The sequence below is a fragment of the Tachysurus vachellii genome, chromosome 18, assembly GCF_030014155.1.
Source record: "Tachysurus vachellii isolate PV-2020 chromosome 18, HZAU_Pvac_v1, whole genome shotgun sequence".
In the NCBI taxonomy this organism is placed as follows: domain Eukaryota; kingdom Metazoa; phylum Chordata; class Actinopteri; order Siluriformes; family Bagridae; genus Tachysurus; species Tachysurus vachellii.
This window is the reverse complement of record NC_083477.1, coordinates 19254288-19314812: the sequence shown is the minus strand read 5'-3', so window position 1 is coordinate 19314812 and position 60525 is coordinate 19254288. Positions and strand designations below refer to the sequence as shown.

At 37.1% G+C, this 60525-nt stretch overlaps 3 protein-coding genes across 3 annotated transcripts; 2 read left to right on the top strand and 1 right to left on the bottom strand.

Annotated features, from left to right (window-relative positions):
• Positions 1 to 13709: 13709 nt before the first annotated feature.
• On the top strand, positions 13710 to 21655 carry LOC132860793 (uncharacterized). Its single transcript, XM_060892040.1, has 9 exons — positions 13710 to 14738; positions 16635 to 18951; positions 19328 to 19386; positions 19647 to 19738; positions 19899 to 20007; positions 20327 to 20379; positions 20463 to 20549; positions 20631 to 20694; positions 21471 to 21655. The coding sequence occupies exons 1-9, from the start codon at positions 14120 to 14122 to the stop codon at positions 21653 to 21655; spliced, it is 3585 nt and encodes a 1194-aa protein (XP_060748023.1). The 5' UTR covers positions 13710 to 14119.
• A 1362-nt stretch (positions 21656 to 23017) lies between these two features.
• Positions 23018 to 30171, top strand: LOC132861263 (protein TOPAZ1-like). The gene is made up of 8 exons (XM_060892693.1): positions 23018 to 23106; positions 24282 to 24453; positions 24628 to 24728; positions 24907 to 25072; positions 26028 to 26180; positions 26843 to 27046; positions 27832 to 28009; positions 29880 to 30171. The coding sequence occupies exons 2-8, from the start codon at positions 24390 to 24392 to the stop codon at positions 30121 to 30123; spliced, it is 1110 nt and encodes a 369-aa protein (XP_060748676.1). The 5' UTR covers positions 23018 to 23106; positions 24282 to 24389; the 3' UTR covers positions 30124 to 30171.
• Positions 30172 to 34258: 4087 nt separating this feature from the next.
• Positions 34259 to 54036, bottom strand: ighd (immunoglobulin heavy constant delta). Its single transcript, XM_060892039.1, has 21 exons — positions 53990 to 54036; positions 50883 to 51188; positions 49441 to 49746; positions 48857 to 49156; positions 48256 to 48639; positions 46577 to 46710; positions 46210 to 46222; positions 44013 to 44342; positions 43642 to 43929; positions 42965 to 43264; positions 41992 to 42270; positions 41579 to 41902; positions 40998 to 41297; positions 40013 to 40291; positions 39600 to 39923; positions 39019 to 39318; positions 38034 to 38312; positions 37621 to 37944; positions 35959 to 36276; positions 34691 to 34978; positions 34259 to 34505 (listed from the first exon to the last, which is right to left on the bottom strand). Exons 1-21 carry the CDS (start codon positions 54006 to 54008, stop codon positions 34342 to 34344), a joined length of 5559 nt encoding a protein of 1852 aa, XP_060748022.1. The 5' UTR covers positions 54009 to 54036; the 3' UTR covers positions 34259 to 34341.
• Positions 54037 to 60525: the final 6489 nt, after the last annotated feature.

Genomic DNA, 60525 nt, shown 5'->3' with positions numbered 1-60525 from the left:
TGGACGGAGTGCCAACCCATCCCAGGGCACACACACTCTCATTCACTCACGCACTCACACACTAGGGACAATTTTCCAGAGATGCCAATCAACCTACCATGCATGTCTTTGGACCGGGGAGGAAACCGGAGTACCCGGAGGAAACCCCCGAGGCACGGGGAGAACATGCCAACTCCACACACACAAGGCGGAGGCGGGAATCGAACCCCGACCCTGGAGGTGTGAGGCGAGACTGTATAGCAAAAATAAAAATAAGAAGATTTGTCATCAAAATTACAAGGCAGGAAATGCTGCTTTTTTATTCGCAAACATAGTAGCTGTGTACAAGTTAAATGACTATCGCTGGTTTTGTTCGTTAATAGATTTTGTTCAATCCACTCAGGTAAAGCGAGACCTTCTGCTAACTTTCATTCATAATTTTTTCTCATTCTTTTTCAGTAATTGCATTTTGGTGGTCTGGAGTGGTTTGATGGAACCAGCCTGCTCTAGTTACTACTTTTCAACAAGGTTGAATAAGAGACATGGACAAATAGCTGGCCTGCAGAGACACTAGATGAATTGCCACTAGACGCTTTTAGTGTATTGGACATTCATCTGTAGAAGCTCCTCAAATAAACGAGAGCTCAGTTCCCATAGCACCATTTCTGTTCAACCTCAGGACACTGTCAAATCCTGACTTGTCAATGCCCCCTTGTTCTTCCCTCAAGCAGTTATCAATACAGTCCTTAGAAACATGCCTGGAAAATTTAGAATTGACTACAATGATGATTCTCTCGGCTTCTTCTCTGTGGTAATACAGCTACAATAGGGTTTATCTTGAAATACAGATTCTGATTGACGTGTATGATTTTGATATGAAGAGCATCGTGTATAGTAATAGAAACAGAGAGAGAATGAGAGAAGAGATTTCCTCTAGATTGAACATTGTACTGTAGCCGAAAATGTAATCAGTTCTTGATAGAAATTTGGATTTTTTTTCGAATGGCTAACCTTAATTACTTATGTAATGATTTTCTGTCTCTGTGGGGGAAAAGTAGAGCTGTATTATTGTTTTAACACTGAGAGTTAGGTGAACTTTCCTTAGGAGTGAAAGAGAGCAGCAAAGGGAAATGTGATAGTTCATAATCTCTAGGTTGTTGCTTCAGGCAGTAATGTTAAATTATTCATTTTGGCCTTTCCAAGTAGCCAATATTTACTTAATACCCAAAGCACATGTGTTTGTATATAGCATGCCAGGGCAAGCTTTTACCAAAAGTCTTTTTAAGTGCTTTTCTTATGCACTGAGGGCTTTACCAATGAATCTAGTTGGTACATCCTGGCTGGTTGGCCAGACTCTTAAATCAATGATGTTCTGTTACTATACTGAGCTCTCACAAGACTGGTTTGCTCTGGCAACAATATACAAGATTTAGTTCTGCAGGGTTTAGCTCAAATGAACTGGTTTTTGACCTCACAGTTCGTATTCCATTAGGTGTGACCAGTGGGACCATTTTTTGAATAATATTAAGGATTTTTGAAATTGTTTGCATCTGAAGAGAAAGGTGTTTGCAGTCCATTTTGCGTTCTAATTTGATGTCGACATAGATACGTCATTTTTCTTAATCATTCAAGTGAACAGCTATTAAAATGTTCACGTTCTGCCATGACTACAAAGTTTGTCGATTCCACGAATATGACTTGGTGCTGGTGAAACTGAAAAGCCTCAAATATTTCAGTCTTCGGCAAGAAAACAGTTTGGCTCCATTAGTCAGCATTTTGAGAAGCTGCCAGTCATGGTGGTAACTCAACAGAACATTAATCTGTCAACAAACTCAATAATTACAAACAACAGACAGTATAATGAGCCATTCGGACACTTTAACACTTTTAAGACCTGTTTTTTTTGTGTCCCATCCTCTGGGCACTTGTGCTGAAAACATGTTAGTCAGCTCATCTGGAGCAAATAAATATGCAAAGGCAATTAAAATGAATGGCAGAATGACTCAGGATCCAAAGTGTACAGTACATCAACCCCAGTGACTGTTATTTGGTATTTTAATGTCTAATCTGTTTCTTTATAAATATAACTGTTCATACTAAACCAGAAGGTCTAAAGATTGGATTATTGCCTTCATATTATGTTCTACAGTATATTTATTTGTACTTAGCGCCTCGTGCGGTAGCCTAAGATAAATTACTGAAAAATTGTGAGTTTGAATCTTAGGGCAGTCACTGAACCACTTACGTGCAGCCTAATAATTTATTCAAAGTAAAATAAAATGATCTGGCATCCCATACAGGGTGTTTTCCTGCCTCATGTCCAGTTGATCCAAATTCATTACCATACTGACCAAGATAAAGCAGAAGATGAATGAAAGAATGAATGTATGTATGGTCCAAAGACAGGCATGGTAGGTTGATTGGTGTCTCTGGAAAATTGTCCCTAGTGTGTGATTGCGTGAGTGACTGAGAGTGTGTGTGTGCCCTGTGATGGGTTGGCACTCTGTCCAGGGTGTATCCTGCCTTGATGCCCAATGACGCCTGAGATAGGCACAGGCTCCCCGTGACCCGAGGTAGTTCGGATAAGCGGTAGAAGATGAATGAATGAATGAATGAATAATAATAATAATAATAAACTATTTATCTATTAGAGTTATGAATCATTTCTCTTCCATACCTGTATGGTATAAAGGCAGTGTTAAGTGGATGCTCAGTATGAGCAGTTTTTAAGGACAAGCCTCAAAGTATAATTGTCCCCTGAAGAAAGGGTGAGACATGAAACTTTCTTGGGAGGATTTTTATGCCATCCACATGGGTCCATCTGATACAAACCGCTGATTAGGCAGTGAATTAACTTTGTCCTCTAGGTTGTTTTGTTAACACAAATCTTAACAGCTAGCATCTGGCAATGCATACACAACAGGAAACCAAACATCTCTGGCCTCAGACACAACACATAATGAGTAATAAACGCATCCTAAAGCTGACGTTCTTTCCGGTGCCTTGCAAGGAAAGTCCGGTTGAACTCCGGTTGGAAAAGCGAAGCTTGCGTGTGAAAGTTACTGAAGCATTAACACAGATGTATCCTTAAAGCGTATCAGGTTTCATTAACGCCGCACTTATCACCAGTCTGATTAAGTTCCTCTGCTCTGGTTTGACACTGAGAAAAGGTTGAAGCTCTAATAAGAGTCTTGAGATGCTCAGGATTGTAATTTGTAGAGAAAAGAAAGAAAGAAAAAAGGGCTCAGTATGCTGAGGGCTAATATGCTAAGCTGTGTGGCAAGAGGTCACATCCTAGCTCTGCTGCATGCTAATTGGCACGAAGATTTTACAAAGTACAGAGCTAAAGACTGTGTGATAACAGTTAGCAGATTTAGAAACACATTTTTAAAAGAAAATCTTGGTGTATGTGTGTGTGTGTGTGTATGAATATTTCATCCTGGCATGTCTTTGCAGGAGCAGCAGATGGCCCGTCTCTTGCCTCGGTAACGTGCACTTGTACATTTAATTAAGCCGCATCTGGAGTGCCTGAAACTTTTTTTTTCCCCCAGACTCAGCCATCTCTCATTGGAAAGTTCTGCTTTAATCGTCATTTCTTTCAATCGTCATTGTGTCCTTTATTTCGCCATGGATTTTTCGTCCTCGTGAACCAGCGCAGTAATTCCACAATAAGAAAAGCAAATACCATAATTGACTAATCGATAACGCCATGCTGCCGGACCTTGCTAAAAGGTTATCAGAGTTTGAGTCTGACGCGGGAGAGGAAGCTTTCCGTCTCGTTTACATCTGTCGCTGATGAAGATTGATCGTGGTTTTCGTGATAGCGCTTCTCGCCATATAAGCTCGTTCATATCAGCTAAAGTCAACATGCAGGCTGGGGGGCAGCTAGTAATTGCACATCACGTTGAGTGAATATTACATTTGCACAATCATTGCTAAACACACACATAAAGCGCAATAACAGGTATACTGGATGTTTCATTCTGTTTACTACAGTTCCAGTGTGAGCTCAAGGAATTAAAAATATTTCCTGTGGACTTTCCAGAGCAATCCGCAGGAAGAGCTTATCACCAATTTTATATGTTTATACGCTTATACCACGGCGCTATTCAATCCTGGATTCTGATTGGTCAGAAGGTGGTTTCTATAGTGATAACTCATTCAATGCTCCATACAATGTAAGTCTAATATACATGACAAATAAAAAAAGCATTGCTATTTTACAGAAAATCATATAATCATTGATATAATGAGATTTTCTTGCAAAGGAGACATTAATAGAAGGAGTCTCCAGTGTCAGGTCTTTGTAATAGGACATTTTGTGCTACAGGAAGGTTTTCAGGACAAAGAAATAACACTTAGTGTTTTTTTATTTTTTTTATTTATGTCTTGACATCAGGCCACATCACACCACTGACTCATTGTGTTTTATTCCTCACTTATCATATATGTCTATTTTTTTATCATGTTCTTTCAGCATGTATAACCTGCTGTATACTCACCCTTATCACCGGAGGTATCAATTAAAATGACATTTTCAATTGCTGGATGTTTTTTTTTCTTTTCTATTCAATCTGATTTGCCCTCAACCTGGGAGCTTTCATGTTTAATAGCAACTGAATGCCTTTTTCTTCGCTTTGTATCCACAGGGAAATCATTTTATTCGTTTCAAATATATAAATAAATAAATAAATAAATAAATAAATAAATAATCTCTATACATCAACCTTTCACAAGCACAGTTGTAAATCTGACCAACAGTAAAGAGGATGATATAAAAGGAAGCAGTAAAGATTTATATTGAATTATGTGTGATACTGGTTATTAAATGTGTCAGAATTACTAAGAAAAAAAAGAAAAAGAAAAAGAAAAAAAATTAAGAATTGATCAAAGATGTATGGGTTGAAAAGATATTAAATAAACAGTTTTGAATTCATTCATTCATTCATTTTCTACCGCTTATCCGAACTACCTCGGGTCACGGGGCGTCATCGGGCATCAAGGCAGGATACAGCCTGGACGGAGTGCCAACCCATCGCAGGGCACACACACACTCTCATTCACTCACGCAATCACACACTACGGACATTTTTTCCAGAGATGCCAATCAACCTACCATGCATGTCTTTGGACCGGGGGAGGAAACCGGAGTACCCGGAGGAAACCCCCGAGGCACGGGGAGAACATGCAAACTCCACACACACAAGGCGGAGGCGGGAATCGAACCCCAAACCCTGGAGATGTGAGGCGAACATGCTAACCACTAAGCCACCGTGCCCCCCATCAGTTTTGAATTATCTATGTAAATTATTTATTTATTTATATCTATAAATGTATATGATTATTAATTAATAAAGCCAATTAAGCCTAACTAATTAACCCACTGAGTGTATAAGATTATAATTTATTTATTTATTTATTTATTTATTTATTTACAAAATTAGCATTGATCTGCTAAGTAACGATTGTTAATATTAAACTGTCTACAACTTTAGTAAAAGATGTCAGCTGATATGGACACAGGCAAACAATGACTATTCAGAAGCTATCTGGATCATCCAAATCACAAGGCAAAATATTCAAAATTTTTTGTATAGCATTTTTAATAATTGACATTGTCTCAAAGCAGCTATACAAAACATAAGAAACATTATACATAAATGAATATTAGACTTATATTTAACGTGTTGTATTTATCCCTAATGAACAAGTCTAAGGTGACTGAAGCGACTGTGGCAATTAACACAAGGGACCCTCATCCTCATTTGAGTGGCAGTAGAGGGTGTGATTATAAATATAAAGTCCAAATTCTGTAAATTGTGTAAATATACAATCCAACAAGAAAAACATCTTCATGTTTGGTGTCTCGTGCCGTGTGTCTTTGCTCACGTATGCTTTGCATCCCTGGCTTGTATGTCTTGCACATGTTCTTACTGAGTTGTGTGTCGTGTTTACTGAGATTTGGTCTCTGTTTTTTGGTGTCCCTGTATCCTGTTTTGCATTTTTGTTGCTTAGTTATCTCCATAGTGTTTTCCTGTGTGTGTCTGATTGTTATCCCTACATTTGGGTCTGATTTTTGTTCCCCAGGAGGCAGCCGTTATTCCTGACACAGGCAATGAACATACTGTATAACAAGAACTAGAACAGGAGCAGACAACAAACTAGACAATGACTTGTGTTGAGCTGGTATTAAATACAGCGTAGACTTTGGCGTGATCCGATGTGCGGTGTGTCCTTAAATACTGTGTGACTGTGATTAGGATAAGGGGAGTGTGTGATTAAGAACATTAACATGACAAGCTCTGTGTCATTGGGGGTTTAATCTGCAGTGGAAATTATTTGTTGATATACAGTATAAACGTTTGTTTCTATACTTTTAAACCCACCTAAAAATGAGTATTTTTATTAGTTAAAATACAGCATCTGGTTCTGCATGAGGCTGCTGCAACTTTGAGTGTAGAAAGTGTCTTAGGTTTCCATATGCTTTTGTTCATTCAAGAGAAAGCATGAAGTCACCCATATGCTTGTCTTCTGTTTGATTTGAAAAACATGAAAAGTGAATATTTTTACCCAGAAAACAAACTCCAGTTCCCAACATGCACCTTGGTGTACAAACACAACTCCACTTGCCAGAAAACAAACACACTGCATGTTCTCAATAACAAGACTTTTGATAATATTCACCTGCTTCCACTCATGCGCTCACACACACAAACACACACACACACACACACACACACACACACACACACACACACACACACACACACAATCCTCTCATCTGAGTATATGCTCATCTTCAGTGTGGCTGAGAAATTGGAAATCTGGATTGGATTCAATCAATGAACTGATTCAATTTGCAACCAGACGAAGAAAATCATAACAAATGGTTCTTTCTTTACAACCAGTGAGAGTCAGAAGCGGCAGTCCAAGAGATGATTATGATGATGAAGATGAAGATGAAGAGTCTCACAATAATCCAGCTTTACCATCTACATCCTTCCTTCGGGACCATCATTTCTATATCTCCTTCATCTTCTACAGTCTCTGAGGGTGGGCTTGCTTTCTAGTGCAAAGCAGGAGCTGGCCATATGTTTGGAGTTCTTGAAGTGCTTTTTCCTTTTTTTTAATTTCACATCCACACCTCAAACCACATCAGTTGTAACAAAAATGCGTAATCAAAACTCATTATAAAACCTAAAGTTAAAAGACAGCAACTTCAAACAGACCCCAACTGACAAACACACACAACAACAAAGAAAACACATCAAAAATGGCCAGACGGAAAAAAAACCTACCCCGTTTACAGTTTCAAGAGTGTCTTGCATAAGTGTTCATCCTTTTAAGGTACTTTTGCACACTTTTTTTTTTATCTGAACTGAAATTGACTGAGTTGAGATTTAAGTCTATTTTTATTGTGACGCAAAGTTTTATTGATTAAAGTTGTTCAAGCTCTGTTAGATTTGGTGAACAGGAGACTTTTTGATTTTTAACTGGATTGATGTCTGGACCATTCTAACACAGTAAAGTTCTTGGTATAATTCACTCACTCACTCTCTCTCACTCATTTTCTACCGCTTATCGAACTACCTCGGGTCACGGGGAGCCTGTGCGTCATCTCAGGCGTCATCGGGCACCAAGGCAGGATACACCCTGGACGGAGTGCCAACCCATCGCAGGGCACACACACACATTCACTCATGCAATCACACACTACGGACAATTTTCCAGAGATGCCAATCAACCAACCATGCATGTCTTTGGACCGGGGGAGGAAACCGGAGTACCCGGTGTTAACCCCCAAGGCGCGGGGAGAACATGCAAACTCCACACACACAAGGTGGAGGCGGGAATCGAACCCCCAATCCTGGAGGTGTGAGGCGAACGTGCTAACCACTAAGCCACCGTGCCCCCCCGGTATAATTCATTGCATCATTATAAATTATTGTTGGAAAACAGTGTGATTCTACCACCACCATGCTTCACATTGGCTATGGTGTTCTCAGGGGGATAAGGGGCTAAAATTTTTGTCAACATCTTTGAGAATCCAATGTGAGAATTCAGAAAAAAGTCCATTTCAGTTGCAGGTTTTAGCACTAAAAATTTTGGAAGCTTAGTTACTAATTGATTAATGATTTCCTTTCATATAGGATTTTTATGGATAATTCATAAATCAATGTGTTGCATAAGTCTTATTTTGACCACTGAAATTTTTGTTTTTTTTGGAAATATTCAAGTGTTGAAATATACATCATATACGTGACATTATGAATAAATAACCACCAGAAGACACAAAAGTCCTCACTACACAAAAGCTAGAAATCTTCAATGGTGTTTTATGGACCAGATGATGTTAGAGGTTTTGATTTGTGTTGCGGTTCAGTGAGACTCGAGGAATATCCCATGTCTGAATGTCTTACATTTGAGCTATCGTACATCCAAAGATGGCGCCTTCGGTGTCACCCTTTCTTTAGGAAAGCAATGAATTATTCAGTCTTTTCATAAATTAGACCTCATGCTTTTGTAGTTGCTATTTATTTATTTATAATTCCCTGTATCTGACATGTAGCGATGGCTTGTGTCTCCTAGGTTTTAATTAGGTTCCTCATTCAGAACTTCAGCAGTACCTCAAGGGAAGGATGATTTCCATTTCAAATAAAGATACCATTATTTCCCATCTTTTCCTCTGCTTTCAAATAGCGTTATAAGAAAAACTTGTATCAGAGTTATTGTTAATGATGGTGAATATGATCATTAACATCAAAAGCTTCAGAAATGTGGTTATTTCTCCCTATAAAACGTAATGAAAGTAAAAAAAAAAAAAAAAAAATGGTTTGAGATTCTTGAGGAATTACTTTGATGAGGATCTTACACATAAGAAGACAAAATGCACCCAATGTTGTGTAAACCTTTACATTTTTAATGTAATGCTTTGTAAATATTTGATGCAGCCGCCTCTAGGTTTATCTGAGAAATTGCCGCTTGTAGTTAAGCCCAGAGGATCAGATGTTTAGAACGCAAACACACTGAGCTTAGATTTCTCTAAGCTTAAATTATCAAAGCAAGATAAACATATAAACATATTTGCAATGTGTGTGTCTTGATGTACTGTATATACAATGATACAAACATGATGCTACCACAACCATGTTTCTGTGTAAGGACGGTAGGTATTTAAAGTGAAAAAAAAAAAGCGCACACGCTTACACACATAAAACTGCGAATAGAATACAAACACAAAATAAAAGAATACATGCACGAGTGTTTTTACTGTTTTTAAGGTAGCCATGAAACTTTTTATAGTCTCTTTGGATACAGCATTGCTTTACTGTGGTCTTCCTAAAATACCTACGTATTTCACAACATACGTAATAGCTTTCCTTTGGTTAAGCTAGGTCAAGCTAGGAACTAAACACACTGTGTATGTAGTGCATGGTGTTTTCTCTTCTTCCTTTGTTACCTATAGACCCTTTCTAAAATACTTGGATGACGATACATAGAATTAATTTTAATTTTAAAAGTGTTTATGTTTTGTTCAGAAAAAAATCAGATCATACTTAACAGCTCTCTATATAAAGCAGCCAGTATTTTGGAACCAGCCAGTATTATTACACTGTCCTTATTTCAACATTTAAGCAGGTGGGTAAATTTAATTTAGAGTTTAATAAAACCAAAATGTCTTTATTTCTATCGCTCTCTAATGTGGAAAGGGTCGTAGTATTTTATGAAATGTGTGACATGTGAACCTTCTTTCTCATCAAAGCCTGATCAAGAGATGTGTTTCACGGCACAAGGGCTGTACTGGGACAGCTGTTTTCTTTGTGAAATCAAACACAGATACCTAAAGGCCAAAGTGGGAGCACAGAAAGTGGCACACAGGCAAAAATGAAAGAAAATGAATCAATTGCCACTTTCTTCTGAGACACAACTTCCCATTGGTGAGAGAAAGAGTTGATCCATGAGAGCAGTCGATGAGATGTCTGATGAGACGAGCATGAGCCCTTGTCTGCAAGCTTTGAATTATGAAAGTCCACCCCATTACCACCCCCCAGTCGCCATGCATAACCACCTCATGCCGACGGTTTGAAAACCACACTCACGCCTGCAATTATTTCTTCCCCAAGGATGTTTTTCCTTGGAATTGAGCCGTAGGGTGAGATCACAGTAAACAGTTATGCTGTCACTGCAATGCTGTTTCCTGCATGGTTAGACTCAGCGGCAGAAAGGTAGCAATGGTACTTTTTCATTCGGCTTGGATATTCATCTTGAATCTCTACAACCAATAAATATTTAATTTTACCTTTGTGTTGCTATTGGTTGTTGCTGTTAGACCCTAAAAACAAAACAGGTAGGGCTTCAGTTCTCACGTTCCATTATCCAGCAACATTAGACTCATTAACGCAGTTATATTCAGAGTTAGACTTGGCTCGTTTGTTAATGATCTACAAGATTATAAGTGCAAGGACAGAGTTTTCACGTCAGTATTAAAGTGAAAATTGAAGCTTTGGAAGCTGATCTGTTTGACAGAGTGTACAGGTGATGAGGTGATAGAGCTAGACACTAAGCCCTGAAATTAAGCCCTGCTGCGTTCTGCATTCTACTGATGCCACTAATTGAAAATTGATGACCATGTAGATGAAAGATTAAAAAATTTGAACAGCCCTCCACTAATTAATTAGTAGATAACAACAAGTAAACACTGTGAACTGACTGCATGTCTAAATCATCACACACTTCTTTTAAAATGTAATGAGTTGTTCTGTATTGTAAAAGAAATATAGGTGTTTATGTGGTTAGCTATGAAAATAGTAGCTGTCATTTTGAAATCGTAACAGTTCCTCAATCGTGTGTCCTTCGAGTTTACTGTCTATGTCAGTGACAATTGAGTTCAATGTTATTAGCAATAAATTCAGAATATAAATAAAAAATTTTTAATTGAAATTAATCCCTAATGAGCAAGTCGGAGGCAGATAATAACAAGGAAAAACTACATGAGAACATATTAGGACTTGGGGAAAATGAAAAGGGAATTATATATTTAACTTTGCACTATTTTAATAAACAATTTACATACAAATCACAATTTTAAAACAAATAATGGTTTTAATATGCAATTTCAATAATGCAGTATAAGCTTCTATTATTTGTTAGCTACAGTACATTTGCCTTGTAGATGCTCTAAAAACCTAAAGGAACAAACTTTATACACCAGAATTAGCCATTTGGAGAGGCATAAGAGACATTCATTCATTCATTTTCTACCGCTTATCCGAACTACCTCGGGTCACGGGGAGCCTGTGCCTATCTCAGGCGTCATCGGGCATCAAGGCAGGATACACCCTGGACGGAGTGCCAACCCATCGCAGGGCACACACACACACTCTCATTCACTCACACACTACGGACAATTTTCCAGAGATGCCAATCAACCTACCATGCATGTCTTTGGACCGGGGGAGGAAACCCCCGAGGCACGGGGAGAACATGCAAACTCCACACACACAAGGTGGAGGCGGGAATCGAACCCCGACCCTGGAGGTGTGAGGCGAACGTGCTAACCACTAAGCCACCGTGCCCCCCCGGCATAAGAGACAAATCTTGTGAATTCTGTTTTTAATGAAATTATACCAGGGGCACGGTGGCTTAGTGGTTAGCACGTTCGCCTCACACCTCCAGGGTTGAGGGTTCGATTCCCGCCTATGCCTTGTGTGTGTGGAGTTTGCATGTTCTCCCCGTGCCTCGGGGGTTTCCTCCCCCGGTCCAAAGACATGCATGGTAGGTTGATTGCATGGTAGGTTGAAAGACATGCACCGTAGTGTGTGATTGCGTGAGTGAATGAGAGTGTGTGTGTCCTGCGATGGGTTGGCACTCCGTCCAGGGTGTATCCTGCCTTGATGCCCGATGACGCCTGAGATAGGCACAGGCTCCCCATGACCCGAGGTAGTTCGGATAAGCGGTAGGAAATGAGTGAGTGAAATTATACCCTTTAAAAATGCATATGTTTGATGAAACTCTGTTGATGTTACATATTCTTGGAGTACTACGTAAGAATAAGGTTAATAATTCCATATGAAAATAATTCTCAAGTCAAAAAAAACCCTGGTATAAAATTATTTCAGTTTCAGCTGTTATATGTCTATATAATTTTTGATGGTGTCTTATATATAAATAGAGACTCTTATGTATCTGTATACTCAAACATCTGTTCTCGAGCTGATCATAAAAACTTCATTCCCGTGTGCTGTTCGAGTCACGTCTGACTGAGCGCTGACCTGCTCGGGTCGAGCGCGAGCTGACCCACTATAACACAGCACAAAAGCGACCCAATTTCTCATCCAATATTTTGCAGATTAATCCTCACTGCGTGTATGGCTTGAATGACAAATGTCAGTGAGTCCTGCTTCTACATCAGGGGTGTCTAAATGCATGCTACTTTAATAGATTCTAATTTCATGATAATATTACTATCCTGGGGTGGGGGGCATTTATTTTTGCTGCCATATCTGAAGTCCATTTATCTGCTTTACAGCAAGGGAAACAGCAATTACAAAGTTAGCTTGAATGAACAAGCACCTTCATCCTATGTTAAAACTTTTCTATCCTGATGGGAGTGGAATTGACTTTGTTTCTATAGTAACACCTTCATTCACAGAGAATTGTTTGATGCTACACATAAATGTATTTAATCGAACATTTGCAATCATTAATATAGTAAAGTTTTCTGTAAAAACATTAACATCATGGTGGAAACACTTCATATTAAGGCTACATAATACCACCTTTTTATTGATAATCTTCCAAAAACAGCTGGCACAGGAGCAGTACAAAAGGTTTTTAAATTGACTGATACATACAGGAACATGTCACAGATGAAGACATTGTGAGTTTAGAGTGAATCCTTTTCCAATTCAGTTTTAGAACATTATTTTTTATATTCATTTCCCACTGTGTCCACGGTTATGGACAGAAGAATTACAGCCTCGTTTTTATTTGAAGATTTTTTTCTTGTCTGATTCTTTCAGCAAATTATTTGGTTGTTTTTTTGTATTTAAGTTCGACCTATGAGTCATATTTCTTTCTATCAGTTATATTTAGTACTAATAATAACATGGGGTCCAGGGAATTTTATGGGGTCTGCGATTTTAAATGTTTTTTTTTTTTTTTTACAGTGGCAGACATAACACTCAAAGATATTACATTTACTATTTAGTTTTGATATGAAAACAGAACTGTACACTTTTTATAAAATTAATCTGCACTGATGGAGTCTTGAGAATCATATAATATAGAGCATCTTGGGGGAAGTAAATTCACATTTCTGACATGTAGAAACAGTGACATCATGTGTTCCAGTAAAGGAAAAGCTTCTTGCAGATCTTCAATATTATACTCAATCATGAAATACACACACACACACACACGCACACACATTCCGTATATATATATATATATATATATATATATATATATATATATATATATATATATATAGAATCTAACTAATCTAACTAGACATTACTTAGAACATAATTAGAACATAACAGGAATATAATAATGTTTGTGTATATATATATATATATATATATATATATATATATACACTCCACAATCATATTTTATTAAGTTTGACTAGTTTCCCGTATATTATATTATATATCATTTCCCTTTGTATTATAACCGTTCCACTCCTTAACCAATAGCGTTGCGCGTCATTGCGCATGCGCACAACTTCCAAGTACTACTAATTTACCTCAGGCGTTGAATTTAATTCGGCGAAGGAAAATGTCCAGCAAATCAGTTATTCATCATAAGGGTGGTATAGGAAACTTTCATTTTCTTTACAAACAAAATATTTGTATCTGAGCAGGTTTATAGACAATACGGCCCCAGTGTATAGAAACAAAACTGTAGCTAGTTAAATTAGCATCAACACGACGCTAGCTGTTTACATTAATGCCAAAATTGAGCTTACAACCGGCTGTACACTTTAACTGAACAGAGGAAATAGTTACTGAGCTGTTTTGGTTTTATGTTTCCTTTGTTTAAAAAAAAAAGGGTCGTAAAAGTGCTTTTGTGTTGTTAAGTTAGCAGGTTAGTTGAAGGTTCGTGCGCGAGCTGTGGCACGAGCTTCAATCAAGACATGCAGGAATCAAACGGAGGTCCACGTATAAAGCTGAACCGAAATGCGTTCAAGCTTGAGCAAGGCTTGGTGCCGAAAAAACGACGCCTTACGAGGTTGTCGGTGTCGGGCTGCAACGATTCGGTTGCTAGCGTGCACTCTACCGATTCAAAGGAATCGGCAGCAAGTGCTGGATCTGTGCCACATGAACGCGCCTCACCAGGACCGCAGGACGCGCATCAACAAGAACCGTCACGCGTTACAGGTTATAAACAAGGGCTTCCGATGTCCTACACGTCGGTGCCGCGTCGGGCTATATGCACGCTCACGGACTGCAATAAAAATAATAACAATAACACGTTGCGGCGCAAACAAATCCGCTGTCACGTGCATTTAGCGTTGCGTTTTTGCGGCAGTGAGAAATCCGCGAAGCTCTCAGAGGGCCAACAGACGGTGTCGTACACCGTGTCGCGTTACATGAACCGAGTCAACACGTCTAACTCGAGCGAGGACGTGATCGAGCCGAATGCAGGATCCGAGGTAGCTAATCAGGGTGTGAGTAGGTCTGGGGTTAATACGGAAGACATGCGACTAGGGGCTCCTGTGAAGAAAGATGGACAAGCTGCTTGTCTTAGATCAAGTAAGAATAGATTGAACACTACTTCTTTTTTTTTTCTTCCTTTGGCTTGGTGTTGGGTGATTTATTTATTTTTTTTTCCAAGAGCCCACCATTAAGTAAACTTTGTTACTTGGGTGTTACCAGTAAAAGGGGTGGAAATCGCCCTGCTGTGTGTTTAGATCTTAGAGTACAGATCCAAGAAATCTTAATGGTACACACATTTGGAATTTCCAAATATGTTGCACACTAACGGTCAGACCTCAGTGAGAATGTAAAGTCCAGTTTGGTGCCTTTAATTCTATAATGGGAGATGCACTTAGAGTTGATCTAAATCTAGGAAAATGCACGTGGTTTCATTTTTAGGGTGCAATCACACTTATTTTTTCATTCTAAATCTTAGTGTAATTAGTCTTGTTGCTTCATTTGTTATTTGGTTTATGCTTTTACGATGCACACAGTTAGTTAATTGTACAACAAAAAAAATGTAGTGCAGTGTAGGGCTGAAAACGTACAAGTGCAACTTGTTCGTTCATCAGTCAGTCTCGAGCGGTCTCTTTGGGCAGAAAAAAGATAAACAAATGTTAAAAAAAAAAAATCACCTGAGTACAGATAACATGGAACTTGTGCTAAATAAATGAATATGGAATTTGTATTATCAATTAGTTTGAAATTTTTTTGTCTCACATGCAGCTTTTATTTTCACTATTTGTTTCTTGGTCCAAATATTCAGAACACTTTCAGATACTCTGTTGTTTTAGAGTGGTTTCTTTGGGGGGGGGGAAACACAAAATGGACCAAACTGTGTAAATGTGAACGCACTCTTATGCCCATTTTCCACCAAGGCAGTTTGAGTGCTGGTTCAGAGCCTAATTTAAAAACAGTTCTTTCTTTTTCGACGCCCAAAGCACCGGCTCTGACCCGGGAAAAGTGTTTTTTAAGTGGCACCAAACACTGATGGTCTAGACCTAAGAACCGCTTGCAGTCTGGGGGTGGGGTTACTGTGACCAACAAGACAAAAGAGAATGTCGTTAGCGCCATTTTTAAATCAGGATTCGCTGCGTTTGGATGCCAATGTAGTTTCGCAAAACCATGAGCATTAACAGTAAAGCAACATCTGCCATTGTTGATGTTGTGTTTGTGTTTGCCGCTGCTGCGCTAAGGTTGCGCAGGTTCTACTACTGAGAGTGCATTAAAACATTTTATTTTAAACTGCAAGGGACACAAGCAATTTGTGTCTGAGCCAGGCAAAACAAGTTGCTCTTGTGTTTTGTATAGATTCACCTGTAAGTTTCCCACAAACATCATGCACAATAGGTTAGTTATAGCAGGATCTGTTTTATTTATACTGTATAATGTTGTGGAAGTCATCACCACCTGTGTCTCATTACCTGTTTCAGCTCGACTGTAATGCGGTTTGCTTTGTATGCTTTTCCTCCACCCCAACACCCCTTTCCAAGGCTGGCATTATACGTGATCTGATGAAATGGCTAAATTAAAAAAGTATACATTTTTGTAGGACATTTAGCAAAGAGTTCAGAATGACCTACAAAAACCACAGACAAAAATACACTGTTGGCATGACAGTCTCAGAATATATCATGGTCAGAAAATTTTGTATAAACTAAGAAATGAGGATACACACTTTCTTGTTTTAGACCCATGTTAACCTGCCATCAATTGCACATTAGCATACACATTGCTATGTCAAATTATAATAGCCACTTTGACACTGTTTTATCCCATAATGTATTTTAACATAATCCTAAATTGCTGTTAAATTTGTTGTATTTTCCCTAATAGTACATCCGTTACTTTGAGTTTAGTGGGTGATAGATTATCTACATACGTTGTTAGCGATGACTGTGTGTGCATGAAATTTTTATCCATTGCTCGATGACTGTCTGTCTCTTATTTCAGATTTTAATAGGAAAGCTGGGCTGAGGAAACACTTTGGTTCAATCTCAAGACTTGGTTCAGGGAGACAAGTCAAACGATCTGTTAAAAACGCATGCTGTGCCTTGTGCGGTGATGTAAAATATACCCCTCCCGCTCCTAAAAAACTAGCTCACGCTTGTAAAGCTGGATCAAGGCACCCAGGCCAGCCAAGAAGGCTGGAACAGTCCGTTGTTTACCCTGTGGCACAGGCTAAGATGACAACCAGGCTGATTATCTGGTTCAGGAGGCACCTCAAGGTGAAACTCTGTGATATAGCCCATGTGTTTGACGTGACCTCGCGTGACTTCTCGTGCATTTTGCCAGCGGTGCTGCTTCAAAAGATGAAGCACAAAAAAGTAAAATGCTTCAGCAAAGAATTCAGGTCGCTGATACGCCTTGATTCTCAAGGCAGTGGGAACTGTGGGAAGTGGATTGGCAACCAATCCTGGGAGGTGTGTACTACAACCAATAGTTGTGCTTCTCTCTCATCAGGTAATCAAGTTGTGGGATTTTCTGTTGGTGATTGGAAATTGGACGTAGCAGAAGATATTGCGGGGTTTTCTGATTCTTCGAATAAGAACGCTCTGAGGATGCCAGACTGTGAAAGAATTAGACTGTCCCCTGCTGTGGGGACGGCATGTGTACTCTTAAAACCTGGGGCAGCTCAGCATTGCATTGAGACTGCTGATTATGGGGCAGAAGGTTCAAGAATGGCCTCTGAAGTTCAGGAGGTCAAAACTGCACCAGTACACCGCGTGCCCCCTTTGTTTCTACGGCGTGTTCATGCCTGCAATGGTATTGGTTCTTCTCAACACTTTCAACATGTGGATTTATCTGACAAGTATATAGTTAGTGAGGCAGACACAAGTGACGGATGTCTAGTGGAAAATGGATTGAATGCAAGGCCAGAGGGTGATGATGACTGTCCTGATTGTTTCTCCTGCCAGAGAACTACTGCTTATGTAGTAAAGCCCCAGTTGTCCTGTGCACGCACTTGCATATCTTGGCCATTTCCCAGAAATGGACATTCTTGCAAAATGATGCCATTAGTTCATGCTGGCCCTCGATGGATTGTGAACACAGACGCTTCAGAAGGCACAAATTATGTGATCAATAATATGCAAGTAGGTTTCATAACAACTTCTGAATACAGTGTTGGGAAGAACATGAAAGAAAGTCTTATAGGTTTTGAACCACATGATGGGAGTGTTCTGGTTCAAAATAGCCAAGGGCTAGTACAATCCGCAACGCAGATTGACCGGGTGTTTGACTCTGCAGCTCCTAAGGAGACTTCAAAAGATCAATCAGAAGGCCATAAAAACCCAGTAAAAGATTTAACATCAGTTAGTACTGAGGGAGATTGCTCCAAGCACAACTGCACTGTATTTCAGCAGGACCCATCTAGTCTTGGTTCTGTACATGTCAGTGATTCTCAGGCTGTGGAAGTCATGAACACTAACAAGTTAAAGGTGAGTCCTGTTGCGTCGATCAGTACTATGGATATCAAATCTGTTGATCTTGCTGATTCCTCCATAAATAGGGCACAGAGCTCCATGTCAAGTGGGTATCTTGAGGATAATGAGAATGGAACAGAGGCTACAACTTTCCATCTTACAAAACCCCTTCCATACCTCCAACAAAGTGCTTTTCAAACTTCACATATTCAGCATTCCAGAGAAGAACCACAGACCCCCACTGTGACGGTACACTACAGTGTGGAACCAAAACCTCATTCCTCAATGATGTCGCAATCCAAAGAGGAGCAGATATGTGATCCTGACATTGAGAATAGAAGTCACTGCAGCCTGAATATTTTGTACAACAAAACTACTGACCAAAGCACTTCTTCCAGAACATGCACTGGAAGCAGTACCCAAGACACACCTTACAAATCCCCGACAAACAGAGATTTCCTTTCCTCTAGTGACACAGATTTCAGTAGCATGTGCCCTGCTGAAAGACCTGAGGAAGGTACGACAGAATGTTCACTGCTACAAGATGAGATGCGCAAGATTGACAAGGCTAACAGAAGTCCTTCACCTCCCCCTACCCCAGAAGGCTTAGTGGTTACTGGTAATGACCTGGATGTTATGCGAGCTTATGAGGACGATGCCATTGTGCTTGATGTAATTCAAGATGACCCAGATCTCTTTGGGGACATTGTTATGAGTTCAGAAGAAACGGCATCAAAAGCCAATAGAGCTGCACTTCAGAGAGTAAAGAACACGTGCATGCAGACTGACAAGACAAGCTTGGTCAGAAGACCAGGAAGGATCGTCTGGGGCTTAGAGACAAAAGGGTATGTAGATGTGTGTAAATAAGTGCATGTCTTGTGCATGACTTTCAGGGAGACATATTAAAACTTGTACTTGGTCTGCAACAATATTTAGGTAGGTGGTACACAGAAATGTCAGACCACATGGTTTCCTAGCAGACCATTGCCTGAGCAGAGCATCACACTGCCCTTGTCAGCAGATACCAGACCACTTTCTTCCTTTGTTCCATGGTCCAATACTGATGTATTAGTAACAAATTCCACAGCATAAGTTTAGATATTTTACATCATAAGCATTTCGAAGCAAGACAGTACACTAAATTATCCTATGATGATGATTGATTATGCTATTAACTTGATTAAAAAGTCTCTTGAATTGTGAATATTTTATAATTCCCAGGAAAAATGTCCAGACTGGTGGTGATGTCCATGTGGAGAACAATGATGATTTTTGCAGAGGTCTGTGATCCTTACGTGTTTCTCATTAGTTTGAGTAAACTGTGGTGCACTACTCCAGTCTTGGGCTGATGGAATCCAGCACACCTTAGTGATTTCCCTCCAGGACTGGAGTTGTGCATGCCTAGGATAGGATAGGAGCTTTGTGATTTACAAAAGGAGCCTGATATTAATGTGTTAAACAGCTGTAGCTAATACTTGTGCTGGAGGTATAGAAATTTGACTAAGAAATGGATTGTGTGTCTTTTTCCATAATTAAACAGGAGAGGTGGATAAACTGGCTATGAGCTCCAAAAGTCAGCTTACTTATGGTACAGATTGGGCACCACTTACCCCAGTAGTCCAGCAAGAACAGGTCAGTTAAAGGTGTTATTGTGCACCACTAACATTTAAATTCAGCACATTACAAATGCCGGTAATGGTGGAATATTTACGTTTACAGCATCCAGATTGACTTACATTTTTTTCAGATTTACTTTTCACATTTATATTTGTACTTATGTTTGTCCTTTCAGATGGTTCCAGATTTTAATAATAACCTATATAATATACAAACTGCTGATCTGTATGTCAATACAGTGAATCCTGGATGGACGTGGCCGGAGGGTGATGCACACAACAATGGTGGGTCTGCTGAGTGCTGTGAATAGACACATACTCCTATATACAACTTGGATTTAGAAACGTGCAAGCTTTAGTTTTCAGCATCTTATGCTGTTTGTATACACATTTAGATTGTAACGTCATAAAATAATGCAATAGTACGTCATATTGGTATAAGAAGTCATACTGGGATGCCACTGTTGCAGATATCTGATACCTTACTCATGATAAATAACCAGAAATGTTTGGTTTTGATTCAGAACAAACAAATATATGTAGATGTGTCATGAAGAGTTTTCCATGACACTAAATTCAATGCCTTATGTCACTATTTGTGCAGTTCATACTACTGCAGGGAAAGATATCAACATTGTGAGACCATCGCTACCTTCTGTGAGTAACCAGTCCACAAAATAATGCATCCTATTTGTGTACAGTAGGAATCTTCGAATCTGGTGTTAACTCTGTTTTAACAGTATTGCAGGTACTATTTCAGTGAACATCACACATGCTTAAGGAGTATTTGCTGGTTCCTTCATGTGCCCAGGAAAGATGATGAAAAGGTGTGTCTTTGAATGAAATGGTTAATAACAGTATGATTTGTATAATTGAACTATAAGATAATCTGATTGTTTCTGGTCCAGTTTTGCATGGATATTGTGCAGAAGTTCTGTTGTGTTGGAAATCCTCCTTTGGTCCAGCGAGCAGGTAAGAGATGAACATTGTTAAAGGTATGTGCGAATGTATAGAGCAGGGGTCGGCAACCCGCGGCTCCGGAGCCGCAAGTGACTCTTTCAACCCTCTGCTGCGGCTCCCTGTAGATTTGGAAAATAAATATTTAATTTAAATTTATTTTATTTTAGTTAGATTTAAAAAAAAAAATGTAATTCTAAATTCTAAGATTATGATGCTCTTGTAACATTAAAATAAACCGTGTTTAATTTTTTTGTCGCTCAAAATACGTGTCATAACTGCCGACTTGCGAAATCCGACACGGAAGCAGACGCATTTTTTTGGTTTGCTGCAGCCAGCAAGTTAAAATTTTTGAGAGGACTCAATTAGACATTAAACATTTTATTTGAAAGTAACCTTCAACCCAGCGTCTTTTTTGTTAAGGTTAGTTCAAACTGTTCAAAATATTTTTGTTTGCCTGCAGAAATAAACTTTAGTTTACTCGGTAGCAGTTCATTGATTTCATAAATGCAACACACTACATTTTTTTCTATACTTTCCATAAAGGTAAAAAAAACGATATATGCGGCGTTATCTTCATTTTAGATGTCAAAAGGGTTTCGTGGCTCCCTGTGTTTTTTTTTTTTTTTTTTTTTTTTTCTGTGGGAAACGGATCCAAATGGCTCTTTGAGTGTTTAAGGTTGCCGACCCCTGGTATTGAGCTTCACATTCCCATTCATGATTAAAACCTGTTTTAGCATAAGAGACTTGGTCGCCCTCATCAATCTTTCTCACACTCTCTTTGACACCAGCGGAGATTTTTGTTTCTTATTACCGGATCAGTTCTCCTGGTGTGAGTTTTAGTGAGAATGTTGTGAAACAGTTGCTCTCATCTCTGCTGAACTTGGCACTCCTTAAGGATCTGGTGTCGGTCATCAACACACTCCTCACACACAAGAGATTGGTGAGTATGAGTGAGGACACTCTGAGGATTTAAGTGACGTATGTTGTGGTGATTAAACTTATTAACAAATTAACAACTCAGGATGTTATTTGACTGACGGGAAATAATTTGGCAAATTTGAAGGAATTCTCTGTTTCCATATACAAGCTGCAGTTGTTGTTGTTGTTGTTGTTGTGTTTTTTTATTTTTTATTTTTTATTTTTATTAAATGGAAGTATTATGTGCAGTGTCTGTTCTTGCCTAATAGTCTTGAAAATAATGCACCATATATGCATTTGAACAATATAAAATATTTGAAAATAGTTACTGATCATGTTTGTTTGTGTGTTCAGCCCACTCCTGAGTTTGTGATAGCACTTTATGAACATGTTCGGGAAAGAGGAACAATCAACTTTGTCTCTGAGCTCATACATCTCACGTCAAAGGTGATTTACACACACATGCGTTTCCAGTAACGTTACAGAATAGGCATACAATGAAGTGTCAAATGTAACGTTTGAAAACCGTTTTAATGGCAATTGAGCAGCATACAGTATCAACAGTGGAAAATTTTGTCCACCGTGAGGAACCAACCATTTTAATGGTTCTTTTAGACACAGTTGAAATTTTCAGGCATAATGGTGAAGCTATAATTGTTTATACGTTTATCACTTCTTAGTCATGTGTATACTTTATTTATATATATATATATATATATATATATATATATATATATATATATATTTACATATATTCAACAAGCACATATGTTGAATGTTCTGTGCAGTTTGAGAAGTCTCCATGAGTGTGTAGATAGCTAAGTATATTTGTACAGCAAGCCAAACAGACTTAAGTGTGTGGTTGATTATGCAAGAGTTGTCTGTAAATAATATAACAACAAAGCATTGCATAGAGGGGAAACAAATTCAGATCAAATTCCAGCAGCCTTATTGGAAAAAGCCCGAGCAACTGTGATAATCCGCAGAGATACCTTGTGTACTGCTGAAACTGAAACTGCTGTTTCAGTATTGATGCTGTTTGTGTCTATGTATAGATTACAGAGGCGGGGTGTGTGTTCAGTGTTGAACAGTGTGAGATGATGCAGCTTCATCTCGAGTCTTTGCATGTAGCTAGACATCAAATGGACATTTTCTGTGCAGTAAAATGCAGGTGGGGCTTTAACATTTACAGCATTCTTAAGTGATAATGTGGAAAACGTACTCACAGTTCTATTCCTTTTTCTAAATGAACAACAGCTGAAATAATAACATACCACTTTAACTATTAAATCAGTGTTTCATCCTACTAGCATTCCATTCTAAAAAGAATTTTGCAGTGTCATATTATGTGCTATAAACTTAAACACTAAACCTATAGGTACGTTTGTGCTTCCATGTTTATACACCATCCTATACACACATGCTCTGTGTGTATGTAGGGCACTGGCCACTAACCCACACACCGCTGAGCTGTCAGAATTGGCCCAGGCTGTAGTCCGAGTGGAGGTGAGACACGCACTATACATATGTACTCTTGGGTTCATGCTGCCTTTATCTTTATTGGTTAGTTGTTCCTGTTTTGTTTGTTAATTAGTTGAAAATATAGTGCCATCTCAGTTGGAAACAGTGCTGACTTTATTAACCAAAATAAAATGTTCCCAGAACGGTATGAATTTGTTCCAACAAAAATAACCAATAAAGGGAAACTGTTTGTCTTTTTTTTTTCCTCCCCTGTTTTGCTGTGTTGCTAATTATATCTTTGGTTACTTGATAAAGTATTTGCATTACCTTTTCTATCTGATCTTCCTTTAAGATTTAATACAATAAGCATTTGAACATGTAAAAAGGTGATTTGGCTTGCTAATAAAAACGGCGTAAGAATATAATATATGGGATGTTTATCAATAAGAACAAACCATACCATTACATAATCGGGTAATTCTGTTTTGTAGATTAACTGTTGAAGAAAAAAGTAAAAATTTTTTTTCATTTTCCATATCCTGAAATGAAATGCAGCAAACGCTTAATTTTGTTTATTGCTCTAGCAGTGTGAGTGCTGCATAAATATTACGTTACGTTTGTGCTATTAAAGGTGGGGTTCACGTTGTTTGAGAAATGCTTCAGAAAACTGAGTCGGGCCGACAAACAAAACAAAAGCGTGTAGCCAATGAGCAGAAAGGGGCGTGTCTTGTCAATATGCGGCGGAGAGAGTGTTCAGTGCACATATGACATTAGCCGAAAGCGTTTGAAACATTGACATTTAAGATAAAAACGAAAAGCTAAAAAAAGCTTACGATAAGGCAAGAAGTAAGAACCGTGTTAATATAGAATCAGCTTTCCAGGGCTGGAGAGAACTGAAGGTCTTCCGTGTGAAACGGAGTTAATCCTTTCACTGTCCAACACACTGTACTACAAAAACACATTTGTATTACCATAGTATTACTCATTGAGCTAATTTATTGATAAAAATATCCCCTCGGCCAGCTGCCCCAGCAGGTTCCGCCATAATAGTTGCCTGGGTTACATATGTATGTATGTGTGGGGCGGAGCTATCAAAACAGGGGTGACACCCATATGGGTTAGGGGCGTTTTTGTTTTGGTGATTTCAAATGTCAGCATTGGCTTTCAAACATCGTGCACCCCACCTTTAAGGTTTAACATTTGTGTGTGTGTGTGTGTAGCTTTGCAAGCAGCAAGAAGACTGGCACACTCTGGCACACGTGTTCTGCACTGTGTGTGGTGGTCGTCACAGTGCAGGAGAGCTGTCGAGGTTCTGCTGCTGTGTCACCATGGCACTGCTGAAAGACACTAAAGACAAACTGACTCTGCCTTATGAACCATTTGCTGAGTCAGGTACATGCAACCTGACGTATTCACTGTGTCACAGTGGTTTTAATCATATGGCTGATCAATGTAAATATTAGCTGCATGCACAGGCATTTGTTTTCCCTACGCAGCTTTACATTCTATTTTGCAACACCAACTACACTTTTATATCAGTTTATATATGTTTGTGGTCTTGTTTAGTTTGTCAGGAAGTGCCAACAGATGAGATGATTAAAAGCTTTCTGGGACGAGTAGGAGTCTCGCTGATGTTTAACTATTACAGAGCCCAAGACTGGACCAAGGTGTTTTGTGCTTGCTGTTTAGTTCTCAAGCTAATCTCTATATAATACACTGTATGTAATATGCAATAGTATATGTACTTTTAAAAAGATTCTCCTGATTTAAATAGTTGAAACAATACACAGTTCAAAATAAAAAAAAATGTTTTTAATGATGGCTTGTTTTGGTTTGTCTGTGTAGGGTTTGAAGCTATTGTGTGTGATGGATAGGTTGCAGATGGAATTCGCTATGCTCAAAGGGCTCTTTAGTAGTGAAAACGGAGCATCTCGATGTCAGCTTATAACCATCGCAGCAGAATTCTTTATTAACAGTGGCAGCATAGAGGGAGCACTGAACTTGCTCAAAGGTAACCGCTTGCATTCAGATCATTTGTTCAAATAAACTCTTAGCCGATTCTTGGATTGAATAGTTGTTCCCTGGCTCAATCCCTAGATCCTTAGATCCCTTTATTGATTAATTACTGGTGCATTAATCCTACTGGAGTACCCTACTTCTCACATACACACACCAGAACAGTAGATCTCACTATCCAACAAATCATACATTTCTGATTGAAATTCCTGGGTCATTATAAACTACTTCCTGAAATCCCCTGACCACTAGATCACCAGATCCTTTCATTTTTTTCCATTTCATAGCAAAAAATGTTTGGTTCAAAATTGAATGAGAGATTTAAAAAATAATCAATAATTTTTCAATAAACACTGTTTTTGTATGGAGGAAGAAAGTATACGTACCAGATTTATAAAAAACCTTTTTTTCCGGTTTCCTTTTATTGTGTAAATAAATGTATAATTCACAACTTATTGTTGTGAATTATAGCACATAATAGACAAAGCTTTTGCATTTGGAGTCCTTTACAAAAACACATTTCAGTTACATTTTCCCACTGTTTAATAATGCATCTGTACACATGACCTGAATAATCCACAGTTTGCTGGTAACTGTGTGTGTTTCTGGACCATTTGTTGTTTACTCCTGCCACCTAGTGTTCACTGTGTTCACTGCCAATGTTTCCCGTTTAGTTGCTATAACTAGTAAAACTGCCTTAACTGTAAAAATCTGCACAGCATTAAGAGGGTGTAAAGCTTATATGGCAAAGGCTTTTTTGTAGTTCCTTGCATGATTTTAGCAAATTTTCTTTGAATGGCCCTCATTTCCAGACCATTTGTCAAGTTGACATTTTTTCTATAGTCTTAAATCAGTGGGAAAAAAAATAAGAATCATGGGTTATGTAGCATAAGTAGACAAGTTTCAAAATGAGACAAATGCTCTTTTTTGTGTTTGTGTGCGATTTGTAGCTAATGAATGGTTTGTGAGCTCAAGCGTGTGGCCATGTGACCAGGCTGACCTACAGAAGCGCAGGAGAGTACTGACTCTCCTCGCTGACAAGACATCATACAGAGACACACTGGAGGTCCTCACTAATTTACCTGGGCTTAAACAGCCAATAGGTGAGTCACGAGTCACTAAATTCATTCTTCATTAGATTAAAATTTGTGGTTGCATGTGAAAAGTGTGCATTTTAAACTTATTGGATTAACTGAATGCATGTGTTTTTGTCAGGTTTTGCTTCCAGGTGTAGCTGCAATGAAAGATTGCTTGGAGTGCAGGCTTTTTATTGCTACTTTTGGAACATTGCTTTGCACGTTTACTATTTCTTTCATTAATTTTTTTAATTATGCGTAAGATCATTTATGTGTTAATGAAATTAGCAACACTTGTCAATGCACAATAACGAGTTCCAGGGTTCATCAGTGCTGATGATAATACTAGATTTTTTTGAATGTGGCTGCAGGGAATTCATTCAGCCGTACAAGCTTTAGTCATGTCTGCTACGGGTGTTAGGCAAAAAGGCCGGGCTCACAGTTGGTCGTCTAGTTCATCCCAGCACGGTTCAGTGGGGTTGAGGTCAGGTTAGGTTCTAGACCATTTTGTGCCAGTAGTTTGGGGAAGGTCCACCTCTGTGTGTGATGGCCAGGTGTCTACATACTTTTGTCAAATTATGTATGCTAGAATTTTAATCCTACCTAAATAGCATGTAAAAATGACCAAAATATTGTTTAAATCCAGGGAATTGGTTTCAATTAAAATGTGTTGTATGCTTGCCGATTAGATGGTGTTCAGGCAAGTGAGTACAATACCATGTTTAACGCACACCTTCGAAGGTGTGTGATGAATCACGTGTTGCCGGTCGGTGCAGACACACTTGAATTCATGCTGACTCAGGGAATCCAACTGGACACCACAGAACTTCAACAACTCATTCACAAACTAGGCAAACAGAACAGCTGGAGCCGAGCCAGGACTCTGTTCAAACGTGAGTCTCATGCGCTTCTATATTTTTTTGTTTTCAAATCAAATAAAATTTGATTTGTCACATACACATACATACAGAGTACGACATGCAGTGAAATGCTATTTTGCATCTGACCGGTATTCAAACATAAGGAATGCAATTATGGATAAAAAATAAAACCAAAAGGAGGTTGATAAATAAAAAGTATAAACTATATTTAAAAAATATATGTATATATGTATGTATTTATATATATATATATATATATATATGTGTATGAATACATGTATGAAAATATACATGAAAAATAATGTATATTTTTAACGTATGCTTTTAATTATTGTCCTTGAAGCGTCCATGTGCAGTATGGTGTGTGTGTGTGTGTGTGTATAAGGTGTATAAAGTGGCACTTTGCTGTGCAAGTCCAGAGTTAAAGTGACAGTCTAGAGTTAGTGTCAGTGCAAAAAAGGTGTGCAGAAAAACAGTGAAGATGGAGGGAGAGGTCCAGTACTAGATCCAGATCCTGGGTGTTGCCTGGTTTAAACTCCAAATGGCCTGCGGGAAGAAGCTTCTCCTCATTCTCTCTGTGTTTGCTTTTAAGGAGCGGAAGCGTTTCCCTGAACGCAACAAAGAAAAGAGTCAGTTTTAAATGCTATTGTACAAGTATACAGCTACCCTGTTTGTTTAAGGGTCAAAAATATTAAACATATCAGACAAGATCACAGTAGGGACGCTCGGTAACACCTTAGCATATAATGCATCACCACTTTGGAACGTTTACATGACTTCTTCCTTTTAACTGCCAGGTGCTCATTCTGCTGGTTATTACTCTGGGGTTGTGTGGGAGGAGGACAGCTTGGCTCTGCCCTGTTGTCTCACAGAGATCGAGATGACTCTGGCTTTTGAGATGTTTATTGCCTGCATCTGTACAAGCTTTAAAAATCGCATTGACTCTTCTCAACCACTGCTCATCACGCTCAAAAGGTAAGTTCTCAAGGTGCAAGTTGTTTTTTACATCTTACACATTAATCATTTGGTGCATCCAGCAACACGAACTCTTGCTGTCTTAGTCTATAACTTCCCTAGTTTACAATTTATTGAAATTTGAATTCAATCACATGTTCCTACGATAATTGAGGGACAAGCAAACACAAACTTGAGACTATTTTCATAATCATGATCTGAATGGGAAAAAAAAACAACAAAACAAAAGAGGACTGATGTTTCATCTGTTTTCAGATTTGCAAAAAACTGAATCTTTTGAAACTTCGGCCCACGTAGTATACAAGCATAAACACATAATAGGTGCCGCTTGATAAGTGAAGGCATTCTGTATTGGGTGAGAATGTGGATGTTGGATGCAATTATCAATGTAACCAGTAGATGGAGCCATTGGCATTGATATGGTCTTGCTGTCAACTTGTGCCTGTTTTTAAGATTTTAAATAGCTTTCATCCTGTTTATCACACAGAAGTGTACTCAAGGCCTTGTTATTTTTACGAGTCAGTCACAGCAAGGTCAGATGTCTGTACTGATGTTATACGTTGATATTTCAGTGACACATAAAACACGTCAAGTCAAGAAGCTTTTATTGTCATTTCAAACATATAAAGCTGTTGCAGTACACAGTGAAATGAGACAACGTTTCTCCAGGATCAGGGTGTTACATAAAACAAAGACAGGGCTAAGGACTTAGTAAGTTAGTCCTGGATACATAAAGTGCATCTGTGCAACCTGGTATAAACAGTGCAGGACAAGACAGACAAGACAGTGCAGGACAAAAGACAGTGCAGGACAAAAGACAGTGCAGGACAAAAGACAGTGCAGGACAAAAGACAGTGCAGGACAAAAGACAGTGCAGGACAAAAGGTTAAAAGAAAATACAAAAAAAGACAATAACAAAAGCAGGGTTCCCACGTGTCCTGGAAAACCTGGAAATCCTGAAAAATGAATGACCAATGTTCCAGTCCTGGAAAACACATGGAAAATGAGAGAAAACATAAATTGTCCTGGAAAAAATCCAGGACAATTTTTAAATGTTCTTGATCATTTAAAGAACAGTTTACAACTGGTCAAAACAATTAGTTACAGAAAGCGCTCTGTACAGGGACGCTGAGTTTGACGGGTTTTTTGTTATGCTGTTTAATCTCGCTGTGACGGATGACGCTGTCTTGTGTTGGCGGTTTCAGCTGCTAGGAATGGTTTAAGTGCTCAAATGTTTCAGCAAATGGTGACGGGTAAGCAGGTTATATTAACCTTGTTAATCTGAACATCATGTGCAAGGGGAATGTACAGCAAACTTAAGCATGCATGACGGCATTGGCCTGAGAAAGGAAAGGGTATTAATATGTGCAGTCTTTTTATTTTATAAATGTTGAAATTTCATTCACATGACAAATTGTCTTTAAAAGTATAGTTAAGTAATAGCCATAAAGTGTACGTTGTTTTTAAGACTTCTGGAGAGAAGAACATATTACTTTAGGCCGTGAATCTGTGAGCCTTTTCATTTTTTGCTAAATTTGAAATGTCCTGGAAAATGATCTCTGAAAAAGAGTGGGAACCCTGAAAAGACAATAAACAGAAAAAGTGCCGACCAGTGTAAATACTGTATGTTCAGACAATATTGCGTACAGTAATACTAGAATGATGTATAGGATACTAGATAATGTATAGGATTGTGCAAAAACATGTGCAGTATTTGGCTAATACAATTAATGCAAAACATATATATATTCAGCTCCTTTCTCTGTGATCTTTTAAAGCAACTTGGTTCTGTCTTTAAATGTATTCATGGGTATTGTGTACCAGTAATGATTCACTGCCAGTTTTCTTACGCAGTGTTTGTGTGTTTTAGGCGCTCTGGCCATGAGGTGGCAATGGAGAGTGTGTATTTGGCAGCTGGATGCCGTCTGCTTTCAGCAGCACTGATACCGAACCCCAAGCTGAACATTCGTTACACAGCTGCCAGTCAGGAGCAGGAGCAGCTTTTTAATCTGGATCGTTGCTCTGCAGCTAAATGGTTCTCACACAACCGAAGCTGGGCTCAGGGATTGTGGGAAAACTCACATACACTCAAAAAAGCCGAAACAGCCTTTTAATAATTGTGGTGCTGCTAGAATGAACATTTCTATTCACAGTCTCTGAAAGACCATTCGAGGTAAATTGCCAGATCTCAACTGCAAACTGTTGTTCTAACTGAATGTTGTTCTTGGATATAGAAAAAGAATTGGCAGACTGGGATTTTGAGCTCTGGGATAAAGGGCATCTTTGGATGTGTTCTTTCAGGGAGACTTTTTTTTTTCTTGGCTCTGTTTTTTTTTTTTTTTAAATACTTTAATTTTTACATTTCTTTTGCAATTCATTGTCTTGTTTCTTAATGTTTGTAATAGAAAACCGTTTAGCAAATGAGCCCCAACCCTACACAGTTTATGATGCATAGGAATGTATCAGTTTTTGGCACTTACAGTATTTTGCTTCTGCTTGGAATCAGATTTAACATTTCAAATTTTTGTTGTTTGTTTTGTGTGCCGTACTTTTGTTTTAGAGCTAATAGGAAATCGCTCATGCTAGAAATGATGGGAGAAAATTTTGACACTCGCATACATACATTTTCAAAGACAGCCGTTGCAGTTTGTTCCGTTTTTCAAACATTGTTCTAGATATATAGAAATACTAAGTTGAATAATTCATTCTCGTGCACGTCAAAGACAAAAAGTTTAGATTGGAAACAATTTCAGATAGTACACAAGAACTTACAGAAAGGTGATTGTAGTAAACATAGTAAATGTGTATATTAATGTTTATTTTTTGTATTTTTATCTATTATTATTATTATTATTATTATTATTATTATTTTTTTATTTATATAGACCAGCACAGTAGATTCTAGGCAACGGTGATCAGTGATCCTGTAGCCTAACATTTTGTGCCTGAAGAATAACTAGTTTCATGACCAGTTAGTTACGGTTCAGCCTGCATAACATCACAAGCTGTGTACTAGACATGATGGTAAACGTTCTACAGTTTGACCCTTGAAGCACATTGTAAAGCGCTTGCGGTAGTGAAATTGAATTTTCTAACATGGTCATCACAACTATCTGATTTTCAGTGTATGTGCAAATTATGTGTTAAAAATACATTTAAGCACAAAAATTTCACATGTCTGAAAGAGCTGGAAGTTTGCCAGGCACTGGTGTTCATTGTCTTTGACATACTGAATGGTGAAAAAGGGGAAAAATAGGATCACACAATTTATGCACTTGGTTCTTGTAGGGCAGCGGCGTCCAGTCTTATCCACAAAGGGCCAGTGTGGGTGCAGGTTTTTTTACCATCCAAGCAGAAGCCACACCTGATTCCACCTGTTTAATCAGTTGTTCTTGGCTTTTAGTATAGACTCTGGTGTGGCTTCTGCTTGGTTGGAATAAAAATCTGCACTCACACCGGCCCTTTGTGGATAAGATCAGACGCTGCTGTTGTAGGGTTTCTAAAATCAAATCTGTTAAAAGACAAAAAATAATCTGGAACCAAATAGAAGCAAAAAGAAGCAGAATTCGAAATGCTTTGACATTAAGGTTAATAAATTTTTTTTTTTTTTTTTTTTTTTTTTTTGCATTTACATTTTTGAATAAAGAAAGCACAAGCTGCTGGAGTTTAGAGAACAGATGCATCCTGTTCCTGTGAGAGTCATTATTGAGTAACCATGCTTTTCGTTTCTTATAATAACTGTGCAAACTAATCTACTTAGTTACATATCCCACTGTTCATTTCAAATTAAATATAAATACTTAAGATTTACTTTTGATTCATTTAGTATTTACTATTTTTTCTATGTTCTGTGTAAACGATCATATTCATGCAAAAGGGTTTTTTCTAGACTGCATTTTTAGTTTGGGTTTTGAGCAGACTTTCTCTAGATAATATGCTGATGTTCGAAAATAAATCAAAAAATTCTACATTTGTATTGTTTACGTATTTGTCCAAAATGTTCGTATTCTGTTCAAACTGCAAAGCACGATGGATTTTTCTGCATATTAAGCTTTTTTCAGCATTTTCATATGATACTAAAATGTAGCCAGATTTTCGATTATACCATGTTCACTTGTGTATAAATAAAGTAATAATGGAGAGATAGAAGATAAAGATCATTTTCATTTAGGTACTTGGAAATGCAAATTTCTCCGCTTAAAATGTCCCCTGTTCACAGTTTCAAATCAATTTCTCACCCCAGCTGTGACTATCAGAGCCTGAAGCAACACCGAGATAGACACCGAAACACACATGTAAAGATATGAGCTCTCAAGCGATCAAGCTTTCTGCTTTGTTTATCAAATCAGTTTATGGAGTTTAAGTTCAAGCTACAATGATTTTATGATAAAATATTACACGCTAATATGCACAGCCGAGAAGTGCGTGTGTGTGTGTGTGTGTGTGTGTGTTAATCTTTTCATATAATACTTTTCTATTATTGCCTCAATTGTTTAGGATCTCATAAGGTAAGTATGTATATATGTATTTATTTATTTATTTTAATTTTATTTTATGTGTCCCCCCCCTTCAAGACTTTCAAGGTTATCATAATTGTAAGTCCATTTGAATACTCACTTGAAAATAAAGTTAAATGAAAATGTCAACCTAAAAATCTTAACAAAATACAAGAATAATAATGCTAAAAAAAAGCAGAAAGTGCTATTAGGCAAAGAGTTTTAAATCCACATGTGGATAAGTGGAAAGTTTGTGAATGAAAAAAAAAAATTGCTCAAATAAATCACATATTTGCAATTTAAGGGCATCTGTGGATTTTTACTCGAACTGGCTCATCGAATGCAAGCAGCTGATCTATATGCGATTCTATCACACCGTAAAATATTACACTAATGTGTGAGACAGGTGATGTGGAACACACACACTTTATATTATGTGCCCTTGCTTCAGTCTAGAGTTGACAGCACACACACTATATTATGTGCACTTGCTTCAGTCTAGAGTTGACAGCACACACACACTTTTATGTTATGTGCACTTGCTTCAGTCTAGAGTTGACAGCACACACACACTTTTATGTTATGTGCACTTGCTTCAGTCTAGAGTTGACAGCACACACACACTTTTATATTATGTGCACTTGCTTCAGTCTAGAGTTGACAGCACACACACACACACACACACACACACTTTATATTATGTGCACTTGCTTCAGTCTAGAGTTGACAGCACACACACACTTTTATATTATGTGCACTTGCTTCAGTCTAGAGTTGACAGCACACACACTATATTATGTGCACTTGCTTCAGTCTAGAGTTGACAGCACACACACACTTTTATGTTATGTGCACTTGCTTCAGTCTAGAGTTGACAGCACACACACACACACACTTTATATTATGTGCACTTGCTTCAGTCTAGAGTTGACAGCACACACACGCTTTTATATTACAGTATGTGCCCTTGCTTCAGTCTAGAGTTGACAGCACACACACACTTTATATTATGTGCACTTGCTTCAGTCTAGAGTTGACAGCACACACACACACACACACACACACACACACACACACACACTTTATATTATGTGCACTTGCTTCAGTCTAGAGTTGACAGCACACACACACACACACACACACTTTTATATTAGGTGCCCTTGCTTCAGTCTAGAGTTGACAGCACACACACACACACACTTTATATTATGTGCACTTGCTTCAGTCTAGAGTTGACAGCACACACACGCTTTTATATTACAGTATGTGCCCTTGCTTCAGTCTAGAGTTGACAGCACACACATATATATACATAAGTGTGTGTGTGCTGTCAACACTGGACTGAAGAGGACATTTCTATTTTGTCAGACTAGTGAGTATAAACAGTTATTTAAATGATGATGATTATAATTATTCTAAAAAGAAATGATTAACACATTGTAGTCATTTATTTTTTTTATTTTATTTTTTTTTTATTTTATTTCAGAAGCCTTAACAAACTAAAACTTAAATATCTATCTGCTAAATTAGACACCACCTTGTAGCTGAAGGAATCCTAATTAACGTCTTATGTTGTGCGACGTACAGTACATGGGTATGTTATGCATATTTGATATATATTTTGATGAGAAGTCATGTCTCTATGGTGAGGTGAAATATATAAAAATTCAGAACAATACTGTCACTGCTGCTAACAATAGAATAATAAAAAAAATGTATATATACTTCATTTGGGGGTAAAAAGAAAAATACATCAACTTAAAAATTATTTTTATTTTTCATGTAAGCAAATGCAACATAGCAAAACAGCATTCATTTAATCAGCTGATCATTTTTTCATTTTGTATTCACTTTGACCAGAGTCATTGAACATCCATAGATGAGAGAGAGAATAAAGAGTATGATGAAGGCACAGGCCATGTTCCAGGTTTCCTCAGACTGATCCATTATTGCAGGTTCAGCCTTGTTCTCATCATAGTATATCGTCTTTTCTATAAATTCTGTAAGAAGAAAGGATTTTTTTAGTCATTTTGTCACTGTACTGTAAACTGAAGAGATTCTAAAGAAGTAAAGTTTGTCATATACAGTAGGTACGTGTGGAATTAAACCCCAAAGATGCTAGCATTCTTTTTTTAACAGGACTGTATTTTAGATTTTTAGAAAAAAATAAAATAAATAAAATCACCTGTTTTAGAGACGAAGCGAGAGATAATGCCAGTGATGTGCTCAACCTGGCACGTGTATTTGTCTCCAGGTACCCATTCCATGGCCTGGATATAGAGGTGGCTTCGAATGTTAAATTTCCCATCAGGCCCTTTGTCAGAGCTGCTGGTATTGTTCTCACGTATTACAGTATCATTATTTCGCAACCATGTGATGTTAATGGCAGATGGGCTATAACCGTTCACCAGACACACCAGCTCATCTTGACCCTGTAGCAGCTTCACAGAGGGAGCTTGTTGCATTACAGATGCTGGATGATGGAGCCAGAGGGAGGTGAGAAAAACAAGGATAGATTTCAGTGAAGGTAACAGTCAGTTATTACTTATAGTGTAAAAGATTTAAGTATTTGATGGTAGATTATGCTAATGGGATATACAGGTAATTCAGATCAGTTTTTGGATTCAAAGTATACATAAATATTCTCTGATTCATTGAAGTAGAATTCTGATGTGTTTTATACGGTGGCCGAGAAGTGCTAAACAAATTAACAAATCCGAAAACACATTAACAAATCCGAAAACAAATTAACAAATCCGAAAACACATTAACAAATCCGAAAACAAATTAACAAATCCGAAAACACATTAACAAATCCGAAAACACAACGACAATTCAGACAACCCGGAAGAGGTTGGTATAGTTTGTTATTGGAACACGTGCCGATCATTGGACAAGACACCTGTCACTCAAGGTATACATGAAGTTCAACAGTCTGCCGCAGGGAAAAGTTGGAATGGATGGATGGAATGGATTACTGTGGATTAATTCTGTTATTTTCTTATATTTAAATCTTTATGATTAAAATCCATACCTGTATATCTTGAGTGACAGGTGTCTTGTCCAATAATCGGTAAGTTTCCAGTCAAAAACAATACACTACCGTTTCCGGGTTGTCTGACTTTTTAATGTGTTTTCAGATTTGTTAATGTGTTTTCGGATTTGTTAATTTGTTTTCGGATTTGTTAATGTGTTTTCGGGTTTGTTAATGTGTTTTCGGGTTTGTTAATGTGTTTTCAGATTTCTTAATTTGTTTTGCACTTCTCGGCCACCGTAGTTTTATGATATGTAATATACCAAGCATTTATATGCGTAGTGTTAATTAATGGAACTAAATAGTTATCTACATTTGCTCATCAGTAAAGTCACCATCATTTGTAGTTCAGATACACAGTGATATAAATTACACAAACTAAACAAGTTTGAGGTTCACAGGATTGACATGTTACTGACCGTATATGTTGTTTATTGTGCGTTTGATCGGCGTTTCAGATGACTCGTGGTTAACCACACAAGAAAAATCGCCATTTTCCATTTCTGACGTTGGTAATGTCAGTCTGCTGTGCATGGAATAAGCAGCCCTCTCAGATTGCATGCTGACTGGACTGTTGCTGAAACGGGATGCTTCAAGCCGGATGCCATTCAGCTCCCAGTGCACAGAGATATCAGCTGGGTGAAATCCCTCGACAAAGCAGATAAGACTTGTATTGTGAACTCCAGACAGTTCGTCTTCACTAGGACTGAGAATTCGGATGGTGGGTGATTTGGGGTCTAAAAAACAAATATAAATTTGGACTTACAGTAGTAGCTTTATCATAGTTACAACAATGAATTCTCAATTTTTATTGGCCAAAAATTCAGGTTGCTAGTTTACATTAATGCACTCGTTATGTTGGCTTTGTAGAAGCCAACATTCTGTTTTCCTATTTAAGCTTAGACAAAAATTTATAAAATTTAATGCGGCCTACGGCTTTCGAGCCACATGCACCAAATTCGGATATGTTGTAGATGCTGGTCTGAAGTTTGTTGCTGTTACTTTTCTAAGCGATCCGAGTACCGGTACTTCCGGTACCGGGTCTCAAAATGGCCTTTTTTCCCATAGACTCCCATTATAAACCTTGGAGGTTTATAACTCGGCAAACTTTCGAACTATCTACATGTACACCAAACTCGGCCAGCTCCTTTAGGGTGATACTCTGAACAAACTTTTAAATTGGTGTACCGACTGGCCTTTCAGTTGTGCCACAGCCCCGCCCCCAAAATATGCAAAATCAAAAAACCTTTTACAACATGGACATGTGACATATCAAAACACTCAGAACAATGAGGGGAACTTCCGCACGGGTATTCTGATGACATCACATGCTCATGTCCGCTCGCTCAAGTATTGGCACCCTAGCGGTCCAGTAGCTTTCACAATCTTTCTGTCTACTTGCCTCCAAAAGTAACACTGACCCTTATGTCCACTCGCCTCCAAAAAGCACCGGCCTTTGCGAATACTTGCACCGTCAAAGCCAACAACAAAGTTTGTCACGACGAACTTTACAAATCTAGTTCTAGTTACAGCTGATCCATAGGGACTTGTGTGGTGGACGTGTCCCAAAATACAATATTAAATAAATTGGTATTAATAAAATATTTATAAAATTGGTCAAGTCTGTATTAGGGAAACATATTTTACATTTATGAAAGGAGTCTCCAGCCCTGGAATTTAGGTATTGCTGGTAAAGCTGTTGTTTTAAATAGATGCATAAAATGGGTATTATGGTCAATCTTTAATAGTTCTTTGTTGGTAAATTAATAGGACAGTAATCAAATTTAGGAGTAACTGCATCAGTTTGTTTATTGTTTTTGCTAAAGCGCATATTTCTATGTCTTTTATTCCTTTGATTATGTGTATGGAAAAAGACCAGTAAAAATGTTTTGGTAGGCCAATGCAGATGTGTGACATGGAATAAATATTTTAAATAAGGTGAATAGCCATAAATGTGTTAAAAATATAACATTAACTTAAAAAAAAACTGAACTCATCACATTATTAAGGGCTTTTCTCGCTTTTTGCAACAAACAAATAAATAAGGATTCTTAAAGTTTGTGGTTTTGGTCAGGACTTGCCTCTGGTTTTGGAGATACTGTATTTCGTTGGCTCTTTGGCGCAGGGGTGTTTGACCTCACAGTCAACAGTTGCGTAGTTGTTCCATTGTGTAATCGCAACCTTTAGAACACTGGAGAGACTCTCAGTTCCATTTTTGTTGACTTTGGTGGGCGATTTTGTCGCATCCTTAGAGTTACTTCTATCTCCTACTTTCCAACTTATGGTGAAGACATCGAGATAGTGGCCCAGTAGCAGACAGGTGACAGAAACCTTACTCTCTCTCATATCTTTGATGGAGGGAGCCAGAAGGTAAACCTGTGGCATCTGAACGAATTCTGGATTCACTGGAGATAAAAGTCATTAGTGTAGTTATGTACAGAATTTTGTATAAAGATCATAAACCTTTATGAAATGTAGGCTGTAATTAGAATACCTGAACAAATACTGATGCTCTTCTCTTTGAGATTATGCTGATCTCTGAATTGGCATGTAAACGTTTCCCCTTTAGTCCAGTCTTGCTGTGGAACCATTACTTCGCTGATCACTTTAACACGTCCATCTGCTTCCATTGTTCTCATACTATGAGCAATAGTCAGAATTTTAGTCCAAGTGATAGTTGGGTTAAGTCCAGTTCCAGAGCAAAGAAGTTTTTGAGCCGGTGATCCTTTTATATCCACACTGGTAACCGCTGAAAGGTCCACTGAAGGGTCACCTGGAGAGAAGCTCAAAGATTTAGGACTGAAATGTAAAGATTGTATTTCATCAATCATTTATCTTGACATTTTAATCTTGAAATAGTGTTTTAAAATGTTCTCATGTTTCTTATTTCTAAAAAGTAATGATTTTACATTGCACTTTACATCACAGAGGCAAAATGGTGCAATCAGGGCTAGGATCAAGTAAAACGGAATACAGAAGGTTTTTACTTTCATGTTACTTATGAAACAATATGAAGCCTGTGAGACAAAAAGACCGCATTTATTAATCTGAGCAAAATGCATTTTAAAGCATTATACAACTGGTTTTATTTCCAAAATATAACCAATGGAATATTGCTTTAAAATGCATTTTGAAAGATACAAGCAAAAATAAGAACTGCACAAATAGAGTTAAAAATAAATAAATAAATCAATTAATAAAAAAAATCCATCTACATGTGATGTTGAGGCCAATTAGGATTTAATAATAATAATAATAATAATAATAATAATAATAATAATAATAATAATAATAATAATACATTTTATTTAAAGGCTTTTTTTTAAAGATTTGAGTAATAATCTAAGGTTGACGAAACTTGAGAGCCAGAATTAATACACCATGTTGACTGTGCTGGCATTTTTTTTTTTTTTTTTACCGGTGTCCCTGTAACCTGTAAATATTGTGAAATAATTGATTGGGATTGAAATATTCCTCACCAAAAATGTTTCCTGTAGAATTGGATTTCCATGAACCGGATTGGCTTTGAATCTGGCATGAGAAACTTTTATCTTTTTTTTGGTTTGTTGTGGGAACAGTGAAACGTCTAGTCAGAGAGTCCAGGCCTTCGGGCAGAATCACGTATTGATCTTCAGAGACCTTGGCGCTGTTGGCCTGGAAGGTGACCAGGAGCTCACCAGACGGCAGGTCTGTTGCGGTACACTCCAACACTTCAGTGTCTCCCTTCTGTATATCTTCAAGATTCCTCCTGATGACCACTGTAGGAGATTTCTTAGGTTCTAAGAAACATAAGGTCTCAAAAGTTACAATTTTGTAGTGTTGATCTTTTCTGAAAAATTCTAGTGTGAGCAAATGGTTCAGAATTAGCTTTCAAGTGGAATTGGAAATGTTGTAAATTCATTCTCAGCATGTGATACACAGTCCCTTATGTGACATTTATTTTTTATTTAGCGATAACTGAGCTCATCACATAAAGGGCTTTTCTCTCTTTTTGCAACAAACAAACAAACAAATAAATAAATAAGGATTCTTAAAGTTTGTGGTTTTGGTCAGGACTTGCCTCTGGTTTTGGAGATACTGTATTTCGTTGGCTCTTTGAAGCAGGGGTGTTTGACCTCACAGTCAACAGTTGCGTAGTTGTTCCATTGTGTAATCGCAACCTTTAGAACACTGGAGAGACTCTCAGTTCCATTTTTGTTGACTTTGGTGGGCGATTTTGTCGCATCCTTAGAGTTACTTCTATCTCCTACTTTCCAACTTATGGTGAAGACATCGAGATAGTGGCCCAATAGCAGACAGGTGACGGAAACCTTACTCTCTCTCATATCTTTGATGGAGGGAGCCAGAAGGTAAACCTGTGGCATCTGAACGAATTCTGGATTCACTGGAGATAAAAGTCATTAGTGTAGTTATGTACAGAATTTTGTATAAAGATCATAAACCTTTATGAAATGTAGGCTGTAATTAGAATACCTGAACAAATACTGATGCTCTTCTCTTTGAGATTATTCTGATCTCTGAATTGGCATGTAAACGTTTCCCCTTTAGTCCAGTCTTGCTGTGGAACCATTACTTCGCTGATCACTTTAACACGTCCATCTGCTTCCATTGTTCTCATACTATGAGCAATAGTCAGAATTTTAGTCCAAGTGATAGTTGGGTTAAGTCCAGTTCCAGAGCAAAGAAGTTTTTGAGTCGGTGATCCTTTTATATCCACACTGGTAACCGCTGAAAGGTCCACTGAAGGGTCACCTGGAGAGAAGCTCAAAGATTTAGGACTGAAATGTAAAGATTGTATTTCATCAATCATTTATCTTGACATTTTAATCTTGAAATAGTGTTTTAAAATGTTCTCATGTTTCTTATTTCTAAAAAGTAATGATTTTACATTGCACTTTACATCACAGAGGCAAAATGGTGCAATCAGGGCTAGGATCAAGTAAAACGGAATACAGAAGGTTTTTACTTTCATGTTACTTATGAAACAATATGAAGCCTGTGAGACAAAAAGACCGCATTTATTAATCTGAGCAAAATGCATTTTAAAGCATTATACAACTGGTTTTATTTCCAAAATATAACCAATGGAATATTGCTTTAAAATGCATTTTGAAAGATACAAGCAAAAATAAGAACTGCACAAATAGAGTTAAAAATAAATAAATAAATCAATTAATAAAAAAAATCCATCTACATGTGATGTTGAGGCCAATTAGGATTTAATAATAATAATAATAATAATAATAATAATAATAATAATAATAATAATAATAATAATACATTTTATTTAAAGGCTTTTTTTTAAAGATTTGAGTAATAATCTAAGGTTGACGAAACTTGAGAGCCAGAATTAATACACCATGTTGACTGTGCTGGCATTTTTTTTTTTTTTTTTACCGGTGTCCCTGTAACCTGTAAATATTGTGAAATAATTGATTGGGATTGAAATATTCCTCACCAAAAATGTTTCCTGTAGAACTGGATTTCCATGAACCGGATTGGCTTTGAATCTGGCATGAGAAACTTTTATCTTTTTTTTGGTTTGTTGTGGGAACAGTGAAACGTCTAGTCAGAGAGTCCAGGCCTTCGGGCAGAATCACGTATTGATCTTCAGAGACCTTGGCGCTGTTGGCCTGGAAGGTGACCAGGAGCTCACCAGACGGCAGGTCTGTTGCGGTACACTCCAACACTTCAGTGTCTCCCTTCTGTATATCTTCAAGATTCCTCCTGATGACCACTGTAGGAGATTTCTTAGGTTCTAAGAAACATAAGGTCTCAAAAGTTACAATTTTGTAGTGTTGATCTTTTCTGAAAAATTCTAGTGTGAGCAAATGGTTCAGAATTAGCTTTCAAGTGGAATTGGAAATGTTGTAAATTCATTCTCAGCATGTGATACACAGTCCCTTATGTGACATTTATTTTTTATTTAGCGATAACTGAGCTCATCACATAAAGGGCTTTTCTCTCTTTTTGCAACAAACAAACAAACAAATAAATAAATAAGGATTCTTAAAGTTTGTGGTTTTGGTCAGGACTTGCCTCTGGTTTTGGAGATACTGTATTTCGTTGGCTCTTTGAAGCAGGGGTGTTTGACCTCACAGTCAACAGTTGCGTAGTTGTTCCATTGTGTAATCGCAACCTTTAGAACACTGGAGAGACTCTCAGTTCCATTTTTGTTGACTTTGGTGGGCGATTTTGTCGCATCCTTAGAGTTACTTCTATCTCCTACTTTCCAACTTATGGTGAAGACATCGAGATAGTGGCCCAATAGCAGACAGGTGACGGAAACCTTACTCTCTCTCATATCTTTGATGGAGGGAGCCAGAAGGTAAACCTGTGGCATCTGAACGAATTCTGGATTCACTGGAGATAAAAGTCATTAGTGTAGTTATGTACAGAATTTTGTATAAAGATCATAAACCTTTATGAAATGTAGGCTGTAATTAGAATACCTGAACAAATACTGATGCTCTTCTCTTTGAGATTATTCTGATCTCTGAATTGGCATGTAAACGTTTCCCCTTTAGTCCAGTCTTGCTGTGGAACCATTACTTCGCTGATCACTTTAACACGTCCATCTGCTTCCATTGTTCTCATACTATGAGCAATAGTCAGAATTTTAGTCCAAGTGATAGTTGGGTTAAGTCCAGTTCCAGAGCAAAGAAGTTTTTGAGTCGGTGATCCTTTTATATCCACACTGGTAACCGCTGAAAGGTCCACTGAAGGGTCACCTGGAGAGAAGCTCAAAGATTTAGGACTGAAATGTAAAGATTGTATTTCATCAATCATTTATCTTGACATTTTAATCTTGAAATAGTGTTTTAAAATGTTCTCATGTTTCTTATTTCTAAAAAGTAATGATTTTACATTGCACTTTACATCACAGAGGCAAAATGGTGCAATCAGGGCTAGGATCAAGTAAAACGGAATACAGAAGGTTTTTACTTTCATGTTACTTATGAAACAATATGAAGCCTGTGAGACAAAAAGACCGCATTTATTAATCTGAGCAAAATGCATTTTAAAGCATTATACAACTGGTTTTATTTCCAAAATATTACCAATGGAATATTGCTTTAAAATGCATTTTGAAAGATACAAGCAAAAATAAGAACTGCACAAATGGAGTTAAAAATAAATAAATAAATAAATTAATTAATAAAAAAAAAATCCATCTACATGTGATGTTGAGGCTAATTAGGATTTAATAATAATAATAATAATAATAATAATAATAATAAAAATACATTTTATTTAAAGGCGCCTTTCAGTCGATTTGAGTAATAATCTAAGGTTGACGAAACTTGAGAGCCAGAATTAATACACCATGTTGACTGTGCTGGCATTCTTTTTTTTTTTTTAACCGGTGTCCCTGTAACCTGTAAATATTGTGAAATAATTGATTGGGATTGAAATATTCCTCACCAAAAATGTTTCCTGTTGAATTGGATTTCCATGAACCGGATAGGCTTTGAATCTGGCATGAGAAACTGTTATCTTTTTTTTGGTTTGTTGTGGGAACAGTGAAACGTCTAGTCAGAGAGTCCAGGCCTTCGGGCAGAATCACATATTGATCTTCAGAGACCTTGGCGCCGTTGGCCTGGAAGGTGACCAGGAGCTCACCAGACGGCAGGTCTGTTGCGGTACACTCCAACACTTCAGTGTCTCCCTTCTGTATGTCTTCAAGATTCCTCCTGATGACCACTGTAGGAGATTTCTTAGGTTCTAAGAAACATAAGGTCTCAAAAGTTACAATTTTGTAGTGTTGATCAAATTATTCAGAATTAGCTTTCAAGTGGAACTGGAAATGTTGTAAATTCATTCTCAGCATGTGATACACAGTCCCTTATGTGACATTTATTTATTATTTATTAATTCCTGTCATGTGACTTTGTTCTGATTCTAGTCCTTTCTTTCCTGTCATTGGATGGTTGATTTATTGTGCTTTTATCTGTTTGTATGTATGAAGCCTATACTATGAATAAGCAATTGTGCCATATTCCACTACAGAATTATACAGCCAAATTTAAAATCCAAAATAACTGGGTCAATGGGGAGCCCCATGGTATCGTCATAGATTTCATTACGATTGTACAACTTACCTGAAAAACTGATCTTTTCTGTAGAATTAAAACATGAATGTGACGCTTTGCACGTTATTGTCTTTGCAGTTTTCCACTTTTCTGGACTTATAGTCAGGTTGCTAATTGTCCTTTCTTGCTGTTTATCAGTAATGATTTTCTCTGTTATTTCCTTATCATCTACAAACCATAACACTTTTGGGATCAACTCAGTTTCAACAAAACAAGAGGCTGTAACAGGTGTTCCTGTCAATATTGACACGAGGCGAGGTTTCTCCAGACGGATCCGTGGTGTCGATGTTGGTTTAGCTGCAATAAATAAAACATTGTTTACTTACAGCTACATGTCATGGATCATTTTTTATATTCCATTGTTTTTCTGATGAACTTACCTTTGCAATTGTTCCAGGATTCACTGTAGGTCTTGGTTTTCTGAGTAGCCGTACACGTGAATTCTGTGCCTGTACTCCATTCATTTGCATTAATGCTGACTTTGCTCAGTGCAGCAAAGACTTTTGGCCTTCCTTGAAAATTCTCGAATATCTCCAGGGTTGGTTGAACTCTGAACGGGTTATTATCTTTGTTCCACTTAACATCGATTTTTTTAGGAGAAAAACCTTCCAACCAACAAAACAGTTCAACACTGTCATCTGCTGTCCTGCTGCTGATGGTGATGTTGGGCTTAATCTCAGTCACCTCTATAAACAGTGAGATAACAACAACTGAATTGCATGTACATATTTACTGCTCAGCAGAACATCCTTAAAGTTTCAGCTTCTTTCTTATTCTCTTTGTATATTGAGATATTAGCACAACACTTTGGTAAGGAACATGTAACAACTAATATGATGGATTGTTTGTTTGATATTGTTTATTTATTTGCATGAATAATTTTTTTAAATAATTTTAGAGCTGAACCAAAGCACAAGCCAATCTTATGTTTGTGTGTGTGTGTGTGTGTGTGTGTGTGTGTGTGTGTGTGTGTGTGTGTGTGTGTGTGTGAGGGCGGTGTATTGTATTTTTTTAACAGTTTGTGGTAGCATTTTGTGTCATGGCTAGAGGAAGGAGTGCAGGACAAGCTTCAGCGAGCAACAGCAATCAGCGGCAACAAGCAGACCAAAGGTTAAACGGCTAAACCTTCTGAAAGAAGAAGTGAAAATCATCTGCGTCTCTTAGATGGAGTGAAACACACCTGCAGAGGAAGAAGCACTCCATTTGCAACCATTATTAGAACATTTACATGTAGAGTTTTTGCTTGTTATGTAAAACGTTTTTTTTTTTTTTTTTTAATATTCTTTGTTTGCAGAGTGAAATGAGAAAGCCTTTGTAATAATGCAATAAAAACAAAAATAACAGCTAATAAAAAAAATCAACAGTAAAAGATTCAGTACGTTTCAAGACCACAAAATTACAGAAACACCATTATCAAATATGAAATTATTGAAAAAAATTTAAGCATATTAAAATCAACACTATATTTCAAATCCATCAGTAATCCATCCAAATAAAGATGTAGAGACTATTAATTGCATATTTTTGTAAAACATTTATTTGAGTTTTGAGTAAACGCATGAAAAAAGACCAACATCTAAATGTCTGAAAGTATTTACAGATATAAAATATGTGGAAAGTTGCCTAAAAAAGCAGAAAGTATAATAAAGAAATGGTATAATAAAGAAACAATGAGATGACCAAACTCATTTCCATTTGTAGTTTCTGTACTCATTTCACCTGAAATAAAAATTTTAAACCGATTAGATCACAAAACCTAGGCATTCATCATGTAATATAACAATATATTCTTTCTTTGGGTGAATACAAATATATTGGGGGCTGTTTAAAGAATTTCCAAATCAAGTTTTCCTGCCATCAATTAAATAAAACCCACATTTTCAAGGAGCAGGAAACTTGTCGATCATATTTTAAACATTTGAAATTTCAAACATCTAAAATTAAATATTAAAACTGCAATTTATTCGAGGCATCAATAAATTAAATTTGTCAATTAAATTTGACTAGGAAGCTTATTTTGACTATAAAGTATAAAGCCTTTAAAAAAAGTTTCATTATTTTTCCAATTTCCTAACCACTCATTTCTATAAAAAAAAATGTATATGAAGAGATGAAGTCAAATCACATTTGAAAATCATAACTAAAAGTTTAAAACTACTTTCTGAAGACTTTTATTCATCTTATAGCACAGCAAACGGTTCAATATTTTAATTTCTTTATGAGCGTGTCCTCCTATTTAATCGTTTAACCCTTGTATGATCTGTGGGACCCATATTCATAAACATCAATATTTTTGAAAAACTTTGCTTCCTTGTAAATTTGTTGATTTTTTCCCCACTCATAACTTGATTAAATTTGATTTTCTTTTTTTTATTGCATTTTATTAAAAAACAAACAAAAACGAGTAGCACTTTAATTAAAAAATGTGATGTAATAACGGTAAAGGGCAAATATTAACCATATATGCTGTTTATATTGCTTGTAATTGGGATGAAGTAAACATCTGTACGGTATTTTAACATAAAATTTTTGATTGTGTTGAATTAAAAACCCAAAAATGCAGCGGGTCAACCAGACCCACGATCACTGGCTGAGTAACAAAAATACGAACAACATACAAGGGTTAAAGGTACATTAAAGCATCGAGTTGCAAATATTTAGTTAAAATAAGAGTTAAAATATCACATATTAAAGTACAGCTAGAACGAAGGTCAGATCTGCTGTTAGAAAATAGAAAACGAATCGAAACCTTTTAACCAATCAGATTTCACAAATATTTTATGTAATTTAACGGTGTACACAGGATTTTAAAACACAAACCAAGACATCAGTATCTAAAATCAGATAATCAAAGTAAACTAATAAAAATATCTGCGTACTACTTATTTATTTGATCCCAGTGTATTTGAATTCACCCTGTTTATGTTTATTGATCAGATCTCACCTTGATAACAGTCACTCCGATGCTGTAGAAGAGGGTGAAGAGGAAGAGAAATACAAATGTTATGGCAGTGTTTGCCATGTTATCTTCATCCACTTCCACCTCATGGTCAAGGTTCTCAAATATCATCAGGCAATCTGTCATAACACACACACGTCTATATAAGCACGTTTGTATTTGAAAAAAAAAAAAAAAAAGGAACGGAAAGCAAAAACAAGTTGCTTACACAAAAATAAACGATGTATACTACAATTTTCCCACTATATATAGATATAATATAAAGAATTAAATATGCACCCTACATGCTAAATATGAACCACATACATTTCCATTGCCAGTTTCCTGCAACACATTTCACATTACATGAGCTTTGGCTTTCATTAAATGGACATTTTAACAATGAGTATTTTTTATTCATTAGTGATTTCAAACAAAACTCGAATCAAAACGATTTGACAGTAATTCTGGCTATAAGAAGCTCATTCAGATAGGATTTAATTTAAACGGTGGTTTTCGTAGTAACAGAACTAACAAAAATGTTTGTACAAGTTGATAGGTTAATGTTTTCTTTAAGGATACAATTATTTAATAGAGTCTTATAGAGCGTTAGTGTTAGCTTTCTTTCAGTCAGAGGTAAATTTTAGAATTTTTTTTCTTTGCAGTTTCTTGCTAATTACAATTGCAATTACTAGCTATATATATTTTTTAAACTCTGCTTCACTTCTGTCTGCATCACATCATCACGTCACTGATTATATCTTATATCTGATCATAACATTCTGAAGTGTATAATAGCTTATGGGCTTTTTTTTTTTGCAAAACATTGGACATATAGTCTTAGTAACGTGTCTCCTGTTTGGATAAAAACACTAAGAGGTTCATTATCAAAAGGTATCATTATAATATGCCAATATGTCAGTGCATTTGTATTATAAAAAGCTCTGCATGTACTGTAGTATGCAAGTTAAACATGAAACCGGTGATCCCCAACATGATAAGTAAAAGTGTATAAAAAGTTCTTCACGTTAAAAGAGGGGCTGAATATCTTGGCTTGCTGCAGATTTCAAGGCTTGCTGCTAGAATTTTATTTACGGTCTAATTGAGGATGTATGTATTGTTTTAACAGTCACTAACACAGAGCAACAAAAAAGCTTGACAAAAATTTTACAAGAATGCAAACACACAAACACACATATTGTGGGGAAAAGCTTTGGCCCATTCTCTATTACATTTAAGCGATTTGTCTTTCTTAAATTTAAGGAAAAGCTACTTTTTAGAGAACATTTTTTGCTATTTTTTTTTTTTTTAAAACTGTATACTTGAGTATTACAGTTTTAGGGACAATATAATGAAATATGTTCCTTTAGGAACATTAAAGCGGCTGTAACTAAAAGTTACAGCTAAGGATATCGCAATATAGTGTAGTGAAGTATAAACTTAGTGTAAAATAATGATATAATATTTCTGTACTGCACAGGGTACATGCTGAAGGATTTTTTTTATTGTCATTGTTTCAGTGTAATATTGCATGAGACAAATTCCAAAAAACAAGGACACACAAGCATCAGACAGACTTCAAGACAATGACATTGCATTAATTAAAAAAAAAGAAAAAGACATAGAAGACGGGGCAAAATGTTAAAATAAAACAAGCATTAATAGCAGACAAGACAATATCTGTTACTTTTTGCAGCAGTTTGAGGGAACATTCATACTAAGATTCACTATGCTGGGTGGGTTTGCATTGTTAGTGATGGATCTGGATAGGAGGCGCACAGGATCCTCAATGGACTCATGGAAAACCCTGCAGGTGAAAACAGAGCCATCATTCCAGCGTGCAGCATCGAAAATAAGCTGGCTGTAAACCGAAAAGAGGTTGTTTTTCTCAATAGCATTAGTGGTGCTCTGCACGTAGTTTGAATCTGAATCCACTTGTTCATCGTTAACAAGCCAAGACACAGCCACCTCCTTAGGGTAGAAGCCTTTTACATAGCAAGTCAGGGTCAACCTGCCCTCTGAACTCTCTGGTGGAGGGAGCAAATAAACTTTGGGGGTTTCCTTCTTGCCTATAAACGTGAAATCACAGTTAAGTTCAAAACACGCTCAGTTTCCTATACTTGTGTTGTTTCCCTATGTAGGCAAACACTGTTCACACATTAACTAAAACAACATTTTCATACAACATAATTTGCAGATCATTTCATTATAGTTAGATATCATTTCATAGCTTTATCAGACAAATAAAGAGCGAGAACAAGTGTAAGTAGTAAAAGTATTTCCTACCATTTTCTCTTTTGTAAACAACGTCTTTGGACAATAGGACGAAATCTTTATGGAACACCTGGCAGGTGAATGTGGCGCCATTGCTCCACTCAGTGTAATTGATTTTGGCGGTGGCTTTGACTGTGGTTATTCCCTCTTCCTTTGATGCAGCGATCTCATCAGTGCCCTTAAACCATTTAATGTCCTTGAAGCCAGGGTTTCCAGTCGCTGTGCACACGAGATCGCCACTTCTGAGGATCAGCATGTCCCAGGTGGAAGGTGGAATAATGCTCACGTCTGGCTGTTTTACGTCAACAGCCACTGTAAAGAAGGTGCAGAAACAAGTTTATGTGATTGAATTCAAATGATTAAATAATAAAAAAAAACATACAGTAACAAAAAACTATATTTTCTATACCTTGTCTATCATTTTAATGCACACTACATCCAAATAACCATACAGAAAAAAAAACAGTTCAACAAAAAGATTGAGCAGTTAGAGGGGGTTTTAATGAAATGAAATGAAATTGACTGCTTCTGTGAGCTAGTTCGAAATTCAACTATTCATATAGGTAAAAAAAAAACCAGAATAATATAGTACGTACCAGAAGTGGCCTCTTTAGTCTGAGTCCATTTGTTCTGCTTAAATTCACACTTAACTGGAGATTGTGAGCCGGTCCATTCATTGCTGTTCAATTCCAATACACTTACAGCTGTGAAGGAACTTTTGTCCTGGCTTAATATGGTGGGTTTGACCTTGTCTTTGAGGTCCTTGGAATCACGAGTCCAAATAAATTGGTGTTTTTTAGGCGAAAATTCTGTAGCTATGCAGACGAAGGTAGCTGTTCCATTGTCTATTTCTGTTTGGGTTGGAGCTGTTAGAAGCAGAGATGCAGGGAGCTCGACCACTTCTGCAAAACAAACATACACAGATACGTATGCAGCGGCAATAGGCACAGCTGGTATTGCAGTTGTGGAATAGATTGTGTTGCCACAGTATGAAGGCCAGAAATGACCAACAACCTTAAATTCTAGTTACAGTCTGTAAAATAAATGTAAACCTGTTGATGCCACAGCAAACTTTGGCGTATATTTTTAATGATATACTGTGGCAACAAGCATGCAAGAAGTCATAAGCCACAAGTGAACAAAAGGGAAAAGACTTTTGTTGAGCATTGGCAGAGAAAGCGCACACAGCTTTTCCATTTAAAGTGTTTGATGCTGGGAATGAAATATTCCAGTGCTGATTGTAATTCAGCAAAATAATGGATAGGAGTAATAAACTTTTAGTCAGACACTTTAAATAGCGAAAGCAGACTGTCTCAGTGTGATTAGACATACAATATCCTCTTTAACATGGCTTTGGAGGAATTGAAATTACTATTGTTGATATTGCTTATGTTGTTGAGTCTAATTCCATGTCCTTTGCATCATTTTCTTAAAGAATAATGCTCACACTGAGACTGTATTTAGATTATACAAGATGCTACGGGAGATATGATTAAATTGCAACCATCTACGTGAGCTTTGAGGCTATTGGGAAGAAAAAAAATTTTTTTTCTTCATGCGATTATCCAGAATCTCTGAGGTGCCAACTGAGAAAAGAAACTTAACTCTATCAAGGTTAGATAATTGCTAATAGTTTCAGCTCTTCTATTTAAATGATGTAGTTTCACAGGAAACTCTTTGCTAGTTTAGTGTTCGATAAATCCCTGTTGAACAAACACTTTTTAGATATAGTACAGAGAATAAAATGGTCAGAAATACATATTTATATATGGTTATTACTGTTTGCTTGCTTGCTGGAAATAATATATAATGTGTGTCAGTAATGTAAATACTTTTATATATTTTATTACGTACATTTGGCCTTTTAGAGAACAACTTTACATATATATTATTGGACATTGAGGTCCTATTATTTTTTACAGTGTATGTATGGGTCAGGTGTAAGTTACCCAGTAAAGTAGCTTTGTTTATTGTTGACTTGGAAATGACATAAATAGGTATGAATAATGTGTTGTTATTTTGGATGTTTCTCTCCTACCTGGCTTCAACAAGTTTGCCTTTTTGGATCCTGCACTATTTTTGACTTCGCACTCGTACTTCTTTCTCTGGTCCCAGTCGGCAACCTTGACACGCAAGTGGCTCACTGAGGTGTATCCTTTGTTTGCTTGTACCGCAGGGTATTGCACGAAGTCAGTCAACGACTTTCCACTGTTATCTTTCCATGTAAAGGTCAGTCCGTCGGCGGAGGCCAAATCACGTGTAACACAGCCGAGAGTGACGTAACCGTCCGTGGATGAGCCGCACTGCCACAGTGGAAACAGGGACTGCGGGGGACCTTGCACTGCTGTAGATAGATAGATAGATAGATAGATAGATAGATAGATAGATAGATAGATAGATAGATAGATAGATAGATAGATAAGATAAATTGATAAATTGATAAATTGATAAATTGATAACCAGAGAACAAACCAACTCTGGATCTCTGCATCTGTAGATTTTTGACATGTAGACATAATTTTTTTTTATATTTCATAATCAGAATTGTGGCAAGTGGAATTTATTTTCCTTTATAAACTCTTAATAACACACCTATATATACCTATATTTTACTGTACTCTAATTCACTCACCGTTTGATTAGCAGATCAATTACATAATTGTTAAGACTTCATTAATACCAATTCTTGATAATTATGTTCATTAATAAGCAATAATCATCCAAACAAATACGTGCACACATACCTACATACCTACCTACCTACCTACCTACCTACCTACATACATACATACATACATATGATGCAAAAAACAGTGTCATTATAAACTCGGTCTCACCTCTCGTTCAAACATCGTACGGAGTCTTTCAACTGTTGCATTTCAGACGATTGACGTTTTAAGCATTAAAATGTGTACGATCACTAAGCCCGCCCCTTTCTTACGATTTATTTCGTTCTCGTTAAGATACGAATTGTTCCAAATTTGAAAACATAAGACAATTAAAACTAACTGAATCATCTAAACTAATAAAACTTTTTTATTTTTTACATGTAAGAACACACATTACTGAGGGGTAGATCGAATATTTTTTTAAACATAAAATTATTTGTTTTACATTGAAATCGGTCAATTAACTCATTTATTATTATTATTATTATTATTATTATTATTATTATTATTATTATTATCATCACTGAACCCGCCCATTTCTAACCATTTAATTCGTTCTCTTTATCTACAAATGACACGAATTAGTCTACAAAAACTCAGATAGTCCAATAAATGCAATTTATTGTCGCAAAGTAAACTTATTATTATTATTATTATTATTATTATTATTATTATTATTATCATCATCATCACTGAACCCGCCAATTTTTAACCATTTAATTCGTTCTCTTTATCTACAAATGACACGAATTAATCTACAAAAACAATCGCTATTTTACTTTAACAAAATTCATTCTGGAAATGGGTTCACTAAACCCGACAATTTCTTACGATTTATTTCATTCTCTTAAGATACATTTTAAACGAATGTAGTTTAAACTAAGTGAAATTTTTTAACCAATAAAACAAAAAAACAAACAAACAAAAAATGTTTTTTTGATATTATAATAAATACAATTTATTGTCGTAAAATAAATCCGGATAAATTTTTAATTATAATAATAATAATAATAATAATAATAATAATAATAATGATAATAATAATAATAATAATAATAATAATAATAATAATAATAATAATAATAATAATAATGACAGACGTTTGTAATATACGAACTTATCACTCATTATATATTACATTTTACTGTGCATTTTAAAATCTATATCAAGGTAGCAGAACAGAGAATTTTAAATGAATTCTAATAATCTGTAAATTATTAAAACACGTCGAATTATTTTTCAGGATATTTTTTATGGATAATAATTTACTTATTTATACTTTACTTACTTAATATAACAGTCTCTAAATGCAATATAATGTAAATACTTTTTAACGTCCGTATTTTTATATGTACATTTTAAACCATTAAATATAGCTTTATGAGAATAGAAATAAAGTTGACAGTAAAAGCGTTTGAATTACTTACCGCTTGTTACGGTGACAAGTGTCCCTTTTCCCCAGTAATCAAAAGCCCAGTAACACAGTGATCAAGTTTCCAGCACAACTCTATACACTAAACTATACTACATACAACTACATTAATAATATTATAGAACTTATTGACGGTTTAATCGCACATCATTCTTATGAAAAAAATAATGCATTTTAGTGAACTTTATTAAATTCTAAACTTCTAAAATAGACCCACAACTTTATTTTAAAAAATTATGTGACGGGGGGGTAAAAATAACGCGATTTTGTAGAATTTTACAGAATTATTATTTGTAGAAATATCGACTTTAAAAACTGAAAATGTTTATCTTATTTATTTATTATTTTTTTAAATTTACAAGGGAACACAATACGTTCTATTCCTCTAAGCGTTTCTAAAAGAATTGTGATCAGGACTAATGTTCAAATTCTGAGTGTTAAGTCAACAATTTTTTGATTTTCAAAATATAAAAAAAAAAATTCATGTTCGTTTAACTACACGAATAAGATGTGTTTCTTACCAGATGTAACGGTGACCATCGTTCCTTTTCCCCAGTAGTCAAAAGCATTGTCACAGTGACTCAAATTTATTCTGTCCCCATTCAAAAAGACCTGTCCGTCCAATCTATCCAGGTTTTACTAATTCTTTAAAACTTTTTTAGTTTATACTTGAACAAATAGTTTTAAAATGAAACGATTAAAACTATTAAAATATTTATTTTTTCTATTTTAAATGAAGTGCGCAATTTTGAACCCCGTCTTCGGTAAACATTTTCTTATCATTGCATTACTAATAATAAACCGCTATTAAATTGTTAGAATAAAAGCTGGAAATTCTACAGAGGCTTGGTTTTAATTTCTTACCTGATGTCACGGTGACCATTGTTCCTTTTCCCCAGTAATCAAAAGCTTCGTCACGGTGTTACGGCTTAACGCACTACTCATACATATATGTACCAGAACGGTTCGAGCACCATAATATAATTCTCTAAATCTTTGTAAATGTAAGGACATACTAAATATGGGTAATAAATGTAATCCTACCTGAAGTCACGGTGACCATTGTTCCTTTTCCCCAGTAGTCAAAGTAGTCGTCACAGTGAATAAATTGGCCAATTCTCTGTACAAAATCTCCTCAATGGGCTGTTCACTTTTTCTACCCTAACTTTTTTGGACTACTTTTAGTATTGGGCTACTAGGTGTGTTTCTAATATTTTTGAAGTTCGGTATCTGTTTTTTGATAAAAAAAAAAAAGTGCCCATTCACAATGAATCAACAAAACCAGAGCACTTACCTGAGGTCACAGTCACTTGAGTTCCTTTTCCCCAGTAGTCGAAGCCATCACTGTGCTTAATACTTCAGAACAATAGTGCAAAAACTAACACCTGTACCTGTAGTATACAAAATATGTCTTTTTTTTTCACTGTACTTCATTTTTCTCAATTTATTATTTAATTATCAATGAATTATAAAATAGCTATAAATGATTTATTAGTAATTATGTATTAATAATTGATTGGTTATACATAATTCAAAGGTTTCCAGCCACATCAATAGTAAGTTATAGTAAGAAGTTTTTATGACTTATCCTCTTTTTAGTTTAGAACTTGAATTAGAAATGATTCATGAAATCAAAATGATTAAAATCACAGTATTAGCTGAGACCGATAACGATCAGTGATTTGTTTTTTGAAGGCTGAGCTTATGAACGTGAATAAGATACATGTCCATGTGGTTCGGTGCAACAACAGGAAGATAATTATGGTAAAAACCCTAACCCTAGGAATGGAAGGAATGTGTTTTTATTTGGGTCATACTCATGCATGGAGATTTTGCTGGACATGATGTGTTTAAGTTTGCTATTTCTTTCCTTCAACCAGTAAAAGCCAAGAAAAATGCCTTATCAACTTGAAATTCCTACTCAGCACTTAGTCTTCTCAGCTACCAGCTCTTCCAGAGCTTATTGATTGAACTTGATCACCACGGCTGGCCACAAGGGGCATTTCTTACTTTTAAAAGAGTTATGCTGTATATACAAGAATTTGATTTAGACCAATCAGCATGCAGACAAATTTGCTTGTGAACGCTAAAACATACTTAACAGTAAAAATGCTTTAACAAAATGGTGGCCGTTATCTATTAATGCATAGTACCAACACTGGGCACCCTTCACACACAGTCACACCCTTTCATAACTGGGGCAATGTTGAGTAGCCAGCATGTTTCTGGACAGAAAGGAAGAATAGAACCAAAAGGATATATTCTGGATGACCCTTTTAATCTTCGATTAAATTTCTTTATGTTAGCCCTAGGTTGTGTATATGTAGCAAGTGCTACTTTGCATACATGTGAGCCTCTGTTGTTTCCCAGGCCTGTGCCTAACTACCTGTTTTATATACAAGTTACTAACAAAAAAGTGTTTTGTTTCTGCCTTGATGATGCTGCAGTATTTAGTGATTCATCAAAGAACAAAGACAAAGAACCTTTAAGGCTGGTTGCTTAGCTAGTATAATTATAACATACACAGAATTTAACCACACAAATATTTGCTTAGTGTAAGATATGATATAAATGAAGAGTAGGTTCCCCTGACTCTGAGCCTGTTTCTGACCCAGTTCCTGTCTAACCATGGCCCTATACAGTAGCTATAATTTAATTCTGTGTTTTCTATTAATGTACAGTTCCACATTTCTTGATGTCCACTAAGTAAGGTTGGCAATATTTCCTGGGGTGCTGATAATATTAGTCCGAGTTGATGTCTATGCTTTTTTTTTTTTCATAATTCCAGCATTGAAGTATATGAATCGCATCATGACAATAAAGTAAGAGTGCTAATAATTCTGCCTGCACAATGTCTATGATATTTGGTCCTTGCTGCTCCAATTGGTGCTCACAGGCTTCATGAGGAAACACCTGCATCATGAAGAACAGAGTCTCTAGTTTCCGGCATACCCCTTAATATTGCATAAATAACCTACAGCTAGCTTGCCATCTTATGACAATTTTTTTTTTGTCATTTTAAATGTTTATTGATCTAGAATATAAGTATGATGATATTATTATTTTATAATTCATTTTAGAAAGTGTATAGCAAAAGTAATTATTAATGATCTTTTAGTAAATGTTTTGAAGTTTATTAAAAATAATGAAAATTACATTATGAGCCGTTTCCCTAGGAACCACAGGAGGGGGGGTTTGGGGGGCGCTGAGGGAAGTGCCCCTTCGAGGCAACTCTGGGTGCACTGAGAGGGCCAGACCGTGACTGATTGCGTGGATCAGTCTATTTGTGGATTATGCCACCGCAACCAGGGGAAGCCCAAGATAAGGCTAACATAGGAGGCCGAGTGACATATAGCAACAGACACTCTGTATGAGGGCCATTGTGCAGGGTGAGCCGATCTGTCTGCATGGTTATGGGCCCAGCAGCTATTGGGAGCCCGTCCAGGACATGAACCAGTAGGGGTTGTGGGAGTGTCTCCAAACGGAGCTTCAAAGTGCAGGTCAAAACTTCATCAATAAAATTTCCGGCTGCCCCCGAGTCAACAAAGGTTTATCGGTCTACCTCCCCTTAGGAGGAGAGTGGTAGATAGAAAAAGGCCAGAACTTTGAGGGGTCACATTTTGGACTAGGCCAGGCCCCTCTACCTAGGATGGCATTTGGGCCCTGGGCAGGGACCTGGGGGCTCAGAATGGAATGGGCCATTGTGCAGTTGCATGCATTCTGAGGGAGCCTCTTGGGGCTCAGAGTAATCAGAATGCGTGTAAGCACATGCGCATTCACACTGGGGCCTCCTACTTGCCTGTCGCTCGGTTCGACTGGAACAAGGCCTCTGGGTCTTGAGGGGGATTGTGAGCCGCTAGCTCGTCCTTCAGCTCCTCAGAGAGGCCCTGCACAAAGGCCTCCTAGAGGGCCTGGTCATTCCAGCCTGAACCAGCCACCACAGTTTGGAAGTCAATGGTGTAGCTGGCTACCGTGTGTGCGCCCGCCCTGGCGTATGCAAAGCAGGCAGGAAGTCAAAGCCCCTATCCCAATATGGGGGGTCAAAAGTGCTTCTCAGGGCATCGATAAATGAGCCAACTGTAGGGTAGTCAGCAAGGAGGCCCTGCCAAATGGCCGTAGCCCAGACCAGTGCTCTGCCTCATAAAAGGGTGACCATATAGGCAATTTTGGCCTTAGAGCTTCATCTCAAACTCCAACAAACACTGCATGATGTGTGTTTGGGGGGGACATGTTTCTGGAACCATAGATGTGACCGGCTCCAAGCTGCTGCCTGAGGAGCATCACACAAAGGTCTGTCTACAGCTGGGGCTCCTTGACGCTGCAGTAAAACCTGGATCTCCCCTAGCTGATCAGAAACTTGCTGGGCTGGGCCAAGGCCTGCTCACGTTTGCCCAGCGCTGTGGCCTGCCCACAACCTGCCTGCCCTATCTGCTCCCGACTGGCTGTCTGGCAGACTGGTGTGTATACGTTTATGGGGGAATTCCAGTTCCACTCGGAGGAGGAGGTACCAAGTCCCGTTATCCACTCGAGTAGTGGATAGGAAGTCAGACAGGCTTCCGGAGCAGATAGAGAAAGCATGTGGCTGGGTTGGGAGTGATGACTAGATAGGATTAAAACAAGGCAATTATAAATAAGGGGAATGTGCAAGGGTTAACTTGTGACTGTGAATATATTTATATATATATATATATATATATATAAACATATATACTGTATTATTTATGACCCAAAAAATAATAAGTGAAGGAGAAATGCTTTTGATGACGGGGAATGCCCAAACAGTGCTACACGCGCTGATACATATTACCACTTTAACTATGGCACAGACTATGTCTGTACGCAGAGCGCCGAAACTCTGGGTCTTAAATAGTGGTGTGCACAGGTGTCCAGAGTTGCGCTAATTGCAGCTATGTGACCAAGAGCCTATAAAGAGGCATGCTGGTGGCCACGGGTTTGCCTGAAAGTCACCCGCGGCATTACAGTACTCTGGTGTGTAAGATCACATTTTCAAAATTCTCATACAAAATATTTTATAATGAAGTAGATGTCTATAATAATATACTCTAATTCTAGAGTCCAGTCTATACAACATTGTAAAAAATTATGTATATACATGTATTAAATATAATAATAATTAAGAATTTTCAGAGTGCATAAACATTCATATTCAAAGTCAAATATAGCTAGTGTAGCTAACCCGAGTTTGATCTTGAACATGGGCTGATATTTGTGCTGATTTTCTCATTCCCTGAGTCGGTTGAAAAAGTTTGATGGGATTGAAAAAAGGACAAAAATTGCACAATGTAACTATAGTATACTATTAATGTGATGTTATGTAAAGTAATGTAACTATTAAATATTAAATAAAACTATTATTAATTACATTTAACTAACTCATTTTTATGTTCTGCATTTGTGTCCAAGTTTGCCATTTTGACAGTATCATCTGGCCAGAGCATGCAAGCCTTGTTTAGCACCCTATCGCAAACCACAGCCTTCTCTGGCATTTAGCCAGCATCACCCAGGCCCTCGTCCACCACATGAGTCTGCTCACCCTTTGGTCTGCACCTTCTATGCCTCAGGAGCCCCACCTACTTCATCTAGAAACTGGTCCTTTGCAGATCATTTCTTAAGCAGTGTTTGGTGATCTTCATGCTTCAGGCCTCATTGTTCCCCAACGAGTCCCCCATCTGCGTATTGTACAACACCTTGGCTAAGGAGCTCTACAAGTTCCATACCACACCCTTCAAAGAGAGCCTTCAAAGGTGCTTTTTGAGATGGTCCAACGTAACTCTCCTGTTTGGTTGGCTTGTGCCTCTAATATGGTAGCCCGGGATACATGGTACAGAGCTGCCAAGCAAAAAGGAAGGTTCATCACTGATGTAGGAGCCAGCAGTGAGCTGACCAGTTTTTGTCTCCTCTAAGCCTGGTTTCCTGAGTGAAGATGGGCTACCAGGAAAATTGGTCTTCCTAGACTCCGACTTTGAATTCATGGATTATTAATGTATTCAATGTTAGAGATTTAAGCACTTATGTACGTTGCTCTGGATAAGGGCGTCTGCCAAATGCTGTAAATGTAAATGTAAATGGACATGGAGCTAGTGGTGCAGTTGGGTGTGGAAGTGAAATACTTTCTGTCACGTGCTGTGCAGTCACAATCCCCACTTTGACTGGGCTAGTGACCAAATTCTTTATGGGGAACCTTCTGTCAAAACAGAAACTGTAAAAGCTTTGCTAAGTCTTTGCTTACACCCTATAACTAATAATAATAATAATAATAATAATAATAATAATAATAATGCATTTTATTTCATGGTGCCTTTCAGAACACCCAAGGTCACCTTACAAGCAATATACAGGTCATTACATAAGACAAAACACTTAAACAAACAGCATATATGTATATATATACATATATATTAATATATATGTATATATATATATATATATATATATATATATATATATATATATATATATATATATATATATATATATATATATATATATATATATTAAGTGCATTTAAGTCTCAATAAAACATGTTATAAGAAAGCCTGTATAAAAAGATAAGTCTTAAGACGCGTTTTAAAAGTCAGCAAGTACTCGCTATTGCGAACATCGAGGGGAAGAGAATTCCATAGGCGGGGGGCAACATAACTAAAAGATCTGGCACCCATAGTAGTAAGTTGAATCCGAGGTACCACAAGAGAAACTGAAGATGAAGATCTGAGTGCACGTGAAGGAGTGTAAACCTGGAGAAGTTGAGTAAGGTACTGTATTGTGGTGCAAGATTATGAAGTGCCTTATAAGTGAGTAGCAGGATTTTAAACTGAACTCTATATTTTACTGGAAGCCAATGCAATTGCTGGAGAACCGGAGAAATGTGATCAGTATAAGGTGTTCTAGAGAGAACACGAGCTGCAGAATTCTGAACCAGTTGAAGCTTATGCAGGAATTTGGAAGGAATGCCTGTAAGAAGAGCATTGCAGTAGTCTACACGTGAAGTGACTAGTGCGTGAATGAGAATTGCAGTATTATTTGAAAGAAAGGGACAGAGACGATTAATGTTGCGCAAATGGAAGTATGCAATCCGTGTTATATTATTAATTTGAGCTTTAAAAGATAGTGTGCTATCCAAGATGACACCCAAACTTTTAACCTGAGAGGAAGGACAGATTGCAGTATTGTCAATACTGTATGTAAAGAGAAACAGTTAGATTTAGACACAACTGATCTAGTGCCAACAAGCAGAGCCTCAGTTTTATTGCCATTTACATTCAGAAAGTTCGCTGAGAGCCAGTCTTTAATTTCAGCTAAACAGCTTGACAAAGACGGCGGAGGGAAAGAACCAGTGGGTTTGGCAGACAGGTAGAGTTGGGTGTCATCCGCATAGCAGTGAAAATTAGTACCATATTTCCTTAAGATATCACCAAGAGGAAGCATATATATAATGAAAAGAAGTGGGCCCAAAACAGATCCCTGTGGAACAACAGTGATGACTGTAGATGTTCTTGAACTAAAACCGTTTAATTGAATACGCTGACTGCGCCCAGATAGATATGACCTAAACCAAGACA

Bases quoted from the DNA above. Each gene is read 5' to 3' on its own strand.
- ighd (XM_060892039.1), bottom strand. The intron at 36,277-37,620 runs GCAAGTCCTGAC...TTTGTTTTTTAG, and splicing joins CAGTATCTCCAAAACCAGAG to ACCCCAAATCACCCACCATC. The intron at 34,506-34,690 runs GTGATTTTATTT...TTCTTCTTACAG, and splicing joins TCGCTTCGTCTCTAAAACAG to AATTTATAGAAAAGACGATA.
- LOC132861263 (XM_060892693.1), top strand. From the start codon at position 24,390: ATGGCACTGCTGAAAGACACTAAAGACAAACTGACTCTGCCTTATGAA. The intron at 24,729-24,906 runs GTGTTTTGTGCT...TTGTCTGTGTAG, and splicing joins GAGCCCAAGACTGGACCAAG to GGTTTGAAGCTATTGTGTGT. The intron at 27,047-27,831 runs GTGAGTCTCATG...TTTAACTGCCAG, and splicing joins AGCCAGGACTCTGTTCAAAC to GTGCTCATTCTGCTGGTTAT.
- LOC132860793 (XM_060892040.1), top strand. From the start codon at position 14,120: ATGCAGGAATCAAACGGAGGTCCACGTATAAAGCTGAACCGAAATGCG. The intron at 14,739-16,634 runs GTAAGAATAGAT...CTCTTATTTCAG, and splicing joins AGCTGCTTGTCTTAGATCAA to ATTTTAATAGGAAAGCTGGG. The intron at 18,952-19,327 runs GTATGTAGATGT...TATAATTCCCAG, and splicing joins TGGGGCTTAGAGACAAAAGG to GAAAAATGTCCAGACTGGTG.